General features: G+C 38.7%; 1 protein-coding gene across 1 annotated transcript; it reads left to right on the plus strand.

The window, feature by feature from the left end:
• Positions 1–805: 805 nt before the first annotated feature.
• LOC149164186 (omega-hydroxypalmitate O-feruloyl transferase-like) lies at positions 806–17,745 on the plus strand. Its single transcript, XM_089430880.1, has 3 exons — positions 806–1,511; positions 9,001–9,526; positions 17,122–17,745. The coding sequence occupies exons 1-3, from the start codon at positions 1,047–1,049 to the stop codon at positions 17,502–17,504; spliced, it is 1,374 nt and encodes a 457-aa protein (XP_089287006.1). The 5' UTR covers positions 806–1,046; the 3' UTR covers positions 17,505–17,745.
• The last annotated feature ends 54,344 nt before the right edge of the window (positions 17,746–72,089 follow it).

Raw genomic sequence — 72,089 nt, forward strand, 5'->3', positions numbered from 1 at the left:
CTAAGTTACTTTGTTGAATAAATTCACATATATAGAATCAAATCCATGAGTGATACTACTGCAAAATAAAAATCGCTCGTGATGAGCAATGGAATGTGAATCCGCAAGCGAACTGGATCTTCTCGATTTCAGTCAATTCTACTGGAGAGTTTGGTCTCCGGACAAAAAACAGGGAAATTGATTGGCCATCCTCTGTTACTTGCCACATTAATGACTAATGGATCATGATCCACATATATAGAATCAAATCCATGAGTGATACTACCGCAAAATAAAAATAGCGAGTCGGGATGAGCAATGGAATGTGAATCCGCAAGCAAACTGGATTTCTCGATTTCAGTCAATTCCAGTGGAGTTAGGGGTATGAAAAAATAACAGGGAAATTGATGGCCATCCTCTGTTACTTGCCACATTAATGACTAATGCATAATGATCCACATATATAGAATCAAATCCATGAGTGAAACTACCGCAAAAGAAAAATCGCAAGTCGTGATGAGGAATGGAATGTGATATATAAAATTGTTTGGCGGAATTTTTTCTAAAATGTTAAAATCAGAAAATGCAGTCATCAAAACCGAACCATTTATTTTGAGATTACAACCCTTCTCGCGCCATAAATACCATTAAAACATAAAAAAAACCCAGAGAGCATCGCTCAAATAATGAATATATTACAAGAAAATCAAATTGCTCCCTGCAGATTACTCCGAAGGACAAAATACCGAATTTGCCTTTTGGCGGTATAGCAATTATGTGTATATTTCTTGAAAGTCAAGGTACAGTTTTTTCTTTTTGGTAAAAAAAATTATATTTCCTGAAACTCGCAATGACATTTCTTAATCAAGCTGATATCATCCTGAAGCATTCTGTGGAGCGCGTTTCATGCCATAATCCACTACGCCCAACTAAGCACTATATTGCATTGACCAGTTAGAGGACTATAAACCCACATACACATTCCACTCTGCTTGAAGCAATATTTACATATAAGTTTCTTGGCGAGATTTCCAGCAGAAATTTCTGTAAGTAGTTGATTGAGCATAATGGGCTCTCTAGCAGCAGCTGATTCGTCCTTGATAACCCACTTAGATGTTGAGGTGGAGGAGCCTGAGATGGTTGTACCCGTTGAACCCACCGAGGAATGCTCTCTCTTTCTGTCGAATATTGATCGGGTAGTTGCTTATGTTGTGGATACTGTGCACATTTACAGACTCAATGGAGAGGACAAGAATGCTGCTGCTGCTGATGTTGTGGGTAGGTTGAAGGAAGCCCTTGGGAAGGTGCTGGTGCCCTACCATTTCATGGCAGGGAGGTTGAAATTGAATGAGAAGGGGAGGTTGGAAATTGAGTGTAACAGAGCTGGGACTCTGTTTGCAGCAGCTAATTGTGATTTGACATTATCAGATCTGGGTGATGTCACTTTACCAAATCCTTTTTTCAGAAATCTGGTGCTCCAAGGAGCTCATGCCAGAAAGTTTGGGGCTAAACCTCCTCTGTTCATGATGCAGGTAATTATGCTTATTTGTTGTCTGGATTAAATGACAATAGTAAACATAATTATTGCTTATTTGTAGTCTGGATATAAGACGAGTAAACATTCAATTGGGTGGGCTTTTTTTCATGTTTTAGTCCATTTCGACGGCCCTTTTTTTTAATCTTTTAAGAAGCATTCTCCAGTCTACATGCTCCCATGCTGATTCCAAATATTAGCTGAAACTAGAATCTTTGAATGAAGCCATGTAGCAATATAAAATATTAGTGCCCAAGACTTCTTTATTTATTAAGGGGTATGCTTTATTTTCTCAAGATTTACATGCATCTTAACATATCTGAAGACTTGATTTTAGTGCATTATACCATGTGATTTATTTTTATGAGTTTTTTTTGCACATCTAAGTATGACAGTTTATAGATTGCAGTTCGTGACTTTACACAGCTTGATGTTTTAGAATCATGCACCATGCAGTTAGCTGATGGGTGCATCATTCATGTTCTCCTGGTTCTGGCATCTTTGCCAATTTATTATCCATTTATCAAATTTGTCATTCTAGTGATGGAAAACAATATAGTTTTCTCTTCATGATGTATTCATTTTAGGATTATAGAATCTAGACAATTTTGTTGCTTCGTGAAGAGTTGATCATAGTTCCCAATTGTATAGGTGTGCTTGTTTTGATGCTTAAGAATCATGCACCACGTAGACAATTTTGTTGTTTCGTGAAGAGTTGATCATAGTTCCCAATTGTATAGGTGTGCTTGTTTTGATGTTTAAGAATCATGCACCAGGCAGTTAGTTGATGGGTTAATCATTGATGTTCTTCGTTCTTCTTCCTGACAACTCTATCAATGAACTCTTAATTTATCAAATTTGTCATTCTAGTGATTGGAAAACAATAGAGTTTTTCTCTTGATAATGTAGTCATCTGAGAATTATAGAATCCACACAATGTTGTTGTTTCTAGAAGAGTTGATTATAGTTGCCAATTGTATAAGTTTGTTTGTTCTAAGTCTTCCTTTGGTTCCTCTTTCAATGCACAAATTGATCCTTTGAGTGAGTGTTGTAATAAAAAAGTTGGAAATTTAAGCTACATATATTTTTTAATAGTCGATTATACAAAATTTGGTGTTGGTCTTCCAAAAGTTTCTTGCACTCATGGAGTTTGTCCATATTGTGTTTTTGGTTAACAACATTACAGAGCATTTTCCTAAAGGTAAGACCTTGCATGTTATTGCGCCTATTGAGGTGGTACATAGTGATCTCATGTCATTTTTGACTAGTTCTTTCTCAGAGGCTAAGAATGCACTCACTATTATTGATGGCTTCTCACGTCACTTGGATGTACTTTCTTGAACACAAGAGTGATGTCTTTGTTACTTTTATACCCTTCAAGGTTTTTGTTGAGAGTATTTCTCTCATTCTATCAATAAATTGTGCAAAGATAATGGGGGAGAGTATGTCCATCAGGTTTTCAAGGATTTTTGTAGGGTACATTGAAATCAATATTTACACTCTATTTCCAACACCCCTCAACAAAATGTTGTTGTTGAAAGAAAGAACCAAACATTGAAGGAGATAGTAATTTGTATGATTTAGTCCAAGAACATGGCACCTTCTTTCTGTGTTGACATAATGAATTGTGCAAATTACATTCATAATTGAATTTCTCATAGGGCAATGTTGCATATGATTCCAAAGGAAGCTTGGACCCATGTTAAACCCATTGTCTCTACTTTTAGGGTATTTGGCAATCCAAAATGGGCCTTAGCTCTAAATGAAAAGCGCAAAATTATGGAGAAAAAGAGACAAACATTGATATTTGTTGGTTACTAGGAGAATATAAAGACATATAGGTTATTTGATCCTATTTCTAAAGATGTCTTGTTTTGAAATCCTATCCATTTTTATGAGCACTTCAACCCCACATCCTCTCATACTCCCACATAGTATATTATCAATTGTGAAAATCATGCCGAGAGTTTTGTTTTTGTAGAGCAAGAATACAATGAACATTTTGTTGCTACAAATTACACTAATGACGATGAAAATTAACTAGAGGAAAATCTACCATCAACACCATTAGAATAAGAGTAGTCTAAACAAGGACAACTTGATCAAGAACAAGATTTAAAGAGGATATTTTGTGAGCGAAAGAGGCTTGACAAGTATGTCTATGAGCCAACATATTTTAGTTATTTTTCCTTTGATCCTTGCCATACTTTGTCACAAACAACTAAAGTCCCTTTTTGCAGTCATGCCATTTGACAATTTTCTAATGATTTTGAGATATTTGAATAGGAAGTTGCCATGATAGAAGAATACTCTTTCTTATTGTAGAACCACACATGGAATCTCATTTCACTTTCTTAAGGGATGAAAGCTAGTTCATTGTAGTGTTATTTAGTGTTCCTTTACAATGCTACTACCTATTATTGTTAGTTGTAAGTTTACATAGACATCCTTATTTTTCCAATCGTGACAACAATTTTTCAATGTTATATATAAAATTGTGACAAAAGTTTTTGTTTTGTTTTGTTAATGTTCAACTTTCTTTATATATATATATATATACACTTTTCTGATCACTTAAGAGTTCACAACGCTCCAAACTAATACAACAATATTCATAGGCACTAAGCCATTACAACAATATTTATCAAGGCATTATAGCTCATCATGTCACTAGGCAAGATTTGAATCCGAGTGGAAAAATAAAAATCATTCTGCCCAACCACTCTAAATAACCCTAATTAGTAATCTTTCATTACTATATATAATCTACATTCTTTTCTATTTAATCTACAAAATATTTAATAGATAAATTCCATTTTATTTTATAAAAAAAATTATTTAATTATATAAAAAAATAAAATTTAAAATATTCTTTAAATACGTTCAAAAACCACAACAAAACTCATAACTTAATTAATTATTAAAAAATAATATTCATGAAATATATAACTATTATTAAATAGAAACACTTTTAATTAATTAATTATTAAAAAATAATATTCATGAAATATATAATTATTATTAAATAGAAACACTTTTAATTATATTTTTAAATATAAAATTGTTATTATTTTTATAAATAAAATAAAAAGTTCGTTAAACAAAATTATGGGATAATAACTCTAATTTTCCGGAAACAAAAATCTCAAAAGAAAATTTGCGGGTCGTGATTCGCTTCCTTCGCAAACTTAATTAATTATTAAAAAAATAATATTCATGAAATATATAACTATTATTAAATAGAAACACTTTTAATTATATTTTTAAATATAAAATTGTTATTATTTTTTATAAATAAAATAAAAAGTTCGTTAAACAAAATTATGGGATAATAACTCTAATTTTCCGGAAACAAAGATCTCAAAGGAAAATTTGCGGGTCGTGATTCGCTTCTGTCGCAAACTATTTTGATTTGAAATTATGGACAAAGTAATAAATATTTAATATAAAATTATTATTTATATAAAATAAAGTTATAAATTATATGTTAATGGCTAGATCTAAGATTTTTGTGATCTATAATGTGGATAGAAATTTTTCCAATTAATTACATAGTTAAGATTTAGTGGACGTTTCAAACCAACTAATGTGGTAACTGGTTCATCCTCAGGACAATCTTGTTGCCCTGAAAATGAACTACATGAGTTGGTTCGAAACTTCGACCAAATTTAAGTGATTAATCGGAAAGACTTCTATCCATATATATATATATAACAAGTCATTGACTTATTTTAAATGATTAGATAAAATTATTGTTATATATTTTTAGTTTTTAAATAAAATTGTTGTTATATTTTCTAATTAGATTAAGTGATATGATGCTAATTAATATTATTATAATGGTTATATATTTATAAATATTGTTATATTCACGATCACTCTCAAAAATAATTTTTTAATTTATTTTTATAATTATATATTTTAAAGAGATATTTGAAAAGAAATTATATTGTGAATGAGTGAATAATGAAGAAGAGCTTTTAACGAGAGGCTCGTTTGAGACTGGAATAATTATAAGAGAAATTTTGGCGTAAATCACATTCAAAAAATCATTGTCGACCCGTTTCGAACCAAAGAATGTAGTTAATTTAAATTTTATTTTATTTTTAAATTTATTAAAAAATAATAAAATTGAAATTAATATTTCCGCATTAAAATATAATTAATAAAATATTCCTCAAAATTAAAATAAAATAATATTTTCGTTATTTTAAATTTGATAACCAAACCCTCACGAACGTTATGTTAGCATATTGCAGAGACTTACTCTTTACCTGAATTCTACCAAAATGATTTCAAGAGTGATCAGATTATCACTTCTGCCTCTCTGGTAATGTGAAGGCCGAAACGGTTTCTGAATTCACAAGCCCAGCGGCTTCATTCAATTCCCGTGGAGAGTACGAGACTTCGGAAAAAAACAGAAAACATTGATGGCCGTCCTTCGTTATTTTCCCCACGCAGATACATAAAACAGTAATAGCACCCACATTAATGACTAATGGATCGTGATCTGCGTTTCGGACAGACATGAACATGCATAGTTAAAATATGTAGAAGCAAATTGATGAGTGATAATGTTACGATTCGAATTTTGCTTTCATATATTTAACTGGTTTTTGTAAAAATTGAGAACAATGGTTGGAGTTACAGATATCCATCCGAATCATATAATGTTTAGAAATCTTTCATAAATAGACAGCAGAGATGAAATAAAGAACACATGCCAGTATCCTTCATGTCAATCTCCCACTCTGCTTGAAGCAATATTTATATATACATTTCTTAAATCTTTGGCAAGATTTCTAGCAGAGTTTTCAGCTAGCAGTTGATTGGCACAATAGGTTCTCTAACAGCAGCTGACTCATCCTTGATAACACACTTAGATGTTGAGGTGGAGCCTGAAATGGTTGTAACGGTTAAACCCACTGAGGAATGCTCTTTATTTCTATGAAATATTGATCAGGCAGTTGCTTATGTTGTGGATACTGTATTTTTACACAGCCAGTGGAGAGGACAAGAATGCTGCTACTGCTGGTGTTGTGGGAGGGCTGAAGGAAGCCCTTGGGCAGGTGCTGGTGCCCTACCATTTCATGGCAGGTACGATGAAATTGAATCTGGAGAAGGGAAGGTTGGAAATTGAGTGTAACAGAGCTGGGGCTCTGTTTGTAGCACCTACTTGTGATCTGACTTTATCTGGGTAATGTCACTTCCCAAATCCTGTTTTCAAAAGTCTGGTGCTTCAAGGAGTTCATGCCAGGAAGTTTGGGGTTAACCCTTCTCCGGTAATGGTACATGTAATTATGCTTATTTGTAGTCTGGATAAGAGCAAACACTCAATTGAGTAGGGTTTTTTTCATGTCTTTGTCCGTTCAGACTTTTTTTTTTGAATCTTTTAAGAAACATGCTACCATGCTGGTGCAGTTCTCGGGGTTAACTATTATTCCCTTGGAAACTCACGAGATATGGTTCCTTTGACAAGCCTTTGAAATTCACGACACTTTGACAATCCCTGAACCTCATGACACATTAACAGCAAGATTGGAACCCAGTTGGACGGCTTAGCATTCTGTCAACGCCAACAGTGAATCACTTGTCGAATCAATGCCCTGTTGGCCATTTAGACCACGTTGGGCTATTGAACAAATTCATGACTCGTGACATATATTCCCTTTGAACCTCATGATATATGGGCGCCAAGAATGGAACCCGCGTAGAGGGCTTAGGATTCTGTGAGCCTCAGCTGTGAATCAGTTGTTGAACTAATGTCCCACTGGCCATTTAGATCATATTGGTCTATAGGACCAATTTATAACTCATGACATATGGTCAGCAAGAATGGAACCCACTTAGACGGCTTCGCACCCTGTCAACATCAACAGTGCATTGAATCGAAGCCCTGTTGCCCATTTAAACCGTATTGGTGTGTCGGACCATTTTGATTTCTTCATGCCAGATTTGCGGTCTTGTCTGTTTGCCTTGATCTGTGCAATGCATTCTTTGTTATGAGTACTTTCTACAATATGAGAAGAGTGTTCTCATGTGAGAAGGGTGTTCTTATAACCTTGTTAATTCCATTTCAATTTGCAGGAGTGTGTGTTCTGTACTTAACCCTGTTTTGATTGAATAACCTTGATCTAGTTTGGTAAAAATGTTTTTAATTTTTATTTTATTTTTTAAGTGGGAGGAGTGTTGGTAGCAATGAGATACAAGACCTATGGTCTAAGAGAATTTGCTGAGGAGTTTCTGAGCTCTATGAATTTTGTTATAAGGTGCAATGTTTTCTTAGTATAATAATTTTAGTATGTTGTATATGGCTGGGTTGATAATGTTCTAAAAAACAGGACAATCTAATAGTTGATGTTGTTTATTATCTAATTTCTCCATCTTACCATATCTTACCTAATGTGTCTTCATGTTTGGCTACCTGTCTGTGTGAAATTTGTGCTAAAAGGGATGAATGCTAGGAAATTTGGAAGTATCCTCTGTTAATGGTGTGGGTAGTAAATTGTTTGAAATTCCATGTAATCATTTTCTACTTAATTCACTTGGGGTCTTGGCGTACACTTCTAGCAATTGCTTAAGCTGCATGATGTTCTTGCTTCCATATGATGTTTGTGCTTTCTTTGTAGGACCATCATAAAAGTTATGGTACTAGTTTTTTTTGACATTTGTGTGCTTCAACTTTGCATTCAACCAGTTCTAACTTATAAATCATCATTTATAGAAGAAGTTTGATTTCAACTGGTTACTGAATAGAGCTGGTTAGTGTTGTTTAATAACAGAGCTAGTTAAGGGTTAGTGACCTTTACTGGGTTTGTCTTGTAGTGTTTTTACTTTTCTCCCAAGGTTTTCCTTGTGGGATCCTTCCATTTCCCCACTCTAAAGGACTCGTCTGGATTTGAACTTGTAATCTATGACATCTCTGTAAAGGACTCGTCTGGATTTGAACTTGTAACCTATGACATCTCTGTAGGCAACATAGCTTTTAACCCGGGTATGTCGCTATAATACCAAACACATGCAAATGCATAATATTTTTCTAGTGAGAATCAAGGCTCAAATGCAACTTCATACTTATTATACTTATTATGTGTTCACATTCTTTGTGGCTTGGGATGGTTTGGTTTTTCTGGTGTAACAATGAATGGTCTCATTGACTTGGGACATTCTCCAAATTGCTTTTCATTGGTTGCCATCCTATTACATGGTGAATGCTAAAAGCTGATTAGTTCAATTCAGTCCTGCATGTCCTGAGGAGAGGGAAAACCCTATCCATATATTTCTTCGCTGATTAGGTGTTGGTATTGCCCGCTTTGTGCATTTATAACAACATAGTTACTCGTGTTAGTCCTTTCCAGATAAACAAGTTAAGGTTTTTGTTACAGAACTTAAAATGCTTTTATCTATTAGCTTTTTATATGTGCTCTCGGTCTCTTAATTTTACAAAGAATGGTTGAGGTGTCTATTTCTTTTTTGATGCCAAGCAGGTAACCAGATTCAAGTGTGGTGGGATAGTTCTGGGAATGTCTGTAAACCATGTTTTATTTGACGGGTTTGGAGCAGCGGAATTCATGATGAACTTCTCCTCTATAGCACGGGGCGAGGGATTGATCACTTATCCTCTACCAGACAGGACATGTTTCATAGCTAGAGATATACCAGAGATCAAATATGAACATTTGGAGGCGATGAAACTTAGTGATATCCCTCAGGAGATGAGAAATTCCTTTACAACTGAAGCTGTAGCAAACTCAGAAATCTGCGACATCTCTCTTCCACCGGATTATCGCTATAAAGTTTTTCCTTTCACTGGGGAGATGATAGAAAAGCTAAAGAAAAAGGCCATGGAGGATGGTACTCTGAAGAAATGTTCTTCATTCGATGCCATTGCAGCTCTGGTATGGCAGGCTCGAACAAGGGCCGTTGATACGCCTCCTGATGTACCTTCCAAGATGCTTTTTGTTGTGGATATTCGTTCAAAAATGGACCCCCCACTGCCAAAGGGCTTTGCAGGTATGCATATACTCTGCAAATCATAGACTATTCAATGTCCTACATTTTCTCGAGCACGTAGCTACATTTATTTGTAGATTTTATACTGATCTAGATGGTTGCAAGCAGTGAGCACCCAAAAAGATATCAATGAATAATTATATATGGTTCCATTTGTAACCAAATTCGTTTGTGGGACTTCCAAACCCAATCCATGAAATATATCTGCTATTACGTATTTCTTTTGCTTTTTGTGTCATATTTGCTTATACTAAAATGGTCAGTTGAATCTCAATACAAGCTTTTGATCAGCTGATAAAAAAAAGCCGCTATGAAGCTTCTGGCCCGTTAAACCTCAATACAAGCTTTTGATCGACTGATAACAGAGCAGTACGCTCTTCATCCAAAATCACCTGATCATAGATGAACACTAGTGGTTGACTAAAAATTTGCAACCAAGTTTAATCTTCCAATCTAGTACAACAAGTAACACCTATTTTTTTTTGTGTACCCTTTAAGTGCCAACACATCCCCAACCTACCTGGCTAGGGGTTTTGATTTTGCCAAGAAATACACACTTTTGGCCATGCTTTTGCTTTTCTCTTCCGATAATATTTGTATTTTGTTGGTTATCATCCACCGAGCTGGTTTTCATAAATCTAAAGTGTATATTTATTATTAACCATGGATGCACGAAAAGGATTTGGGAACAACTTGACAAAGCCAAAGAGTAAGATTAAGAGTGACTTTAGTATGAGTTAGATTAAGGAAAGATTTGTCATATTACTTGACACAAATAAATAGTCAAATTTCTGTCAAATAACTTTAAAACTTATTAAAACAACAGAATTTGGTCCATTCTTCTCGGGCTCGGCAAGCTTAACGAGATTAAGCAAAGCTTTACCAAATGACCAGACTCCACTCATTACAGGGCCAAGCTGAGCACACTTGTCAAGAACTATGCTGACTCAGCAGATCTTGTTATAATGTTATTAACCACTGAATAAAATATTTCAAATTTAAAACTATAATGGTATACAGTTAGATCCATTGCCCGCCAAACTGAATTCCACTTTAGATCTGAACTCACCAATTTATTTCACATAGATATGCGGTCATCATTACTCCATTACAACCAGCCCAAAGGTATTACCACCAGCCTGAAGGCACTACAAGTGGCTTGCCTTTTTAGGTAAAATGGCCTTTCAGAGGCAAACCAAAGATCACAGGCAGATCACTTACATTTCTGTTGGGCTAAGTTGTTGTGATATGAGGTAATACTTTGTTAATACTTGCATTTGGTTTCTGTTATAGCAAAATCTAGCACCTAGTGCAACGTCTGATTAGGTGACCTAGACAATGTGCAACACACGAGAGTGTTACCACTATCAATTTAGCAATTACTCATCGGCTTTTAGAGAAGAACAGAATCCAACACAAGGGAGGCTTACCTAGTAGGGCTTAAGGACCAAAAAAGCCAAGGATTTCAAGCTAAATGCCCCTTAAGGATCCTGCAACAAAAATCCACCAGATAAAGGTATGACAAGATAGGGTTTGCAGTGGATGATGGAGTAAATTTAGGATTTGGGTTCAAGGGATTTATGGGTCAATCTAAAGGCTAGGGTTAACCTAAGGAGTCTCAGATAGGTTACCCAAACATAACAAATCAAGAAAAAGTCAAGTCTGTCATAAACTAGAGTTTTAGGTCAACAAATCATAGCAAAACAATAGTTTATAACAACAAAAAATTTAGCTATTAAAATGGTGTAAATCTATGTGAAATGAAGGCTAAATTTGACAGTAAACTAAGGATAAAATTACAAAAAAATTTGATGGCTAATAAAGCATGTGACAACAAATAAAACTTGACGTAGGCCCTAGAAAATCACTGAAAAATGGATGAAGAACTTCAATTTAGCTTCTCTAATGCACTTTCAAACACGACCTAAACCTGGGGCATATATGAACAAGTCATTAAATGCTAAAAATACAGGATTTTGTTGCAACTTAACATTAGTTTACCATAAAACAAAAAGAAAAACGATTTTTATAGTTTAAACTTTAGATGAGTGGCACAAGTGAGATAGACTAGTGCCTTCTCAATCGAGGGTGTATGGATTCTAGGATACAAACTTTTCTAGGGCTTCTTTGGAGTGATTCTAAATCCAAACAAAACTAGGGCAAATAAACTAACTTACCCTAAAGCTTGAAATTTATGTTTTCAATTTTCTAAATGATCGAGGGAAAGAAAAATCTATCTCTATTCCTTAATTACTTGGAGGAAAGGTCTAGTTCAACAAAGAATAATGAAACAAATACCAAATAAACTAACTTAGCACAATGATGTTAAACCTATGGAACATAATACCAAGATAAAAAAATAAGCTAACTTACTTCACCATGCAATATCCAAGATCCACCATAAGCATCCATGAAAAGAGATCATATCACATCACAAATCCACCCAAGAAAGTCATTCAGCTAGGCCTCCATTTTGCAAAAGAGAGAAGGATTACTATCCATGTGTGACAATGATCCAATGAGGAAATCGACTCCCCTATTTATATGATGGTAGCCACGTCGATTTTCCTATAAATTAAGTTGAAATCCCTAAAAATAGTAAATCCATGATACAAGGTGGATAGGTAATTAGGTTGACCCCCAAAGATAGCGAAAACAATGAAATAACAAGAAAAGAAACGTCAATTAAGCCTCCAAGGGTGACATCATCTCCCAAAATTCATGTCTCTCTATGAAAAGGTGCAAGGGATGACCCTAGGGGTTTGTCTCATCCCAAAAATCATGCCTTCTCATCAAAGTGGTGCCACACCCTCTCAAGACCAACATCATTACTAGATGCATCTTAAGGGTGACATCATTACGCTAGGGCATGACATCACTAGGATAGGTGTGAAATCCCTTCTAGAGGGATACCAAATCATCATGATCATCATCAATCACCAAGTGAAGAGCAATGTCCACCAAGAAGGTACAATGCTAGCTTTGGGGAGTCTTGTCATCTCTTGGGCACACTTGATCTCCAAGCAATGTCCTAGTTTGGATCACCAATGTATAATATCTTGATGCTAAGGGAGGGTCTCATCAAGTATGTTAAGACATCCTCAAGGTCAACATCCCTTAAAAGGTTCCCAATGTCCTCTAATAGAGAACTGCGTCATTATCAAAGTGGATGGACATCATCTATGGAAGGTTGGAGAAACATCATATCATCCTTCAAGGGATCCTGGCGACACCTATAAGAATCATCTAACATACTCAAGGAATCAAGTGAAATCAACATCACGGGTACATGAACCATAGAAACATAAAGGTGGACCATATTCAATGTTAAAACCATCGAAGTAATTTACACAAGTATCATCTTCAAATTTCTTACTAGCTTATAATTGTGCACAGGTTACCATAGCTACGTATGGCAGAGTTATCACATGACCCTATTAGGTGCTTCCAAACCTAACGGGAGGAACAATTCCTAGTCAACACTTTCAAATGATAGGTACAAGTGATAGATGTTATGGCTTGGGGTTTTACTTCATTAAAGGTATCATAGTAGGTTATGTAAACCATTGTCCATGAGTGGCTTTGTGGAGTGTTAAAACTGGCCATGTGGGTCATCTTATTAATGGAAGCTGATATTTTTCTTGGATCTCTCTCATCGAGAGGTGTAGGATTGATCTAAAGATCATTCGATTCCGATAAGTATTCATGGAGATATGATTTTATTTGTGTTATGTGACAATTCGTCAAGGTCGGCCAGCAACCAAATAAACCCCACTTGTGCTCAACGTTTTAGTATAAATAGAGGTGGCCTTCAAGTCATTTCAACACACTTGGGATCTCTTCCTCTCCACTTGTCTTTGGGTTTTACTAGGAGGAGAGATCCTAAGGGATAACACTGCCCTAATCCAGAGGGCAGAAGCCGGAACTGCTGGGAAAAGCCAGAATTTCCGGGAAAAGCCGGAACTACCGGAACTACCAGAACTGCCGGAACTTCCAGGAAAAGTCGGAATTGCTGGGAAAAGCCAGAACTGCCGGAACTTATAGGAAAAGCCGGAATTGTCGGGAAAAGCCGGAATTGCCGAAACTGCCGGGAACTACCGGCACTGCTGGGAAAAGTCGGAACTGCCGGAACTGTCGGAACTGCCGGAAACTGCTGGGAAAAGCTGAAACTGCCAGGAAAAGCCGAAATTTCCGGAACTGCGGTCGAAATTTCCGGAACTGACGGGAATAGCTGGAATTGCCGGAACTGTAGAAATTGTCGGGAATAGCCGGAACTACCAGGAACAGTCGGAACTGCTGGAACAACCAGGAAAGTTGATGCAGAGGGAAAAAGCCGGAATTGCCGAACTAGCATGCAACAACAAGCATGCAAAGGACAACAAGCATGCTAGGGACAACAAGCAAGCTAGGGATAACAAGCAAGCAAGATGCAGCCAGCACATAGGTCAGTATGGCAACATGGTGCAGCAATGGCACATAATGCAGTACAGTGATGGGTACAGTCATGATTAATGAAGCATGATGAGATGCAGCATAGTGATGATGGGTGCAGCATGGTGTAGCACGGTGAGGTGTAGCATGATGACGAAATGCAGCACAACGATAGGTGAAGGAGTCACCTTGGAGAATCAGTTGAAGCAGCATGTTTTCAACTGATCTCATGTATCATCTTCTTAGAGATGATCTATGCTCTTATCTAGATAAGTCAAAGTGTTGACTTCCGTTGTAAACGTACTATCTCTCTCTCTCTCTCCTGAACTATTGAAGAACATATAAGAAGAATTGATCAAGGGTTTCCCCACATTGGGGTTTGTCCCTGGCTAGCGCCACATCTTGTGTCCTCTTGTCTTGGCTTGTCTTCTGCGATTTATGTTTATGTTCTATCTGCAATTTACTTTAATGTTGATGTGATTGCTAATGTGGAAAAGATATTGAGCTAACTGTGAAAATTGAAATAAACTGCTCTAAGCATAGAACATACCTAAAATTAACATAGAGGGAGTGCCTAGCTACCTTCCCTTGCCTTTATTTTCTAAATCTCCCATATTTTCCTTTTCCTTTCTTGCTTTGTTTAACTTGTTCAACAAGCTTCAATGATTCATTGTGTTGTAATAATGATATAATCATCCTTCAATGATTGGCAATTATCGCTTTATTGGGGTTGGAATGTCCATTAAGAGTTCCATTTATTTTGATAGGCATGATATGCATGGATGCTCTCAGAGATGAATAATTCTATAAGAGGAGATAGAGTGCAAGCTATAATTGGCTTTTTATTGCTTCTCTTGCATTCTTTTGCATTTTGACATTTGGCTTATGTTTGTTATTTTCTTATTGTTGCATCAACATTAGGTATTTCCAACCCCTTCTTCTCATAGGATAAGGCCAATAGGGAACCTGTACGAGCAACTAACAACATTCAATCAAAATAGGGGATAATGAAATAAAGGAAATGATGACAAGTGTTGAGTATGGATAACATGGAATGCTACCATCATTAGAGTCTCTTATTTGTGCCCTTCCTAGACATTGAAAGAAAGACCCTAAGGAAGGTCACACTCAAATAGAGGCAAATGATAACCACCGGGGTGTAAGGGAACAAATACACAACCAATATTGGTTTATGATCCAATTTTAACTTGTGATCCATAAACATTAAATAAAAGCACTCAAATACAAAATTGATTAATACACCTCACAATAGATGACCCACCTTCATCGGATGAGTAAGTTAAGTTTACTATCCAAAGAATGGTAGAGAGACATATGAGGCTGGCTATTTATTGATCATAGCAGGGAATATTAGTTCGCAAACTACATCATAGAAAACAAAATTTCTCCTGGGGTTACCTATGCATATTGATGGGTAACAATCCTAACCACTTATTTGAGCCTTGGAAGGAACTATATCTTGATGTGTTACTTATCATGTTGACGACTTCGTTGCTTAACTACAACTCCATTGAAAAAGAAGCCATTATTTGGTTAAGCTACTGTGGTACTATGTAGTACTTTATCAGTACTTAGGACTTGCATTTGGTCTCAACAACTTAGTTGCACCATGGCCTGCATCTTGGCCACTGTTTGAATAGAATTTTGTGATATGAGGTACTAGTAAGTCCATACACAAGACTTGGATCATTGCTTAACCACAACCTCGTTGACAAAGAAACCATCAGTGACCATTACGAAGCATCTAATTGGATATTTTCGAAATGTCAATCTACCTAATTATCCATTGAAAAAGAAGCCACTAATGCCCATTATTAACCATCCCACCAGCATCCCATTAGATATTTTCGTAGTTGCATTGATTTTTGAGATGGGGAATAGCGGGCATGGGAGGACACAACTCTAGCAATGCTAGAGTGCACTCCAAAATTTTCATATATATATATATATATATATAGTTGTTTTAAGACCGTAAGTATAACAAGTTATATTATTATACTTACAGTCTTGAAACAATTACACATATTTATATAATAAATTCTAAATTTTCAATATTTTTGATATATATATATAGTTGTTTCAAGACTATAAGTATAACAAGTTATATTATATTATATAATATTATGTACATTTGTTAATATTGAATTTTAGTGTAATTGTTTGTAATTTGCAATAAAGTTCATGAAAGGTCTATGAGAGATGATTGTCTCTATGACAACCTTTCTTACTCATATTGCTTGTTAATGATGATTATGTTAAAACATAAAAGACATTTCCTTCTCGATAGGTTTTGCATATTTTAATTATTGTGTTGAAAACCACTATAAAGCACTTCGGTTTTGTAAACAAATTAGTTTCATATTTCAGATTAAGAAAGTGCAATAAATTTAGCACTCAACCAAGTCACTATTTTTTCTTAACAGAAAGGGTTTGCTTGGTGTCATATTGTACTGAAAATACAGTTTTTCAAAACCAAAAACCTAAATTGAAACCCATAATACAAAACTTATGTTTTGAGTTGCAACTTGTATAAGATTTAGGTTAAGTGCAATACAAAAATAATGAATGGGTAAATTGATCATATTATCCGATCATCAATATCCATGACTACAAAACTGAAGATACATACCAAAAATATCTCTCAAATATACCCAGAAAATCCTTGAAATTTGCCCAAAACACCCTCGAAGTATGTTCAGATTATCCCCGAAAGCTGCCCAAAACATAGAACATTTTGGGAAAGGCCAGCAAGTCCCCAGGTCCCCATTAGAATTCCCAGCAGTTTGGGATGTTCCCTCACGATCCATAAGTCCAGAAAACATGAAAACGGGTGGTAAGTGGGTTTTTTAAATGGCATAGGTCACATAGGAAGTTTTCAAATCTAAATCTACTTGACAATCCATTTAAATTTTACCACAAATTAAATTTGTTATTCATTTACTACCAATTAACTTTATTGTAAAATATCAAACGCACAATCAATTCCTAACAAAAAGGGAAGTTTACAAAACTAGTGGTGGTTGAACATCTTAAAGCCCGTTGTACTTGAAAAGCCAATAGATAGAAGAAGCTGTTATTTATTTCCCTCCCAATGGATCAATGGTGCATTGAATCTGATTTATTTATGTTGAAATTTGCATCAGGGAATGCTGTTTTCAGCGCACATTGCATCGAACCAGCAGGGGCAGTGAAGGAGAAGCCGTTATCATTCTGTGTGGAGAAAGTACAGGAAGCGGTGGCCAGAGTCACAAATGATTATGTTCGGTCATCCATGGATTTCTCTGAGATATACAAATCCATTCCATCATTACAAGGAGGCATAATTCTGTCTGCATGGTGGAAAGTACCCTTTCAGCTGGTTGATTTTGGGTTTGGGAAGCCTGTATATGCAGGCCCCATTGTGAATGCCATGGTGGAGTTTGTGCTGCTTCTCTCCAATGGAAAAGATGACGGTGGCCTCAACATCTACATTGCCCTCCAAAATCGTCAGTTGGCCATATTTGAGCAGATTATCTATGATATTTAAGCATTCCAATATTTTCCTAGGAAATAGAACCTTAATGAATAGAACAGCAATAGGATCTGTATGTTTGTAGCTTTCTTTGTAGCATCATTTCTTTTTAATAGATAGTTAATTAGAAAACCCTGCCTGTAGCCTCTCTCACTCTGCTACATTACCAAGAGCACGTTCAAAGGATGTGGAAATGTCAGTGCTGTGTAAATAAATGTTTCGACCATGTACAGAGGATGTGGAAATGTATTATCAAGATGACCTTGTGCTTTTCATTTGGAATGGAAGTGATAAAATTGAACCAAATGTCATCTCTGTGTTGCATGAAATTATTTATGAATAGCGAATTTGAGGTATTCTTATTTTGATGAGAATTGATAAATATATGGGCAAAATGTTATTTCCATGAAGGCATGAAATTATTTATGAATAACAAATTTAAAACCGTTTGTATTGTATTTTAGGGAAGTTTATTCATGAAAATTTGATGGTTGAGTTTGTAATTTTATATTTTTTAATTTTGAAATTATTTTTAATGGATCATTAATAAGAAAATCTATTTATATCAATTTCATTTAATGGTGTAAAGTCAGTTATATATATATATTTCCTATTTCATTTTAATGATGTGAAGTGATATATATGTATTGTTGATTATTATTATTATTTTATTTAAATTATAAATGGAAGATTTTATTAATAAAATTTGTGGACAAGGTTTATAGTCGAGTTACATCAAACTGAAATGTTTGAATAGTGTTCTGTTTTTACTATAGGCTGGTCAATAGCCCAGCCTTAGTCAAGCCTTTGAGAGTATATAGAGGTAAAGATACATAGAAACAAATATATATGTATATATTTTAGTTGCTCACGTTTTTTGTGTTTAAGGAAAAATGATTAACATTGAGAGAATATTTTGTTGGGAACAAGAAAGACTCTTCATTTTTATAGAGGTGGTAGTTCTCTTATATCTTGTTGGCAACTTCTTGTTGTCGTTGATGTCAAAGTCCAGCCATTGATCTCTAGTTTAGGAGGAATCTATTGAGTTTATTAGCAGTATGCTAAGCTTGTGATGTCATTGATGTCTTGGTTGCTTATTGAGTTTGTTGTGTTTGTTGACTATTGGATGTGTAGCCTATTTGCCTATCTTTGAAGGCATTTTGTATGTAGGTAACTTGTACAAAAACACATGACAAGTGCTTCGTTGGATAGTCCTCTTAGAGATTTTTCTAGTGATATATGACACTCAACCTAATTCTCAAGGGATGAGGAGAAATCTCGAGTTGAAGTTCAGTGATGGTTTCTAAGGGTCATGGTTCTGAAAGGGCCCTACCTCATCGGATCGACGGCAAAACAAAATAAAAGGCACAAACTCAGGAGGAACATGTCAACGACTGATGGCCAATGGAGTGGCAAGGCCAACGGTCACAACCCCTGATCACAGGGAACTTGGCAGCAAGCCCCATACATCTATCAAATTGCCTGATATGAGACAATGGAAGAAACGGCTTAGGAGGGCACACAATGAGTGGCAAGCAGTGGAGTGGTAAGGTCATTGGTAACAACTCTTGATCATAAGGGGCTTGGTAGTCAATGCCCAAGTGCTTATTAGACCGCTGGTGAGACTTGAATTACACACAACAAACACTATGAACGAAGCAGTGGGCGGTGACTGACAAAATAAGCCCAAGGTCCTAGCGCTTGGACATAGGGAGCTTGGCATAAGCACCTAGGTGCTAGTCGGACCATCTAGACTAAGCGATGTGCACATAAAAGAAATAGTGGCGAGCGATAGGGCGACACATGGTAGCGAAACGACATGGCAAGGTGACATGGTAGAGATAGGTGACACGACACAATGAGCAGATGACCAATGGACCCTAGATGATGCACAAAGCCATTCAACATCCAGAGGTCGGGCCATGCAAGTATTTGGTAGGCCATGGAACAAGCTAGATCTCAAATCTCTTAGATCTGGGACTCAACATGGAGGTGGCATTGGGCCATCTAGGGGGATTTTACATATGAAAAGATAGGAAGACGAAGTTGTTGAACCCATGCCAATATCTAAAGAAGGAAAATGTAGTGAGAATAGTAGCAACCTAGAGCATTGATCCGAATTTAAACAGGAACGCAACAAATTACAGATATATCCATAAATACAAAGATGTAGGAAAATGTAGAGAGAATAGTAGCAACCTAGAGCATTGATCTGAATTTAAGCAGGAACGCGAAAATTTTTAGATATAACCATATACAAAGATGCAACATAAATAACACTTCATTTCATTAATATCAAATACTGAAATATGCTTACAAATAGAATGGAAATAAGACTAGCTTGGGCAATGGTAGCTTATCTATGAGAAGAGATGTGGTGGCTACATGCCTTTGAATTGTGTTACAATGAGGCTCCAAGGTCTATTTATTATTGAGAAACAATGGAAAACCTTAAACATCTAGAAACCAAACCCTAGGAGATGAAGCGCCAAAACTGTGGGCCCCGTTTGGGTAATTTGGTACATCAATTTCTCGGGGTCGTAACTTTGGCATACGATCTCTGTTTGACTACCATAATACTTTGTTTCGAAGATCTCGAAGAACAAGCTAGAAATTGACATGTCATTTCAATCAAACATTTCGGTCTCTCCGTTTTCCCTAAAAACGTCGTTTAGGGCCTCAAAACGGCTTCGGAATTTCATGACCCGAAAAACTGCCAAAAATAGTAAATTGTGTTATAATTAAGGAAACTGAAAAACTGAAGAGACAATGTTGGGGGTCCAAGTGGAATAGGAGGGTGGCCACCAATATGCACCTGGATCAAGCATGCTAATAAAAAACAAAGACTAGAGCATGTTTGAATTTAGATCTGAGTTGCAGTTGAGTTGCAAATAACTTGAGAGCATAAAGGAGCATGGGTTTGAGGAATGGGGGAATGCTGAGCTCAAAAGCATTGTCTCCCACAGCCTTGGTAATGGGGTAAGGACCATATCAGAGTGGTATGAGATTCCGATGGGCTCTACTAAGGCATTATTTTAGCAAATGCAACAAGACTTTGCCGCCCACCTGAAACTTGTGTGACACCTGATGTTGATCATGTCACTGGTTATACTTGGCATTTGACTTGTCCAGGATGTCATGAACCTGCTGGTGGATGTGTTGGATGCGTTCAATAAATCTTGTCACTTTATCACCCTTAGATAGTACGTGTGTATTCTATCTGAGTAGTTGCATGAGGCATGACAACATCAATCAGACACAATGGTTGAAATCCTATACCCACCTGAAAGAGACTGCGACCCGTCGAGCTATGGAGAGCTCTATTATAACTGTGTTGCACATATGGAATACTCTCATCCCAGGTTCGAGGGTGCTTGGAGTTGTACATGCAGAGTATGTGCACTATCATCCTATTGATGACCTCTGACTGACCATTAGTCTGGGGATAGAAGGCAGTTGATTTGGTGAGCTTGGTGTCCAATAGTGTCCATAGACTTGACCAGAATGTGCTCAGGAACTTGATATCCCGATTTGATATAATGGTTTGCGGGATCCCAAAATGTACCCATACTCGTTCAAAGAAGAGTTTGGTAGTGTCCTCTGCTATGATACTCTTCTTGCAAGCTGCCAATATAGCCATCTTAGAAAATATGCCCACGACAAAAATTACACAGTCATTACCATGCTTGGTAGATGGGAAGCTAGACATATAGTCCATGGAGATGGATTCCCACGGTTGCCTGGGAGTAGGCAGAGGAGTGTACATGCCTTTCTTCTTGATGGTTGGCTTAGCGATGGCACAGGCAGTGCAGGATCTGATATATTTCCCAACATCTAGTCAGAGTTTGGGCCAATAAAAGTACTTTTGTAGTACAACCACAATTTTCTCCACACCAAAGTGTCCTACGACCCGACTGTAGTGCGCCTCCAAAATCATCTTGGCACGCTCGCTTGAAGGAACACAAAGGTGGCCCAGGTAGCATAATAATGCGTCCTAGAGGTGGAAATTAGGAACTTGTTTGCCAATTACTAGCATCTGGTATGTTGAGGTGAACTCTGGATCATTTTTGTATAGTTGCGGCCATTCAGAGGTCTCGTGACCACAAGAGTTGAGAACAGTAGTCAGTGCTGCAACTAGGGGTCAGCTGAGGCAGTTTGCAACATGATTGGTGCTACCCTTTTTGTATTTAATGTTTAAGTGGAATTGTTGCAGATATGTAGACCACTTTTGATGGCAATCATTCTGCAACTTCCCTTGTGTCTGTATAAACTAAAGAGGTCGGTGATCGATGTGGATGACCGTCTCCTTCCCTAGAATGTAGTGCTTCCATTGTCGGCAAGCCTGCACGATGGAATAAATCTCGTTATCATAGGTGGGGTAATTCCAAATTGTATTGGGAAATGTCTCACTATGATAGGCCACTGGATGCCCGTGTTGGGTGAGGACTGCACCAATAGCATAGTCTGAGGCATCTGTTTTGATTTCAAATCGTTGTTGCAGGTTTGGCAGTGTGAGTATTGGTGCAGAATAGAGGTGATGCTTCAACTCAACAAACACTTTCTGTTAGCACTCAGATCAAGAAATTTTGCTTTCGCCCCACCCTTAGTAATCTGACTCAAAGGCCAATTGATATGGGAGAATCCCAACATGAACCTTTGATAGAAATTTGCAAAAAGCTGTGAAGCTCCATTAGAGTGGTCAGGGCTGGCCAATCCCGAATGAATTGGATCTTGGTCGGGTCCACATGCATGCCACACTCATCTATGATGTAACCCAAATATTGGACCTGGCTCATGCCAAAGGTTCATTTCTCTAAGTTGGCACACAGTTTGTGTTGCCAAAGGGTTTGAAGGACCTGCCAAATGTGTTGCAAGTGTTCTTCCCAAATCTTGTTGAAGATGAGGATGTCATCCAGATAAACCACCACGAACGAGTTGGTGAAGGGCCGCAAGATGTCATCCATTAGCCTCATAAAAGTAGTAGGGGAATTTGTCAACTCGAAGGGCATAACCAACCATTTAAAAAGACCTTCCTTGGATTTAAAGGCTGTCTTCCATAAATCTGTGGGCTCTATTGGAACCTGGTGATAACCAGACTTCAGATCGATCTTTCTCAAATACTTGGCCCCCTTGAGTTGGTCCAACAGGTCATCAATACATGGGATTGGATACTTTTCCTCACAGTGATTATGTTTAGTGCCCGATAATCAATGCAAAGCCTCCAAGTCCCATCCTTATTTTGTGCAAGTACAATCGGGCTACCACAAGGTGAAGAACTTGGTCGGATATGGCCTTTCTGCAACAAATCCTGGATTTTCCGCTTGATCTATTCATTTTTCAAAATGGAGCGGCGATATATCGACCCATTGGGTAGAGGTGCTTTGGGAGTCAGATCGATTGAATACTTGACCTCTCAAAGATGGGTAACCTTGTGGGTGAGGAGAAGATATCCCTATATTCTTCCATGACCGTATCCACCTGCTTCTGCTGCTAGGAGGAGCCCTTCCCAGGAGCCATGGATTGGGCCACAACCTTCCCTTCACTTTGGGAGTGAGTCAGAAAGAAAAAAAAATTCCCAATCTAGGAGATGACCTTACTGCATTGCTTAAAAAAGATCAAAGAGATGGTGGTAGGTGGGGCTACCTCTAGTATCCTGTATAACTTAGTACCCAAAGAAATAATAACAGAGCGAGGTCTAGACTCATATACATCATGCTGCTTCCATAAGTATGGTTGTTTTAATGATACCTCACAAACTTCTCCCATGTCGCCCCGCCTTGGCCTTGCCCTTTGCTCTGCGGTTTAGGGGCGCCTTTCCCTCTCTTTGGATTCATAGATCCAAAGTCTCGCTCTTTCTATTTAAGCTTTTGCTAGATCTTGATAGCAAATCGGTAATCTGTGCCGAGCGAGGAGATGTCTAGGAACTCCATCTCATCCTGGATGTACGTGTGTAGGAAACCACGATACTTGAGTACCAAATGTTTCCCAGAATCCTTGATACCCAACTGCGTGCAAAGGGTATGTAAAACATTGGTAAACTCTGGCACGTCTTGATTCCTTCCCTGTCGTAGTGTGGTCCACTTTATGTATTTATCCTCATAGCTCCCGATAGGGTGGTACTGCTCCTTGGTGGCATCCTGGAACGAATCCCAAGTGGGTGTGGCCGAAATAGTGAGGGAGTACTTTCATCCTTTTGCTCACAGTAGGTTTCCCATCAATCCTTCACGCAGAGGGCGACTTTGAGAAGAGAAAAAGTAATATTTTCCCGGCTAGAAAAATCATGAACATAAAAATATCCTTCTAGCAAATTTAGCCATTTATCTACAACATCTGCATCTATCTAACCCTCAAATATGGGAATGTCAAATTTAACTTGTACCTTAAAGGCTGCGGCGCTTCTAGAGTAGCTGCTGGAAGTAGATGCATCACCCTTGGGTAGCCGCTGAAGGATTTGGGCAAAGTTGTCCATATTGCGTTCCTCTGTCCCTCAAGGGCTTCTTCGAGCAAGATTTTGAGAGGATCTCCTGCCCCCCTCATCTTTCTTTTCTTCCCCCATTGGAGGCCATCGGATTTGCGAGGCTATTCTTGAAAAGGTTTGACTAGTTCAAGCCCTAACTCCTTATATGCTGACCTCGTTGGGGACATGCAAAGAAAAACAGAGAAAGAGCAAACCACTCTGATACCACTGATCCAAATTTAACAAAAACGCAAAAAATTACAGATATAACCATAAATACAAAGATGCAACAGAAATAACACTTCATTTCATTAATATGAAACATTGAAATATGCTTACAAACAGAATGAAAATAAGACTAGCTCAGGCGATGGTAGCTTATCGCTTAGAAAAGATGTGGCGGCTACATGCCTCTGAACTATGTTGCAATGAGGCTTCAAGGCCTATTTATTATTAAGAAACAATTGAAAACCCTAAACATCCATAAACCTAACCTTAGGAGATGAAGCGCCAAAACTGTGGGCCCCGTTTGGGTAAATTTGTACATCAATTTCTCGGGCTCGTAACTTTGGCATATGATCTCTGTTTGACTATCATAATACTTCATTTAGAAGATCTTTAAGAGTAGGCCGAAAAGAAATGGGTCACACCATTTCAAAAGTCTTTGGTCTCTCCGCTCTACCTAAAAACGTCGTGTAGGACCTCAAAACAACTCTAGAAGTTCAGGACCCAAAAAACTGCCAAAAATAATAAACTGTCCTACAATTAAGGAAACTGAAAAAATGAAAGAGACAGTGTTGGGGGTCCAAGTGAAATAGTAGGTTGGCCACCAATATCCACCTAGATTATTCCTCCCCCCATAAGAAGCAATGGTCCCTATTGCGTTGAGTGCCTCCATGAGATGGGGAAACTTCTGTTGAACTTGGTCTCTGGTGAGCCATTTGCCTTGGTGTAGGAGTTGGCCAGCTTTGACAACTCGATATAGTTGGATCTTTTCTAGCAAGTTTTCTTGACCTGTATGTCCATAATCTGATCAGGGGTGGCATGTTCCATGCAGTCTGGGTTTAACTCTATTGGTGTGAGTTGTTCTGCAATGTCTGATGTGTCCAACAATGGTGAGAAGTATGGTTGAAGGTGGCCTACATTGAACACTGGGTGTAGGCCAAGGAATGGGGGAATGCTGAGCTCAAAAGCATTGTCTCCCACAACCTTGGTAACAGTGTAAGGACCATATCAGAGTGTTCTAAGATTCCGATGGGCTCCGGTAAGGCGTTCTTTCTGAAAATGCAACCAGACTTTGTTGCCCACCTGAAACTTGTGTGGCACCCGATGTTGATCATGTTGCTTCTTGTACTTGGCATTTGACTTCTCCAGGATGTCGTGAACCTGTTGGTGGATGTGTTGGATGCATTCAATAAATCTGGTTGCTTTATCAACCTCAGACAATACATGTGTGGATTTTGTCTGAGTAGTTGCATGAGGCATGGCAACATTAATCAGACACAATGGTTGAAATCCTAGACCCACTTGAAAGAGACTTCGACCAGTCAAGCTATGGAGAAATCTATTATAACTGTGCTACACATATGGAAGACTCTCATCCCAGGTTCGAGGATGTTTGGAGTTGTAAATGCGGAGTATGTGCACTATCATCCTATTGACGATCTCCATTTGGCCATTGGTCCGGGGATGGAAGACAATCGATTTGGTGAGCTTGGTGTCCAATAGTCTCCATAGACGTAATAGAATGTGCTCAGGAACCTACTATCCCGATATGATATAATGGTCTGTGGGATCCCAAAATGTACCCATACTCGTTCAAAGAAGAGTTTGGCAGTGTCCTCTGTTGTGATACTCTTCTTGTAGGTCACCAATATAGCCATCTTAGAAAATATGTCCACGACCACAAATACATAGTCATTACCATGCTTAGTAGAAGGGAGGCTAGACATATAGTTCATGGAGATGGATTCCCATGGCTGGTTGGGAGTAGGTAGAGGAGTGTACAAGCCTTGCTTTTTGATGGTTGGCTTGGCGATGATGCAGGCAGTGTAGGATCTAATATATTTCCCAACATCTAGTTGGAGTTTGGTCCAATAAAAGTACTTTTGTAGTACAACCACAGTTTTCTCCACACCAAAGTGTCCTACGACCCCACTGTAGTGTGCCTCCCAAATCATCTTCGCACGCTCGCTTTAAGGAACACAAAGGTGGCCCAGGTAGCATAATAATGCATCCTGGAGTGGAATTCAGGACCTGGCTTGCCAGCTACTAGCATCTGGTATGTCGAGGCGAACTCTGGATCATTTTTGTATAGTTGCGGCCATCCAGAGGTCTCATGACTACATGAGTTGAGAACAGTAGTTAGTGTTGCAACTAGGGGCCAGCTGAGGCAGTCTGCAACTTTATTGGTGCTACCTTTTTTGTATTTAATCTTCAAGTGGAATTGTTGCAGATATGTAGACCACTTCTGATGGCGATTGTTCTGCAACTTCCCTTATGTCTGTATAAACTGAAGAGGTCAGTGATCAGTGTGGATGACCATCTTCTTCCACAGAATGTAGTGCTTCCATTGTCAGCAAGCCTGCACGATAGAATACATATCTTTATCATATGTGGGGTACTTCCTAATTGTATCGGAAAGTGTATCACTATGATAGGCCATTGGATACTTGTGCTAGGTGAGATTGCACCAATATCATAGTTTGAGGCGTCAGTCTCGATCTCAAATGGTTGTTGTAGGCCTGACAGTGTGAGTACCTATGCAGAGCAGAGGCAGTGCTTCAACTCAACAAACGCCTTTTGTTGGGACTCAGACCAGGAAAAATTTGCTTTCACCCCACCCTTAGAAATCTAAATCAAAGGCCAAGTGATATGGGATAATTCCAACACGAACCTTCGTTAGAAATTTGCAAGGCTCAAAAAGCTATGAATCTCCGTTAGAGTGGTCAGGGCTAGCCAATCTTGAATGTCTTGGATCTTGGTCAAGTCCACATGCATGCCACACTCATTTATGATGTAACCCAAGTATTGGACTTGGCTCATGCCAAAGGTTCATTTCTCTAAGTTGGCACACAGTTTGTGTTGCCGAAGGGTTTGAAGGACTTGCTGAATGTGTTGCAAGTGTTCTTCCCAACTCTTGTTGAAGATGAAGATGTCATCGAGATAAACCACCATGAACGAGTTGGTGAAGGGCTGAAATATGTCATCCATTAGCCTCATAAAAGTAGCGGGGGAATTTGTCAACCCAAAGGGCAAAACCAACCATTCAAAAAGGCATTCCTTGGATTTAAAGGTGGTCTTCCATACATCTGTGGGCTCTATTGGAACCCATAGATAACTAGACTTCAGATCAATCTTGTCGAAAGACTTGGCCCCATTGAGTTGGTCCACCAGGTCATTAGTCCATGGGATTGGTTACCTGTTCTTGGCAGTGATTTTGTTTAGTGCCCGATAATCAATGCAGAGCCTCTAGGTCCCATCCTTCTTCTGTACAAGTACAAACGGGCTCCCATAAGGCAAGGAAATTGGTCAGATGTGCCCTTTTTGCAGCAACTCTTGTATTTTCCGCTTGATCCCTTCATTTTCCAAAATGGAGCGGTGATATATCTGCATGTTGGGTAGAGGACCTTCAGGAGTTAGATCGATTGAAGGCTTGCCCTAACAATGCAGGCGTATCCATGTGGTTGAGGAGAATATATCCCTATATTCTTCTATGACCGTATCCACCTGCTTCTACTGCTTAGAGGAACCCTTCCCGGGGGCCATGGATGTGGCTATGACCTTCCCCTTACTTTGAGAGCGAATTAGAAAGAAAAAAAAAATTCCCAATCTAGGAGATGACCTTACTGCATTGCTTAGCAGAGATCAAAGAGATGGCGGTAGGTGGGGATACCTCCTGTATCTTGTATAACTTAGTACCCAAAGAAATAATAACCAAGTGGAGATCTCGTCCTTGGTGAAACCACTCGATGGTATACGACTGCAGATGCATTGTAGTCAGTAGGCCCAGCCGTTTCACAACCTCTGCTGAAATGAGGTTCTTTGGGCTCCTGATGTTGACAATGAACAACGATAGAGAACCCTTCACCCACATATATGAGTGGAATAGGCGCTCCCCCTCTTCTGGATCTTCAGGTTCAATCTTCTGGATCTTGGTGGTGACCACAGTGGCACTGGGTCCACGTGAATGATATGCTTCCCTTTATCATTCCCTTTGTTGGGTTTTGATTCAGAGTCGGAACATGCGTCAGACTCAGAAGCCTTCAGCTCGCCCACCACTCACTGCATGGCCCGACACTCACTTGTGTTGTGAGTGGAGCTCTTATGTAACTCACACCACTTTGTTGTGTCCTTCTTTGTCTTCGTGGTGTTGTTCTTTGCTTGCAGCTTCTGCGGGTTCTCCTATGTCACCCCACCTTGGCCTTGCCCTTTGCTCTGCGGTTTGGGGGCACCTTTCCCTTGCTTCAGATTCGCAGATCCAAAGTCTTGCTTTTTCTATTTAAGTTTATACTTGATCTTGATAGCGTATTGGTAATCCGTGCCAAGCGAGGATATGTCTAGGAACTCCATCTCATCTTGGATGTACCCGTGTAGGCAGTGGCAGTACTTGAGTACCAAATGTTTCTCAGAATGATTGATACCCAACTTCGCGCGAAGGGTATGAAAAACATTGGTAAACTATGGCACGTCTTGGTCCCTTCCCTGTCGCAGTGTGGTGCACTTTATGTATTTATCCTCAAAGCTCCCGATAGGGTGGTAATGCTCCTTGGTGGCATCCCGGAACGAATCGCAAGTGGGTGTCACCGAAAATAGTGAGGGCGTACTTTCATCCTTCTCCTCACAATAGGTTTCCCACCAGTCCTTGACGTGGGGGGCAACTTTGAGAAATGAAAAAGTAATCTTTTCCCCTATGGAAAAATCATGAACATAAAAATATCTTTCTAGCAGATTTAACCATTTATCTATGACGTCTACATCTATCTGACCCTCAAATATGGGAATTCCAAAGTTAACTTGTACGTTAAAGGGTATGGCGCTTCGAGAGTAGTCTCTGGAAGTAGATGTGTCACCCTAGGGTAGCCGCTGAAGGATCTAGACAAATTTGTCCATCACTGTGTTCCTCTATCGCTCGAGGGCTTCTTCGAGCAATATTTTGAAAGGATTTTATGCCCCCTCTTATTTCTTTTCTTCCCCCATGGGAGGCCGTCGAGATTTGTGAGGCTGTTCTTGCAAAGGTTCAACTAGTTCAAGCCCTAACTCTTTATATCCCGACCTTGTTGGGGACATGCAAAGAAAAATAGAGAAAGCGCAGACCGCTCTGATATCACTGATCTGAATTTAAACAGGAACGCAAGAAATTACAGATATAACCATAAATACAAAGATGCAGCAGAAATAACACTTCATTTCATTAATATCAAATACTTAAATATGCTTACAAACATAATGGAAATAAGACTAGCTCGAGTGATGATAACTTATCTCTGAGAAGAGGTGTGGCGGCTACATACCTCTAAACTATGTTACAATGAGGCTCCAAGGCATATTTATTATTGAAAAACAATGGAAAACGCTAAACATCCAGAAACCTAACCCTAGGTGATGAAGCGTCAAAACTGTGGGCCCCGTTTGGGTAAATTGGTACATCAATTTCCCGGGGTCGTAACTTAAATTGGCATACAATCTCCATTTGGTGATCATAATACCTTGTTTCAAAGATCTCGAGGAGTAGGCTGAAAACAAATGAGACACCCTTTTTAGGGAACATTTTGATCTCTCTGTTTTCCCTAAAAATGTCATTTAGGGCCTCAAAATGACTTTGAAAGTTCAAAACCCAAAAAACTGCCAAAAATAGTAAATTGTGCTACAATTAAGGAAACTAAAAAACTAAAAGAGACAGTGTTGGGGGTCCAAGTGGGATAGGAGGGTGGCCACCAATATCCACCTGGATTAGTCCTCCCCCCTTAGGAAGCAATGGCATCCATTGCGTTGAGTGCCTCTATGAGATGGGGAAACCTCTGTTGAACTTGGTCCCTGGTGAGCCATTTGCCTTGGTGCAGGAGGTGGCTAGCTTTGAAAACTCGATAAAGTTGGATCTTTTGTTGGCGAGTGTTCTTGACCTGTGCGTCCATAATCTGATCAATTGTGTCTTGTTCCATGCAGTCTTGGTTTAACTCTCTTGGTGTGAGTTGTTCTACAATGTCTGATGTGTCGAGCAATGGTGGGAAGTATGGCCGAAGGCGGTCCACATTGAACACTGGGTGCAGGCTAAGAAATGGGGGAATCCTGAGCTCAAAAGAATTGTCTCCCACAACCTTGGTAATGGTGTAAGGACCATATCGGAGTGGTATAAGCTTCCGATGGGCTCCGTTAAGGCGTTATTTTTGCAAATGCAACTAGAGTTCGTCGCCCACCTAAAACTTGTGTGGCACCCAATGTTGATTATGTCGCTACTTGTAATTGGCATTTGAATTTTCCAGGATGTCATGAACCTGCTAGCGAATGTGTTGGATGCATTCAATAAATCGAGTCGCTTTATCAGCCTCAGATAGTACATGTGTGGATTTTGTCTAAGTAGTCGCGTGAGGCATGACAACATCAATCAGACATAATGGTTGAAATCCTAGACCCACTTGAAAGGGACTGCGATCAGTCGAGCTATGGAGAGATCTATTATAACTGTGTTGCACATATGGAAAACCCTCATTCAAGGTTCTAGGATGCTTTGAGTTGTACATGAGGAGTATGTGAACTATCATCCTATTGTCGACCTTCATTTGACCATCAATCTGGGGATGGAAGGCAGTCGATTTGGTGATCTTGGTTTATAGGATTGACCAGAATGTGCTCAGGAACCTTCTATCCTGATCTGATATAATGGTCTTCGGGATCCAAAAATGTACCCATACTCATTCAAAGAAGATTTTGGCAATGTCCTTTGTTGTGATACTCTTCTTGTAGCCCGCCAATATAGCCATCTTATAAAATATGTCCACGACCAAAATATACAGTCATTACCATGCTTGGTAGAAGGGAGGCTAGACATATAGTCCATGGAGATGGATTCCCATAGATGGATGGGAGTAGGCATAGGAGTTTACATACCTTGCTTCTTTTTTTTTGGATTGGCAATGACGCAGGTAGTGTAGGATCTGATATATTTCCCAATATCTAGTCGGAGTTTGGGCCAATAAAAGTACTTTTGTAGTACAACCACAATTTTCTCCACACCAAAGTGTCATGTGACCCGACTGTAGTGTGCCTCCCAAATCATATTGGCACGCTCGCTTGAAGGAACACAAAGGTGGCCCATGTAGCATAATAATGCGTCTTGGAGGTGGAAATCAAGAACTTGCTTGCCATGTACTAGCATCTTGTATGTCGATGCGAACTCTAGATCATTTTTGTATAGTTGCAGCCATCAAGAGGTCTCGTGATCACAAGAGTTGATAACAGTAGTTAGTGCTACAACTAGGGGTCGACTGAGGTAGTCTACAACATGATTGGTGCTACCATCTTTGTTTTTAATGTTCAAGTGGAATTGTTGAAGATAGTTAGACCACTTCTGATAGTGATCGTTCGACAACTCTCTTATTTCTGTATAAAATGAAGAGGTCGGTGTTCGGTGTTGATGACCATCTCCTTCCCTTGAATGTTGCACTTCCATTGTTGGGAAGCCTGCAAGATGGAATACATCTCTTAATCATAGGTGGGGTACTTCCAAATTGTATCAAAAAATGTCTCACTATGATAGGCCACTTGATGCCCGTGTTGGGTGATGACTGCACCAATAGCATAGTCTAAGACGTCTGTCTTGATTTCCAATGGCTGTTGCAGGTTTGGCAGTGTGATTATCGGTGCAGAGAAGAGGCAGTGCTTCAACTCATTGAACACCTTTTGTTGGGACCCAGACCTAGAAAGTTTTTCTTTCACCCCGCCCTTAGTAATCTGACTCAAAGGCCAAGTCATATGGGAGAATCCCAACACAAACCTATGATAGAAATTTGCAGGGCCTAAAAATTTGTGAAGCTCCGTTAGAGTAGTCAGAGGTGGCCAATCCCGAATGACTTGGATCTTGGTCAAGTCCACATGCACACCACGCTCATCTATGATGTAACCCAAGTATTAGACTTAGCTCATGCCAAAGGTGCATTTCTCCAAGTTGGCGCACAATTTGTGTTGCCGAAGTGTTTGAAGGACCTACTGAATGTGTTGCAAGTGTTCTTCCCAACTCTTGTTGAAGATGAGGATGTCGTCTAGATAAACCACCACGAATGAGTTGGTGAAGGGACACAATATGTCATCCATTAACCTGATAAAAGTAGCATTGACATTTGTCAACCTGAAGGGCATAACCAACCATTTAAAAAGGCCTTCCTTGGATTTAAGGGTGGTCTTACATACATCTATGGGCTTTATTGGAACCTGGTGATAACCAAACTTCAGATCGATCTTGCTGAAATACTCAGACCCCTTGAGTTGGTCCAACAGGTCATCAATCTGTGGGATTGGATACTTGTTCCTTACAGTGATTTTGTTTAGTGCCTGATAATCAATGCAGAGCCTCCGGGTCCCATCCTTCTTCTGTACAAGTACAATCAGGCTCCCACAAGGTGAGGAATTTGGTTGGATGTTCCCTTTCTGCAACAACTCCTAGATTTTCTGCTTGATCTCTTCATTTTCCAGAATGGAGCAACGATATATCAGCCCGTTGGGTAGAGGTGCTCCGGGAGTCAGATCAATTGAATGCTTGACCTGACAATGCAAGGGTACCCCTGTGGGTGAGGAGAAGATATCCCTGTATTCTTCCATGACTGTATCCACTTGCTTCTGCTATTTGGAGGAACCCTTCCCGCGGAACATGGATGTGGCTACGACCTTCCCCTTACTTTGAGAGTGAATCAGAAAGAAAAAAAATTAAGTCTAGGAGATGACCTTACTGCATTACTTAGCAGAGATCAAAGAGATGGAGGTAGGTGGGGCTACCTCTGGTATCCTGTATAACTTAGTACATAATGTGCAAATCCAACAAATAAAATGTTTGAGCTCAATGGGAACTCAAATGGAAGAAAAGTGGTGGTGGACAATGAACATAATTAGAGTTACAACGAGTGCAACAATGAAAATAATCAAAAGCGAATAATGGATGGAAAACCCTTCTATTTATAAAAAAATATTGAGTGATCCTCGAATAATGAGCAATAATAAATTGTTATTAACTCCATTCTTGGAATAACCACTTGGAATATTTTATTATATTTGTTTAGGAGGGAAAAAATATTTAAACTTTTATTTAGAAATAATAAATAAATAAATGATTTATTTATTATCTCAAGGAATTAGTTAAGGAATAATAAACAAATAATGATTTATTTAATTATTCCCAAGGGATTTAGTCAAATTTGACAAAGAATATTAATTAATTAATTATTCTTAGAGAAAAATAAGATAATTAATGATTTATCTGTTTATTTTCATGATTGGGTCAAATATGACAAGGAATAATAATTGAACAATGGTTTAATTAATTATTCCTAGAAGAAAATCAAATAAATAGTGATTTATTTAAATTTTTTCATGGGTTTAACTATAAATTACTTAACAAAGGTGGTTTATTAAATAATTTCTCACAGTGAAAGCAATTTTACTATGGTAAAATTGGCTTTACATGGTGTACTTCGATCCATCTAGTAAATTAGGCTAGATAATCAATTTTTTGGTGATCGTAGATTGCCCTCCAACGTATGAGTGTTAGAAGCAAAACATATGACCAAAGTATGTTGTAAAGAGACAATCACTAGAGAACACAAGGGAGTCAGAGAGAGAGAGAGAGACTAATAAAGCTAAAGTGAAAGAGGATAGGGACAGAGGGGGCGAGACTAATGCAAGTATCCTTTTATGGTGTGGTAATAGACCTCAATGAGGCCGGGAAGGCATACCCATACCCACCTAGATAACTTAGTAAAAACATAATGGTTTTCCCAGAAACATAAAACTGAGCAATGAAGTACATGCTGAATGGTACATGCCACGATGGGATAACAGGGCCAGAAAATAATATAATGTGTCCCATATTGTTATGAAACCAGCTCAAGAAAAGATAGAAAAGATAGATCAACGCCTTAGATTTCAGCCTCTTCGAGGGGGCAACCTCCTTTACATTACATAAATGAACAATTCTTGGATGATTCAAATGACAAGACCTCCTTTCTATATATAGGAGTCTAAGGAGTCACAATATAATCCAGCTGACCTAACAATAATAATATAAAGCCACAAAAATAATAATAGAGGGATTCTATGGAGCACAGTAATAACAATATGGGGGTAATAGGGGCACAACAATATTAATAAGGGGTATAACTACAATAGTAATGGGGTAATCACTAGTATTATAGGGACCCAACATGCCCCTCTCCTTCAAAAAAGTGTTGTCCTCAACGCTTGAGTAGTTCTGGATACTTCTGCATAAAATTCTCATCCTCCCATGTGGAGTCTTCAGCGGATAAGTTCTTCCATTTGATAATATACTCTGAAATTGAACGATTTCGTAGTTGTCGAGTTCTTGTTTCTGTGACTGCTTCCGGTTCCAATATAATTTTTCCTTCCTCGTCAAGTTCTGGCAATATTGTTTGAACTGGGAGCTTGTCACCTATAACCTTCTTTAAACATGAAACATGGAAAACTGGGTGCAATCGAGAAGCTGCAGGAAGCTCCAATTTGTATGCCATAGTACCAATCTTTTGCAACACCTTGTACGGACCATAATACTTTGGTGATAATTTATTATCCTTCTTAGCTTGCTTGAGGGACATTTGCTTATATGGTTGTAGCCATAGGAATACCCAATCACCTACATCAAAACTTATTTCACTGTGATGTTGATCTACCTGTTGTTTCATTCTATTCTGTGCCAACACGAGGTTATCCTTTAAGAGTTGGAGGACTTGTTGTTGATGTTCGATGTGATGTTCCACTACCTGAACCTTAGAATTTTCTCTTAAATATGATGTGATGGATGGTGCTTGATACCCATAAAGTGCCATAAATGGGGTCATTTTTGTTGCTGTATGGAAGGAAGTGTTATACCACCATTCAGCCAGAGGCAACCATTTGACCCATTGTGTCTATTTATCAGATACAAAGCAACGAAGATATCCTTCCAAACATTTGTTTACTATCTCAGTTTGCCCATCAGATTGAGGATGATAAGATGAGCTATGAGCTAACTGAGTACCAAGACAAGAAAATAATTCTGTCCAAAAATTTCCAGTGAAAATGGGATCTCTGTTACTTACAATAATCTTTGGGTTTCCATGTAGCTTTTGAATTGTTTCCATAAATGCAGTAGAAACTGTGTTAGTGTCAGCCTTTGTAGCCTTCCTCCAGTGATCAAATATGCTCTTACAAAGTGATTTTAAGGTGTCAAGGTCAATTTTGTCATTTCAAAGAGTCTTCAAGCAAAATTTGGTCACTAGGCATTAGGTCTAGGGTTTGCTTTCACTCTTTTCAAAGTTGCCCAAATGTCAGTCTATGTCACTATTCAGCTGATTCTATCATCATTCATATGGTTGTTATCATCATGTCAAGTTCCATTGGGTCATTTTACAGCTTATTCATGCTTCAGTTGTGCCTTGGTAAGGTCCATTTCCCTCTCCTGGGGTTTTGGAGGTAATTTCTCTTGGATGGTCAAATCATCGGCAAAATTTGTATCCTGATGTTCATACACCTTCCCCTATCATTAATGTACCTTATTAAATACTTACCATCACTGAGATTCCCCAAATTCCTCATTTTTCCACAAACCCTAGTTTCTTGCCACAACTTGGCAATTTTTTAGGCTAGGCCTGTGTTTTGCCCTTTTGGACCCCTTCCTCTCACTCGATCTCTGAGATTCCATTTTCCCCTACTTCCTAACATCCCTCCCTACTTCCAAAAATTTCCCCAAGAATTTAGAAGCCCCTTATCCCCTTCATTTCGCTTTATTTTGACAAAATCCCTTGTTTCACACATCGGGATAGGTTTCACTCAAATGATGTTTCAAAGCAATAAAAGATGAATTTTGGTAAACTTAGAGAGGTTTTCGTTCACAACATGCCAAAGAAGAAAAACCTCCTTCACTTTTTACACAGGTATAATGGTCTTGGAGAAATGTCAAAAATACAATCGCCTCGGGAGAATTGATGCACCTCTGAAGTGACCTTGGGAAAATCAATTTTTCTCCTAGCTTGGTTGGCCAAATAACTTTCTTGATGAGTCAAAGGATAACTAGACAAAAATATATTTCCAATGAGCTATCATGAGCTCAATTTGGAGTTGAGGAAGGCATTCAAAAGTTGACTGCAACAGCACTCTGCCTTGAGGCAGCCTCATTTGGCACATTTTGACCAGTCTTGGGAGATTTGATTTTTGACAAGGAAAATGAACTCAAAATTGAAAAATTCCAATTTTTTTGGAAAGTAGACTCAAATACCTTTCCAACGAGCTATCCTGTGCCCAATTTGGACACCGGGAAGGCCTCCAAAAGCCTCCTGCAAAATGGCGCTACGCATATAGCTTCCCCTGCCTTTGTAAAATAACACTGGCGCTACGCATATAAGGAGCGCTACGCATTGGGCCAGAACACAAAATTTTTTGCCACTGATCTTCAAAATTCAAATTCTCTTAGTCTCCTTTGCCTCCTGTAAGTTTAAATCATCTTGCTATTATCTTTGGTCAGTGTTTGGAGTTGTTTGAAGATCGGTTGTAAGAGTATGAATGTTGAAAAACACAAACCCTACTCTCTTGCAGTCCACTATTCACACGACCCTATTTCCCACAGTTCCTCCCACATTTGGAATTTGAAACAAAAGCACCAAATCCTCATTCTTCATCTCATTTAAGCCAACATAGACTTTGCAACATCATGGAGGCGGACAACAACACATCATACAACCAAGACAGAGATTGCACCACTGAACTGCATACACCAGGAGGACACTGAAGCGCCGTGAAACACCTGATCCACTCCGGATTTTGGCCGAGGCTTCGCTGGCTGGGAATGATACATGATGGAGGGTCTTCACTCCAAATTTGAGCAAATTTGGAGAAATTTTTGTCATTTTGAAATTTTTTGGTCCCAAAACAGATTTTTCAGCTATACGAGTAGCGCGTCGACGCGCTCACTTATGATTGGGACACTTGCTGGAGGAAAAATTTATATTTTTGGGTTTGTCATGGTAATTTATGCATGCTCAGTTATTGCCGAAGCATTTCATCAAGTTCTGGATGATCAAAAGGCCCAAAAACACCATGAAAACCACCTTGCTGCCACCTTTTGCAACAGCAGGAAGTACTTCTGGGAGAATGCAATTTTGAGGGGGCAAATGAGCTCCAAATTGGGAAATTCCACTTGGGCTGGATAGCAGACATCCAGGGCTTTCCAACCAGCTATTGTGAGCTTGATTTCTATGTCGGTAAGTGCCCCAAAAACAGGCTGAAAGGTGTGCTACGCATAGAGATCAGGGCGCTACGCATAGAGGTTTTTGGTCAAATTTTCATCCTCCAGCTCAGGAATTCGGCCAGTTTTCACCAGTTTCACTTCTTGATGTGATTTTTGACCCATCTTGATGTAATTTGATGTGTATGAGGTAACTTGGCACTTATTTACCTTATTCTAGATGATTCATTCACAAAATAGGAAAAATTTAATGTAATGAATCAGTTTCCTAGCATATAGGGGTTAGTTGTTTGACTACCTAGATTTCAGTTCCTTGTTTAGAATTGGTTCAAACTGCTCCTAGAAGGAGGAGCTCGACCCCTAGAGGTTAGGGAATGGGTTAGCTTGGTCTATATGATGTAAATTTTCAGTCAGTAGCAAGGGTTGGACTCTTGGGAATATTTTGGCACACTATTGTACATATTTTTCATATTTTGGCTAAGGAGAGATTAGAGGTTTTGCAGCACCTGTTGGGATTCTTATGGCTTTCAGTTCTTGATGGTGTTATCTCTCAGTTATTGTAAGTTTATTCATGTTGAAATGTATGCCATTCCCTTCTTATGCTTCTGAAACTAAATGAATGAGTAAATGAGGTTGAATTCATTGTTTACAGTGCTCTTCCTTTAAATTTGTTTAGTTTTACATGTTTTCATCAGTTTGGAGAGGATCCATGTTCTCCTTTGCCCTCTTCAGCTCCTTGTCGTTCTGATCCATCCATACACCTGATCAAAAGCATCAAGACTACTGCCTACCTCACCCCAACTCGAATTCTGCAAAGATCTGACCTTATCCCCGGACCCAAAATTGGTTTTCCCGTTTCTCCAACAAAAAACTCAAAAATCTAAATCAACTTTACTATCCCTTTACTAACCTAAAATCAGTGTTAATTTTGAGTCATCTCAGCCCCTTTGAAGACCTTTTGCTGAGATAGACCCGGAGAGAGCCCTCTCCTGTCCTCGTAGGGCTAGCTACGAGACTGAGCTTGGTTTGATGTGCCCTTGAGTTTTGCCTTCCTCAGCCTGAGGCAGATTTGAGCGCTAAAAAACTGTATTGGATTTAAATGGATGTGATAATGCACAAAAGTGTGCATACTTGGTAAGTCTATCAACTACCACCATGATGACACTTTTTCCCTCAGACTTGGGTAAACCTGTGATAAAATCCATTGAAACCTCCTCCCAACGTTGGCTTGGAATGGATAAAGGTTGTAATAGACCTGGTGTCTTAATTGTTTCAACTTTATTTTGTTGGCAAACCAAACATTCCGCCACAAACTTTTGAATATCTGATTTAAGACCATCCCAAAAAAGTTCCTTCTTAACCCTGTGGTAAGTTTTTAAAAATCCTGAGTGCCCTCCTAAGGGAGAAGTGTGCAATTCCATAAGAATCTTTTGTTTTAGCTGGGAATTCTTACAAAGGTATAAGTGATCTTTGTACCATAATGAATCATTTTTCCAGCTAAATGTATCAGACGTACTGGAATCTTGTTGTAACTTTTGAATAAGTGCCCACACTTCTTCGTCATTCTTCCATTCCTCCCTTGCTTTGTTTATCCAATCTGGTTGGATAATAGAAATGGCGCACAACAATGCTTCCACATCCTCATCCTTTCTTGAGAGTGCATCTGCCACCACATTTTGCTTCCCTTTTTTGTAGATGATTTCAAAGTCATAACCCAACATCTTTGTGACCCACTTTTTTGCTCTTCAGAGGATAATCTTTGTTCTAAAAAGTATTTAAGGCTATCATGATCCATTTTTACCTTGAAGTGTCTTCCCATTAGGTAGGGTCGCCATTTCTTAAGTGCATGGAGTATTGCCAACATTTCCTTCTCATAAATAGCTTTGCTTAAAAACTTTCCCTTGATTGGACGACTTTCAAAAGCAATGGGTCTTTCATCTTGCATTAGAACAACACCAATTCCATTTCCTGAAGCATCACATTCCACAATAAATTTTTTGTGAAGTCCGGTGTAGCTAAGACCGGTGCTTGGCACATTGCCTCTTTAAGATGTTCAAAGGCCTTTGTTGCTTCCGGAGTCCATGAAAATGCATCTTTCTTCAATAATGTTGTTAGAGGTGCTGCTATTCTCCCATAATTCTTAACAAACTTGCGATAATACCCTGTCAACCCGAGAAATCCTCGCAGATGCTTTATGGATGTGGGGATTTTCCATTCCTTAATGGCTTTAATTTTGCTAGGGTCTACCTTAACTCCTTCATGAGATACAATATGACCCAAATATTCCACCTCCTGGACTCCAAAGAAACATTTGGATCTTTTTGCATATAATTGTTTCTCCTCCAATAGTTGTAGCACCCTGTCAACATGTTCAACATGATCCTTCCAAGACTTGCTGTAGATTAGTATATCATCAAAAAATACTAACACAAATTTTCTAAGGAATGGTTTGAAAATTGAATTCATCAAACCTTGAAATGTTGAAGGTGCATTGGTAAGGCCAAAAGGCATGACCAAAAATTCATAATGACCCTCATGAGTTCTAAATGTTGTTTTCGGAATGTCTTCAATCTTCATTCTGATTTGATGATATCCTGAACGAAGATCCAACTTGGTGAAGTAAATTGATCCATGCAATTCATCCAGTAATTCATCAATGACAGGAATGGGGAACTTATCTTTAATAGTGAGCTTGTTGAGCTCCCTATAATCTGGACACATGCGCCATGATCCATCCTTCTTGTGCACCAATACTACTGGAGCAGAGAAAGAACTTTGACTCGGTTGAATTATACCAGCCTCTAGCATTTCTGCAACCATACGTTCAATTTCACTCTTTTGGACATAGGGATATCTGTACGGCCTGATGTTTGGAGGAACACTTCCTGGAATCAGATGAATAGCATGATCATGATCACGCATAGGTGGGAGACCTTTGGGAGTCTCAAATACCTTGGAATGATTGTCCAGGACTTTTTGGAGATCTGGAGAAATAGATGATTCCGATGTGGAAACATCTAGCGAACATAATTGTGCAATTACACCTCTTTGCTCCTTTTTTAGAAGCTTTGTCATACCATTAGAGCTGATTATCTTTCCTGGTTTCCCTGCAATACCCCTTAATTCAACTTCCTTTCCTTCCGTAGAAAATTTCATGAAAAGTTCTTGAAAATTAAAAGCTATTGTACCCAAGGATTGTAGCCATTGGACTCCTAGTACAACATCAGCACCTCCCATTGGAATGGAAAGCATTGGGCTAGTCAATACATATTCTCCCATGGATAGCTTGATATTATGGCACTTTCCAGAGCAATTTATTGTTCCTCCATTTGCAATCATCACTTGACACTCTGGTGCTGGATATAGGAAGCAATTCAATTCTTTTGCTACCTTACAATGAATAAAATTGTGGGTGCTTCCTGAATCAATCAACACTATTACCTTTTTCTTCTTGATTTGTCCTTCTATCTTGATGGTTTGAGGAGTGGTAATTCCCGCCAATGCATTACAAGATATGGTTGGATTTATTTGTTCTTCATCTAGGCTTTGTTCCTGGAGTATATCCTCTTCTTTTGACCTTTCTTGCTCCTTTTCTTCTTCCTCTTCACAATCTATGTAGAATAATTTCTTCTCAGCACACTTATGACCTTTAGTGTATTTGCTATCACAACTGTAACAAAGCCCTTTTGCTCTTTTTTCTTCCAATTGTTGTGGTGTCAACCTTATAGGTTGTGGAAGACTAGGGGCAACAACACTTCCGTCTTTATAGTTGTGAGTGGTATGCTTCCTGGTTGCCATAATTTTGCTTTCCATTTTTCTTGCTAACCTGAATGCCTTCTCTAATGAATCAGGTTCCCAAAGGCGAACATCATGTTGGATATTATCCTTTAAAGACCCTATGAACACATCAATCCTATGCTCCTCTGGAATATCTTTTACCCTTATGTTCAATTTTTGAAACTCCTCAATGTGCTCCATTATTGAACCCTTTTGTTTGAGACTTATCAATTGGCTAAAAAAAGTGTTGCTTTTTGTATCCTCATAATGTGCTATCAATTCTTCCGTAAAAATTGCCCAAGTGATAAATTGTTTACGAGAGCAAAGCCATTGATACCATACAAACTGATTTGGTTCCAAATATAAAGTTGCCATACGTACCTTTTGTGTGTTTTGCACATTATTGAGATCGAAGAATTGCTCCATCTGTAATATCCATGTGGCAGGATCCTTGCCATCAAACTTCCTCATATCGATTTTTGGAATATGGTGAGTCTTCGATCCAACATTAGCATCTATGGAATCATGATTAACATTTTTTTTTATTCTCATCATGAGTTTCCTTTAGTACCCTTTCACCCTTAGTGCCCATTTCTTGTAGCAACTTATTCACATTTATCTTCAATTCGTCCATGTCTGTCTTCAAATCATCCATCTTAGCTTCCACGTCAATCATCTTAGCTTCTACGCCTTTCTTTAAACAGTCCATCTTAGCTTCTACACCTTTCTTTAAACCATCCATCTTAGATTCTGTTCCTTTTTGTGTAAGGGACAATTGTTGCACTTGGTCTTGTAATTTTGATATATCATGTTACATTTCTTCCTCTTCTTCATGAGTCATGCTAGAGCTTTCAGGTTCCTTACTAGGTGTTTGAATTTTCTTTCCTCGGGGCATCAGTTACCGATAATAATGCTCTACTATGCCCTTTGAATTCCTTCAAAATAAATTTTCAAACCAAGCTTAAGCAAAAATTTAAGAAAATCTACACACCTTTTTTCACTTTGTAGGAGCTCGATATTGCCTCTGATGTATCTCTGTACCTTCCAATCATCTAGTTCTGAATTTGTGACCTGTAGTATCCCTCTATGTCCTCTTTCCAATGTCACAAGTCTGACTCAAATTGGATTCTCCAAGGAAGAGTTATGCAAAATCTCCCACAATGACTTGATTATAGACTAGTTCAGTAGAGCGAACTTGTGCGACGTGCCACGAGTCACTGTTTCGACCTTTGGATATGAAAAATGCATACAAGAAACTAAAGTCTGTCATCTTTCTGTACCTTCTTACGAAATTTCAATCCGATCCCCAGAGAGAAAGTTATGAAGATTTTCCCTAGGTCACCTGTTTTGAATGTAATTCAGGAGTCTGCAAAAAGACCAACTTCCTTAGATCATATCTCCGCAAATATAGCGCAAAAAGCTCTGAAATTCGGACCCAAGGTTTAGCGCGATTTCTTCTCAAATGGGTTTTGTTTGCGACTTCTGAAACGTCACAGAAAAAAGTTATAGCGAAAATTCCACGATGACCTGTTTGAAGCAACGAAACCCTAGAATCCAAAGCTTTGATACAAAATGTTATGAAACCATCTCAAGAAAAGATAGAAAAGATAGATCAACGCCTTAGATTTCAGCCTCTTCGAGGGGGAAACCTCCTTTACATTACATAAATGAACAATTTTTGGATGATTCAAATGACAAAACCTCCTTTCTATATATAGGAGTCTAAGGAGTCACAATATAATCCAGCCGACCTAACAATAATAATATAAAGCCACAAAAATAACAATAGAGGGATTCTATGGGGCACAATAATAACAATATGGGGGTAATAGGGGCACAACAATATTAATAAGGGGTATAACTACAATAGTAATGGGGTAATCACTAGTATTATAGGGACCCAACACATATACATAATGCACCTGGAAAAACATGAACCAGGACTGAATACAATAATATCTGAGTACATGAGATACAATGACCCTTCCCTCAAAAAATGGCTAAGAGGGAGGGTAGAACAATCAGAGAAGGCCTGTTGAACAGGGAAGGGCTCTGCAAAACTGAATGGATCATCTAAAGGAGACGTGCATGCTATGAACACTGCAATCTGTAGGAACCAAACCCATAAAATCCGCAGAACTGCATCTAAGGCTGTAGCATAATGGAAATGTATTTGGGCATGTGGGGGGCTACCTGAAGGGCCACCCCCTCATGAGGTCTGAAACATCTCACACACACCCAGAAATCACTGGTACAATATGTTGCATCACTGGACCATCAAGTGTAGGAATCACGAACATGAAACGACTGAGTCAAAGGAATAATGAGACCTTCTGCTCGATCTGAAGCGCTAAACAAAAATGGAAGCTGGAACCAAGATACACTGCCCTCTAGGCCATTCTTCTAGAATAAATGAGTTGATGTCAACAGAATAGGGCCGCGATAGGTGATGCAATGAGGATCCTCAACTAAGGCACGAGGGAAAATATTAATGTGACTGATGGACTGACACCAGGGATAATGAGTAAATTGGTACTTAGGGACAAACAAATGACTTCTCTTGTCAGAGCATAAAGTGCATGGTTGACCTGGCAGCGACTAACTCAATTCTGGAGGGGATGGGGACAGTATGACTGGAGGCAAAAATGGGAAACACAGGATTAACGATATACGAATATGGATGGAATACTGTGACATGATATAATGGGACATGGAACAGACTCAATGGATGCAAGGGTGACTCATCGCAGATGCTGTGAGCAAGGGTGACTTGATGACACTGCCACACAGAATAGGCCCGGTGGGGACCATCAAAACATGAGTAAATGATGGTTACTCATGATGAAAATCAACACGCGGTATGAAAAGTATTAAGAGGAGCTGGACCTTAAAGTACAAGTGTCACTTTATGAAGAAATTCGATTTTGAGAGGCAACGAAGCAACCCTTCTTGGAAAAATGACTTCCTAGTGAAGTGTCAAATCATCAAAAATTGAGGAAGACCCATTATAGATCTCGATGAGATATTTCTAATGGTGCTGATGGTTCATCAAATGGAGCTACGGTTTGGTCACAATGCGTGACATAAAAATTGTGGGTTTTCCTATAAAAGGGTGTTTTCCCTCTAATTTGAGAGGAGGAAAAGACCTTAAACCTTGTGGAGATCGTAGCAGACAAACCAACCATTAGAATTGGGATCTGTGACATTCAAGAAAGTGGCCTTACTTATCTAAAGATGGCCTTAATGCTTCTTGGAATGATGGTTCCTGATGAAGAATTAAGGGAAGAGGAAAATGAGAATGAACTACTAGAGGAGGTCTAGAATCATCCTCGCCCACGAAGTCAAACATGGGGACTATGTGGACATAGAGAAGAATGTTTGAAGATATGGTATCAAACATCTACGATATGCGATGTGCATATGGCTCGTTGGAGAGGCTGGTAGGACAAACTATCCAAGGAATGGGAGGATAATCGACCATACCTAGATTCGGTGGGATCTAGGCCAAGACTTAATTGAGAAGATGGTTAGGGGAAAACCATCATGCCCCCAAACATGGGAGACTTCCCACAAGCATATGTGATGGAGGGGACTAATTTGGTATGCAAAGGTGGGAATGATGCCCCCTAGCAGGAGGAGTTTGTGGAGCACCATTTTGTTCCGAGTGCTCGAAAAAGGGATTCAAGCATCTTGGCCCAACTTGGCACGAGATCCTCCAAAGGAGATGTAGGGGCCTATGTGCCCCCCAATATATTATGGGCATACTGGATGTGTTTAGAGTGGTGGACTCCAAACACTTATATGTTTTATGTGATACACAATATGATTATGCATTTTTATATGACGATGATGGTTCACCATGTGTTGTGTTTATGGTTGTCTTATGTGGTATACATGTGATAAATCCCAATCTAGAATGTTATTTGCAATGGTATCTACCTAGTGGTTTTGGTCTCTAGGAACATGACTGAAATTAATGGTTTCAAATTTAGGTACCAACAACTTCACTCATAAATATTTTCTAAATAGGACTTGGTTATGCACATGATACACACCATTCAATTGCATGACAAGTAGAAAGGAATCTAAATGAACATGAAGATGAAGGATGCGATGAGCAAGGGCATCGACTAAAAAACCTATCACTGCATCATATTTGGCTTGGTTGTTGGTGGCACATTCAATGCACACGCTATTCTAAAGGACTAATGTATGCAAGGGGGTAAAAATGGACTAGGCTATCAAGGCTAGATTCAGGGAGAAGCGACTCGCACCGTCAGCATGACTGATATACGGTGTGGATGGTGGATCCATATGAAAGGTGCAAAAGACAACGGATGAGATAATTCAATCTACCTAACTTCATGTCAAAAATAAAGACATGCAAATCAAAGGGATATGATATGAGCAAAATTTCTTGAGGTAGAGTGCATTAGGAGAATTAGGAAGGAAATGGCCTTCAGAATCCTCCAAAAGTATGCCCCCTTACCTAAGTGTAAGGGTAATAAGGGGTAGACATAGTTTCCATGATGTGGTCATCAGAATGGAAGATGGGCGGACGGGAGGAAGACTGACTACATGATGCGGCGGCATTACCTGGTGCATCAACCTAAGAAATAAGGTTCACATACGCATCATCTTGAATGGTAGATGACGAGCTGGTAGATGGAGGATCTATAGCTGTTGCGACCCAAGATTCTATCGAAAAGGGTTAGATAGAAGCGAGCACATAAACCTCAGAAAGGTTTGCCTGTGAGGAACTCAAGGATGACGACAGGTAAAGGATATGCATGTGGTGTCCGTCATATCAACATCGGGGGGAGGGATCACGATGGTGGGACCAGAGTCCCCCTATTCTGGTTAACTAGGGGTACCAGAATCCACGGGTAGAGGAGTAGGGGTTCCACTATGAGTGGCCTCGTATTCATGAAGCGCTTAAAGGAAATCGCAAAATTCATCGAGATAAGGGCAATAGTGGGAATAATGATCATGATGATCACACAAGGCACAAGGGTGATTTGTGCGCAACATTCTGAGTTTCTTGGGTGGACCCGACAAGTTAACATGGAATTCAGGGATATTTGACTCAGGGAACATTTCATGAACCAAAGGTTTGAGATGAGGAAGCTCAGGACAATTATTGGTGGCGTGCCTAACAACTTTACACAAAGCACACAGAGGTGATAGCTTTAGGGCCTTAGGGGCTGGAGGAGCTTGGGGAGACTTGTCCTTAGGTTCTTTCCTCTTAGATTTTCTCCCCATGTCTGGATGCTTTCGCAACAAGAGTGGGTTCTTGTTGAGGTTGTGATGGAACTGAAGCAGCGGCAAGGGCCGTAGGGACCAGTTGAACCGGGGTCAAAACATGATAAGCTCTTAGCTGACCAGGTGGAATGCTTGCAGGGGGATCTATGTACCATACTAAAGCCATGAAGGGACAAAAAATACTCTCGGAGGGGGGAGTAAGAAAGGTATCTGGCCTGTAGGGTAATGTCCTGGTGGAATAGCTCCTGGTGGAAACATAGGAGAGGCACCCATAAACAGAGGAGGTCCTAGCGGGGTGGATTTAGAGGGCTCAGCTGGGATGGAAACAGCAGGGTGCTGAGGAGTTGGATGTTTATTGGATGTACCAGACTGCTTGAGAGCAGCCCTTGACGCTTGTAACATGCAAACACTCATAGAGTTAGGCTCTGATATGGGAGGGAGAGGACTAGGGAAAACACCCAACAATGAGGAATCTTTATAGACTGTAGAAATTTTGAATAATATGACACTTATTCACAGAGATTATCCCGATTATACACTATTACGGAATACATGCATAATACATAACCTCCTCTACGGTGATCATCAATTTTGCGGAATTAAAAACAATGAAAACATCAATCGCATGCGCACATTAACACAATATGTAATCCGGGGAAAGCATACAGCTGAAAACCCCACACTATCTGTATATTATAATGATTGAGCACATGTAAAAATACATAGTACAATACTCCTCACAAGTACTCAGTACTATCTCCACCTGTTACACACAAACTAGCTCAGATCTGAATCAATCACAGGTTCAAATCTCCTCTGCTGCTTGCCTGCCTCCACTGCGCAATCCTGCATGAGAATAGATGAGTATGGCTGATCCAAACTCATATTTCCTTGGCTGAACCACGCAATCCTCATTGGCATTACTCAATCCATTGATTGTGCAAGATCTCATGCACAACTATAGTCACAACTGATAGCAATCTCAACCTCTAACACCTGTCTCCACTGAACTGTCCATGCACTGAGTTAACTGATGTATTCTTTAGTTGCTTTATGAGTTAATAATTAGTGAATTAATTAACAATTAATTCACATCACTCATCACTAGTGTATTCTGCAGTTAGACTAAATACAACTAGTTTAACCAAGTCAAACTGAACACAACTCCATCAACTCCTCAATCAACTCCACCAAACTCAACCAAATGAGTTCTAACTGAAGTCCATCATGCAATAGCTCAACTGACCCACAAGAAAAGCGCATTTCGTTCTGACCGCTGCGTGTGCCACATCTGTAGCTCAAACTGAAGTGCTCCAAGAGGATAAGATAATGTTTATAGTCCAAATATTATTATGAGCTAATAATATTCGGCTGTTCTATTTTTAGCCTGGCAGTCTAGAAATAGAAACCGCCCATATGTCTAAAAATAGAAGTCCATATATTTTTACCAACATGACCAATCATCCACAAATAACATCCTGCAACTCATAGACCATGATCCATATGTATAAAAATAGACATAGTCTAAAAATAGACTTTGCGCCAAAAATAGCCTGCGGGCCCACTTAGTGAAGACGACTCCTTTCCACTAAGATCCATCATCTTGTTGCATTTTCAACATTCCCTCTCAAAAAGATATGGATTATCCGCAACCCCTATCCTGCAACTCTGGAATGTTCTGCATGCAACACATTTTCTCGGTCCACTTGCTCCAACAACACTTGGAACAAAAACACTCCCAACTGGCCACTTTGTTGGGCTAGGAACATACTCTGATGCTGAAGCTCTACCTGCTACTGACAAGTGCTCCCTCTCTGACATCTGTGCTACTGCAACATCTCCATGCATCTCGCACCATTACACACTTCTCTGTGCCACCTAGCACTGTGCAAAACACTTGTGCCTCTTGCATTGCTGCAGCCTACTAGCTATGCGCTGTCTTGGGATTCCCAACACTGTCGCTCTCTCTGCCGTTCCATCTACATCTGTCTCTACCCAATCAGTCAGTTCCTGCTACTCCACATCAGAGCTCCCGTAGCAAGGTCTCATCCAAGAGGTTGGGTACCTCAAGGATCCTGCCCCTCCTCCTTGGGACGATCACTCCACATCACCCCACCTCCTACTTGAAGGTATGGCTGCATGTGATCCCTCTGCCCACCTGGCTCGAAGTTTCCCCCTACTGGAGGTCTCTGCATAAGTAGATGTCTCTACTCGATCTCCTCTCAGCTTCCCTTGTTGTGGCTGCTCCACAACCTCCTGAAGCTGCTGCACCAATCGTGGCTCCTCCACAATCATCTGAGACTTCTTCTGGCTCTGCATGTTGAGAGGTAATATACGCTCCCTCTCAACCACCAGGTCTCCATCAGTTGCCTCGCTACTCAAGGCTTTGCATGCATATTGAACCTCAAGAGCATACAGGTTCTTGACCCGTGAACCAATCTGCTTCACCTGTCTAGTGATGATGTGTCTAAGGAAAACCTTTCCCTTACTGAAGACTACATCATAGCCTCCATCTTCCAGCATCGCGATCGACACCAAGTTTCTCTTCAGTCCTGGTACATACTTGACATCGGTTAAGGTAAGGCAAGCTCCATGCTCCCTTTGAAAAATAACCATGCCTACACCTGAGACACTATACTTCTCATCATTACCCATCGCTATGAGTATCTCGAGATCTTTCTCCTCCAAAGTACTGAACAAACTCTTGTCTCCACTCATGTGGAAAGAAGCTCCACTGTTAAGAAACCAACCACTTCCCACCATGGATGAAACCATGCATGCAAAGAGTGTGAAATCCAACTCAAACTGTGAAGCAAGTGCCTCACCTTTAGATCCTTCCCCGGATCCTTTCTTGGATTTCCTCCGTGGACAATTTGTAGCATAATGGCCCACCTCATGACAATGAAAGCATCGCGCTTTCGATTTGTCAACCTTCTTCCCATCATTGGAAGAACTGGATTCGGAAAGAGAACCCTTCTCCTTCCACTTCTTTGCTTTGGTTTCCAAAGCACAATTTTCTTCATCAGATGCCTTTGATGAAGATCCATCCCTGGTATTCCGCCTGATCTCCTCTTGCACAAGATCTGACCAAAGTCTCTCCCATCCTGGCAATTTCTCCCGACCATTGACAAAGTCCTGATGGGAATGCCAACTCTTCGGAAGACCAAGGAGAGCCAAGCTCACCAAGTCCTCATCATCGACAATCATCCCCACACTTCCCAGCTCATTCGGCATTGGGTGAACTTCGTGAGATACCTGGGCATACTGTCTCCATTCTCACACTTAATGTTTTTGAGTTTATCCTTGAGCACCAACTTCCTCTGATCGCTCTTGCTTTGGAATAGATTTGTCAATGCTTTCCACATCAAGTATGGAGAATCCTTTCCATGCAGGCTGGACACAATGTGATCCTTCACACCCTCCAACAGAATCCTTCGACACTTTGCTGTCTTCTTTTGCCAAACCTCAACATGAGCAGCATCAGTAGGCTTTGGGACCTCAGCATCTATGAACTCCTTCAACCCATTGTCATCTAACACCGCCTCCATCCTGTATTTCCATGCAATATAGTTTGAGTTTCCTTCAAGAGCATACTCCAATTGCAATCCGTTGAAAGACATTTCAACTTTGACACCAAGAAAGCACTGCTGCAAATTCGAATTCCAACAGCTCAAAACTCAACCGCTTCTGATCTAAAATTCGTGAGAAAAAAGTATTTCTCGTACAGAGATTGACTGTATGGGATTTTACCAGATATCTCACCTTCCAAAGGAAGGATGAATCCAGAGGCTACTTGGCCCGATTACAGACTCTGCCTGAAGAAGTAAAATGTAATCACTTTCTGAATAATAGATCTGATGATCAACCTGGCTCTGATACCATGTAGAAATTTTGAATAATATGACACTTATTCACAGAGATTATCCCAATTATACACTATTTCGGAATACATGCATAATACATAACCTCCTCTACGTTGATCATCAATTTTGCGGAATTAAAAACAATGAAAACATCAATCACATCCGCACATTAACACAGTATGTAATCCGGGGAAAGCATACAGCTGAAAACCCCACAGTATCTGTATATTATAATGATTGATAACATGTAACAATACATAGTACAATATTCCTCACAAGTAGTCAGTACTATCTCCACCTATTACACACAAACTAGCTCAGATCTGAATCAATCACAGGTTCAAATCTCCTCCATTGCTTGCCTGCCTCCACTGCGCAATCCTGCATGAGAATAGATGAGTATGGCTGATCGAAACTCATATTTCCTTGGCTGAACCACGCAATCCTCATTGGCATTACTCAATCCATTGATTTTGCAAGATCTCATGCACAACTATAGCCACAACTGATAGCAATCTCAACCTCTAACACCTGTCTCCACTGAACTGTCCATGCACTGAGTTAACTGATGTATTCTTTAGTTGATTTATGAGTTAATAATTAGTGAATTAATTAACAATTAATTCACATCACTCATCACTGGTGTATTCTGCAGTTAGACTAAATACAACTAGTTTAACCAAGTCAAATTGAACACAACTCCATCAACTCCTCAATCAACTCCACCAAACTCAACCACATGAGTTCTAACTGAAATCCATCATGCAATAGCTCAACTGACCCACAAGAAAAGTGTATTTCCTTTTGACAGCTGCATGTGCCACATATGTAGCTCAAACTGAAGTGCTCCAAGAGGATAAGATAATGTTTATAGTCCAAATATTATTATGAGCTAATAATATTCCACTGTTCTATTTTTAGCCTGGCAGTCTAGAAATAGAAACCGCCCATATGTCTAAAAATAGAAGTCCATCTATTTTTACCAACATGACCAATCATCCACAAATAGCATCCTGCAACTCATAGACCATGATCCATATGTCTAAAAATAGACATAGTCTAAAAATAGACTTTGCGCCAAAAATAGCCTGTGGGCCCACTTAGTGAAGGCGATTCCTTTCCACTAAGATCCATCATCTTGTTTCATTTTCAACATAGACTCCGGGTGAAACACCGTTGAGGGGAGGTGAAAACTTCTTATTTGACATTGACTAGAAAATGGACTCGGGGGAGGTCACAAATGCTGGCTCGTAGTAAGTCAACTAATCGATGGTAATGATCTTCCCTTCATGGGGAAGCACATCTTACGAAACACCGCAGACGTGACGAATGACATGGCATATGTGTAACTACGACCTAAGAGAATGTTGTAATCCAAAGGGGCATCAATAAATTCAATGTTGACATGGACAGTCTTGCCTACAAGGGTCATTGGATAGTTGTGGTACATGCCAAGGGGCTAGGAGGAGTGTCCATCCCAAGCACGCAAAGTGATGGTGGAGGGGGAAAAATCAAGTGACTTAAGTTGTTTCCAAATAGCAGTAGACATCACACAGGTGGATGCACCTTCGTGAATAATGCATCGGGAGACGATGGCATTACAGATTCTAACTGGTATCTAGAACAAAACAGATGAAGGCAATTAGGGATGTTCTAATGTATCAACAAGGAAGACAATCAAATGCTCATCAGAAGGATCTACTGTGCCTAAGGCAGTTAGTAGATATTTCTTTTGGGATGGGCACAACTGGAGTACTTCCAGTGTTGACATGGCCACAGATGATTGTGCCAAGTCATCCACTATACTATATGTATGGGAAGCTCAGTTAGAAGCTGCATTATGACGTAATGGTCCCTTAGGGATCTTAGGAATGGCCTCAACTTTAGGTTGAGGGATTTGTAGTAGACCATTTGGTGTCGTGAGAGGGTCAGCAGATGCTTTGGTTTTGGACTCAGTGGTGGACGAAGTTGATGGCTTGTCATATTGACGCGACCGAGTTTGCAAGTTGATATCGGAGGGATTAGCCTCATCAGAATTCATCATAAGGATCTGGTAGTCACCAAGACTAGAAGGTTGGGGGGGATAGGCTTCTTGACTTGGCTGAGGTTGAGTAGCTACAAATCCTTGCTGAGGGAAAGGATTTGTAAGCATTGCTGGTTGAAATGGCGTAGGATTCTGAGGCGATTGTTGACCTCTAGAAGCTGCTTGAGCTTCCCACATTTGACACATCTGGGGTAAGAGAGGACAATCATGTGTATAATGGCCATGTACACCACAACATGCACAAGGTTTGTTTGTATGAATAACCTTGTTCTGCTTGGGCTGGCTGCCCTGTTGCTGGTTGTTAGTGTTAGGCTGGTTCCCCTAGGGTTCACTAGGATGATTACCTTGATTACCTTGGTTACCCTTGTTACCCTTCCCCTTATTCTTTTTCTTCATATTTTGGGGATTGGTCACACTCTGCTGCATAAACAATTGACCCTAAGGGAGTGGTGGCTGTTGGGGATGAGGATGCATGGGAGGCTGTGCCACTAATTCTTGAGGGGCTGGAGCACTCGGTTGTGCATAAGGAGCAATAGTTTGGTAGACAAGCTGGGGATTTGAAAACATGTTGCTAGCAGGAGGAGCATGAGTGTTAGAGGAACTGGTGCCCCCCTACAGATAGCCATAACTTTTTCGAGTATATGGCGAAGGGTGTTAAAGGGTTCCAACAATACAGTCGGTGGTGTGAGATGCCCCCGGTTCATTAGCACTTCCATGACGAGGGAGGTCTGGAATGATGGTATAGACATAATCAGATTGTGCATAAATCAGGTCATATCTTAGAGCGGTTTGGAGAGCTTCTTCGTCAGTTTGAGGAAAATGGGACGCGACATCTTTTCCAATGGGTGCTAAAAGGCTCCTAAGAAACCAATCTAGATAGACACAGTCTTTGAAGGGCGGGGCACATCATGTGCTCCTCCTTCGGTGCCACTCTTGAACATGGTCGGAAAGGCAAGTGGCGAAGGACTGATGGAATGAGGTCAATAGCTCCATACCAATGTCGTACCCAATATGTAACTGAAAATATGAGAGGAACACTTTAGCAAGCATTGCAAAAACGGAATGAGACGCGGTGGGCTGGTCTACATACCATTTTGCAGCGTCTCCAGTGAGCGTGCGTTAGAATAACTGAAGACGAATGGAGTCATCGGTAAATTGAGTTGGACAAACACCACATGTGGAAGGATCGAACATGGTTAGTAGGATCCTCTCTAGCATAACTCTCAAACTTTGGGATGTCTGAGGCAAGCTTAGTCAGCATAGAAAGCCAACTAGCATCGTGGTGTATGGGGCCGTTTATCAACTGGCTAAAGTTTGGTAGAATTAACCTAGACATAAAGGGGAGCATGGGGGTTGCCGGAATGGTTCCTGAGACTGTTCCGCTTGATGTGACCACCGGGATAAAATCAGAGCCAACACCAAGTTGGGTTCCTGCACCAGCTATGGGTCCAAACATGTTGACGATATGCGGTGAAGGAGGCTCAGAATCTGATGAGGAATCAAAAGAACCAGGAGAAGAGTTGGTATGGGGACTCGGAGGGTTATGAACTTGAACCTGATAAGGAGGGGTAATATGCCCAAGTGAAAATTGGGGTGAAGGCCTAATAGTCTCCGCAACAAACGCCTTGGTGGTGCAATGGTGGTAAGACACACGTGACACGGAAATGACGAAGCGAGATCAACAATATGTCTTTGTCTCGATGAGGGGAGATAAATTTATTATGTTAAGTCTTGGCTTGGCGGTGTAAATCAAGCGCCCTTCACTTAAGGTTTGCTTGTGTGCGCAAGTGTATTTATTGATTAATCCCAGATCGTGTTTGTAAAAAAGAAAAAAGCTTGCTGAAAATAAATTAACATCAAAACAATGAACAACAAAACAATTAACTAAACCCCACCCAAATTGGGTTTACAATCACTGTGCTGTTTGGTGGCTAAATCGACGGAAAATACACTAAAATGATCAAGGGATCTAAATGTCGGTGTGACTGGGATCAATTGAAACTAAGATACTAGAAAGTGGTGTAGCAACAACAAAAAAGCAGAGAGGAAGGTCGTTGCAAAAAGATAGGGAGATGGGTAAAACACTTAGGGAAACCGATGGGACCCTAAGGCCAATGACCAAACAAGTTGTAATGTGAAACTATGGATGGTGACAACCTATCTTTATAGATCTAAACATAAGGGTATAGATCTAGAAAGTATGGTTGAAAGCGTTGCAGAAACTCAAACTACTCACTCAGCTAAACTCCTCATATAAATGTGGAAGCGTACTAGAAGCCCTAGGGGGGATAAATTCTACTTCGACGAGTAAATCAGAGTAGATCAAGGCTTAATCAGGATGAGACAGAGGTCAGACAACCCAACAAACAGATCTCTGCAAAACCCAGAAACAGATCTGAGAAAAACTCGGAAATCCAAAAATCACAGATACTGACCTGTTTTTCAGGTGGGATCGCACTTTTTGGGCTAATAGGTGTGCTCTGGCCTCTATATCATACTTTTTGGGCTAAAAAGTGTGATTTCTTCTCCGTGGATCCCAGTTGGAAAATCTCAGGAAAAACTGCCGCCTTTGTCGCGACTGGTTCTTGTGACTTGGGGAAAGGACCAGAAAGCTTGCAGAAGTCAAAAACTTAAGAGATCTAGGGTTAAAAAGCTAGGAAACATTAAGAGACCTGAAAAAAATAAAAGAAACCCTAAGCTAAAAACCGAAGGTCACCCAGGTTTTTGGATCTGAAGTATAAAACTAGTGGAATCGCCAATTTTGTGATTGGAAACAATCAGAAAATCCCCAGTGGAGTCGTCAATTTTGTTGTAGTGTTTTCTTCTCAAAGGCGTACGAAAAGAACCCACTTAAGATTTTGGATGACAAACAATCTCAACAATATAAATGCCTACTAAACATTGTAGATCCGCAACAACTGATAGAAACAAAACTTGCCAAAATTCTTATCTATGCCACAATCATAGTTAAAAAACAAAAAGAAATAGTAATAACTCCAATCATCTAATGGAAATTAGATATACAAAGAATAGTTTTATTATAACACTTGTGAAGGGAACAAATAAATGTTACCAGTCCCCCTCTATGAGATGGGTTCTTGGCTATCCTCAAATGTCTTCAACTTATGTAGAGTCTCTCTCCTTTATAATGTGTAAACCCAACAAATAAGATGTTTGAGCTCAATGGGAACTCAAATGGAAGAAAAGTGGTGGTGGACAATGAAAATAATCAGAGTTACAACAATGAGTGCAACAATGAAAATAATCAAAAGTGAATAATGAATGGAAAACCCTTCTATTTATAACAAAATATTGAGTTATCCTCGAATAATGAGCAATAATAAAATATTATTAACCCCATTCTTGGAATAACCACTTGGAGTATTTTATTATATTTGTTTAGGAGGGAAAAAGTATTTAAACTTTTTTTTAGAAATAATAAATAAATAAATGATTTATTTATCATCTCAAGGAATTAGTTAAGGAATAATAAACATATAATAATTTATTTAATTATTCCTAAGGGATTTAGTCAAATTTGAGAAAGAATACTAATTAATTAGTGATTAATTAATTATTCTTAGAGAAAAATGAGATAATTAATGATTTAGCTGTTTATTTTTCATGATTCAGTCAGATATGACAAGGAATAGTAATTGAAAAATGGTTTAATTAATTATTCCTAGAAGAAAGTCAAATAAATAGTGATTTATTTCATTATTCTTCATGGATTTAACTATAAATTACTTAACAAAGGTGGTTTATTAAGTAATTTCTCACAGTGAAAGCAATTTTACTATGGTAAAATTGGCTTTACATGGTTTACTTCGATCCATCTAGTAAATTAGGCTAGATGACCAATTTTTTGGTGATAACAATCTATGTATCAACATAATTTTTTTCTTATTGTTTCTCATGCACAATGTTTGGACACAAAGCACATGGCTGCAGAACCTATGATGTGGTCAAGTATAGAGGATAAAATCAAGTACCTAGATGGAGGCATGTGGACCAAAATAAAGATGAATTACAAGTAAATAAGAAAAAAATTATGTTGATACATAGATTGAAGCCCAATGTTGAATGCCACATATGTCACGATGAAGGTGTTGTAATCTAGTGAATAGTTTGCATTGTTACCAGTAGACAAACTCAAGTAAACATACAAAAAACATGTAAAGAGACAAGACATAGTAATTGGGAGATAACCAAGTCGCATATATGTATTCTATATTATATGAGGAATATTTGTTACATTGTTGTACCGACAGGTATATATAGACTGTTAGACAGTTACAAGAGTCTAACTTTCAGATTAACCACACTGTGTAATCTATCATTAGTTATCCACCTATCATATTACAATATGTTTACATTGAGGCTATTCGGTTAGGCTGACTAACCTTTTGCATATTCGATTAGTCTGTCAACTCGACTAGCTCCTTCAACATCTCCCCCACCCTCAATTCCTTCTTCATCTCGAAGAAGGGGGAGTGTTAGGAAAAAAAACAAGACAAAAGGACAAAAGAGGATTTTTACATCAACATTTCTGAATTACAAGTAAAATAAAGATGAATTTCAAGAAATTGATGGATTAGGGACCAATGCTTTTACTAATTGGTTGGCATCTCCGAGGCTGGCTGGTATGACTCGTTCACTATTTGGTAAACCTATTCTTCCTGAGACTATTGTTCTGAGAAAATAGAAAATGTAGAAACATTAGGTGCATAAAATTGATGGGTAGGCCATGATGGATGTGGAGAAGAAGAACATGCTCATGGATTTGGAGTTATGCCAGAAAAAGTGGTTTGATAGATCACTGGAGCTAGCATCTGCAAATGTTTGTCAAATATTGACCATTCTCGTACTGCTACTTGATATTTTACGCTTGACTTTATAAGATTAGACAAGTATTGTACATTGTCTTCTACTATTGTAGAGTCTATTATCCTTTGATTGAATGGTCTTTTTTTTCGATACTCTCGACTGTTGTAGGAATTGTTGTATGAACTGAGAAACATTTGAAGCTTCGTGTTGGGATTTTTTTCCTTCACACAACCACTCTCGATGTTGTTGCAGAATCTTTACATAATTTTCCTTCTCTTGTTCTAGTTGAGTATTTATTGACTGTTGAGGTCTAGAGTCTGAAGTTTTCTTGGCCGAGATGTCCCTAACAAGCATTTCTTGGATCCTTATCTTCGAATTAACAATATCCAAATAGGAGGGCCAATTATTAAGAGTAGTTATGAGAGAAAATCCTTTGTGAGGTGTATCTTCCAATGTCTGTTTTTATGCTAAATTATCATCGTGGGCCTTATGCAAAGCTTGAGTAAAACTAGGATTAGCTATAAGTGTAGGTCGGGACTGCAATTCTGACATCTGAGTAATGAGTTGGACATTTTGGTCAATTAATTGCTCTACCAACTATTGAACAAGAATGAGATGATCATCACTCTTGGTTTTAGGACTTCAACCAAGTCTCCCTTTCTCGTTCCTATAGGTGATGCAACTTCTTAGTTTCTTTCTTTATTTTCTGGAGTCATTTCTTAGAAAATCTGATAGAACTTTACATAACTTGAAAAAGTTGTTTATCATTAGCAAGCTTAATCTCATCATACTTATTAGTGATGTTGACATGCTTCTTCTTGCCCTTGGTTGCTGTAGTTGAATATATGTTAACTTGAGTGGTCGGAACATCGGTAGTACCTGGATTAGTTTCTAGTGTTGTATTAATGACATGTAATCCTCCTAGTTCTCCTCATTACGACTTAGTCAAAGCACGATTTGTCTACTGGTTGTGCTCTCTACCGATTTCATCAGACTGAGTTCGCTCCAATGAATTATATTTAGAAGTATGATTTGAATTGTTTTAGATGTTCTGGTTATCCTTCAATTGGTTTAATTTTGACTGGGACTTATCTGTCTAAGTGTGATCTGACTGACCCTATTCTGCTTGTTGCTTCTCTTCCTGGTCTCTGTTAGACTAATCTTATGCTGACTATTCTTCATTTGATTTCTCTTTGTCAAAATATTCTTAATAAGAGTTTTGATTATTCGACTCCTCTTTCTCAAACTGCTCTTTGTTTGAATGCTCCTCATCACAATGATTTTTCCCAATGTTTTTTTTCTCTTCAACAACTCGAGTTGGAGAATTAATTGGGGCATCCTTGGTTAATCAAATATTAGGAACGGTGGCAGATTGACTTGCCTGCTTATGGGATTGAGAAGGTGACTCATTATCATGCTTTCCTTTCTGAAGGAATTCATCTATTTTTTCGACATATTCTCAGCAAGCAAACCCATAACACCTTCTAGGGCATCTCGAATCTATGTTTTAGTGGATGGATTTTTTCACTTAGTGGGTTTTTTGACAGTTGTTTGTTGAGGCTCTAGATCTCTAATAGATTCGTCCAACTGTTGCTACTTGAGTAGATAAGTGAGTTTGATATTTTTAAGTATTTTCTTCCACTAGTATGGTTTAGCTTTGGAAGGGTAGACTTAGGGATGGTATGCTCTTTGTGAGTGGACTTATGTGAAGGTTCAGGTAAGGGTATTGATAAATAAACTTTGAAGGGTTGTAGGTAAAGACTAGCCTAGAATTCCTCCTTGACTTCAACATATTTCAGAGGTGTAATGATGTCATGGGTCGGCTCGAAAATGGTAGGTGGAATGGAATATTTAGTATTAGACTGTCGACATAACTCACCAAATATTTGTTTTATTGTTGGTTGGTAGGGGAGTTCTTGGGGGTTGATCTCGGGGGAATTATTATACCAGACTTTAGTGTAGTCGGGGCATAATTGAATATGAGAGAATGGAGGTAGGGCACGATGAACATGTTGGGGAATTCTCCACTTATCAGAAATATTTTTAATATTCAACAGCCAGTTCCTAAAAATTTCACTGGGACCAAGCGACTGTAACTCCCCTAACCAACTACTAGAGAAAATATTGAAATTATTCATCATGGGTGGATCTTTCTTTGTAAAATTGGCTTCCCCAACTAGTGGGTGCGCCCTCATGACAATCCATATCAACAAAGAGGGAAAACAGATGGACTTACTAGAATTCTTGCAGTCTTGACAATTAACTTTAATTAAGTTGGCCACATGATCTGCCCAATTATACTAAAATATGGATTTTGCTATTTTGACGATAGCTTCCAACATGGTGAGATTGATGTCTAAATCTCAACCCATCGAATTCAAACACAGAGCAAAAATCGTGCAAATTCATCTTGCCAAGGGGTCTTACACTTGACTAATCACCAAGCCTCTTGATTTTTCCTAGAGACCCTTCCGAAAAGTTTTGTAAGTTAGTGAGTTATGTCAATTGTAGTCAGTACCTTAGGTCCTTTGTATGGAAATCCTATGATTAGATCGATAATGGTGCCAGAAATAGAATACAGTTGGTTTAGCCACAATTTTCCATAGTGGTATCTACTCACTAGGTATTTGACGACTCCTTGCTTCATTCCTTGAAGATCTGCAACCAACAGGGCCCGGATAATTTCACGTATTATCGCTTTCTATAATTATTTCATCTTTGGATTCCATTGATTTCACTTCTTTTCCAATTTGAGATAGGCATCAAAATTATTTTCCCATGTCGGTTCTTCAACCTTCACTTGACGGATGTTGTGAAAACGAACTTCTAGCTCAGTTTTTCCAACAAGATCGAACAAAGCTTTGGTTTTGGGTTTGAGTGTAACTTCTTCTTCCTATGATCTATTCTTTAATTTCTTCATGGTAAATTCTTCATAGAACTATTATGTTCGAAGAAAATCAAACAACTCTGAATAAGAGATTACAAGACTTGAAATGTTCAAAATGTCCTCCAAGTCACAAGGAAAGTTGCTTGGAATTTCTGGCAAGATTTTTAGAAATTTGGGGCATTCCTTGATTTTTATAGAGTTGGCGTTAAATACACCATCATTGTTTTCTAGTTGTGATTCCTCAGGACATCTCTTCAATTTTCATGTAATCTATTGGTTATTATTTCGTGTGTGCATGGCATTAGTTCACCATCTTTCTGGTGGAGTGGGTAGTAAATGTTTGGAATATTGAAATGACCCTTGCTTGCTATTTGACGATGTTGATATGTGTGAGGCATGGGACATGTCAGAGGATGGAAATTGTACTTGATTTCCTTGATTTGTAAATATGCCTTTTTGTCTTTTGTGAATTTCTCGGTCGGGTTCATGTGCACCGAATTTTTCTGATGCTGGATTTCATGAACTTCTCTCCGTTAAATGGTCGTCATTTCCTTCTAGATTTAATGATGTTTGGGGTCATACCCTATGAGTATGATCCATTAGTTGGTGCCTACGATGTATAGGTCGGCTCTTTGCTCTATGCCTTTCATCTTGATCGTCTTGGTGTTGGTGTTGCTTTGAACTCTGCTTTGCTCTTAAAAGATTGCGTAGGTCCTCCTCACACTCCATTGAGTCTTATTGTGTGATTATATGGTTATACCTAGAAAGGTTTTTTATTGATGTACTGACTGTTATGTTGGTTATACTTATAACTAATTTATGTTAATGTTAGAAATTTAAATTAAGTAGAAGAGAATCGGAAAATGAAAACGTAATAACTTTAATAATTAAGTTTATTTGTTCATTCATTAAATAGTTAATTACATAATAGTCGATTAGCTGTTAATAGTTTACAAATAATTACCTATACTGACTATGAGTTATGTAATATATTTTTTTAGATGGGCACTGTGAACAAGAAACTTGAATAGGTGACCCTGCAATGTTTTTAATTGGACTACTCCTGACGATCGAATATCTTCAATAGTAAATGGGCCAAGCCATGAAAATTCAAGTTTTTCGTTTTGTCTTTCACTCAGCTGTCGTATAACTTGGAAATGTTTAGATGGTATTTCGTTCATGCCAAGATTTATGTTGATCCTTATGAAATTTTTGATGATATAGAACATACAGTTGGTCTTCTTCCCATTGATGTAATTGTATGATTCGTTGTGCCTATAATTTTGAATTGTACTTAAATATGGTTGACACAACTTGTGTACTATTTGTTGAATAATGTAATGATACGACTGCTTCCTTCCTGAAAATAAGTTTAAGTGGTGTCAACCCAGTCGACTACTTAAAATTTGTACAATAAGCCCATGAAAGTACTAGAATTTTGTCTTCCTAGTCGTCCTTGTCCATATTTCATATTTTCAATAATCCTTTGTGCAAAGTTTTATTAAAGGACTCGACTGCACCATTTTCTTGAGGATGGTATGCGCTAGTTTTTCTATGTTCAATCATGAAATTTTTTATGAGTACTTCAATTGTGTCATTAACAAAGTGCTTTTATCTATTGCTAATGAGGACCAAGGGGCAACCGAAACGCATTACCCTGTTTTCATATATAAATTTAGCTGAAACTTCCATAGTTCATGACACTACCTGTTCTACTTCACTCCATTTCATTACATATTCTACTGCAGTGATGTTGTACTTTGCACCTATTTTCTTTTATCTCTTAGGAATGAACTGATAAATTCGAACCCCCATATTTTGAATGGTAGAGATGGAATTATGGAGTTTAATGACATTTGATGTTTTGGAAGAGGTTTGTCGGTTCCTTCGCATATGCCACATTTTTGTACACATTGTTGACAATCACAAAATATGGTTGGCCACCACAAGCCAACCTGTATTATTTTGCGAGCAGTTGTGTCTCCTTGGTAGTTCCCTCCATCTCCCCCTTTGTGGGCCTTGTTAATAGTGGCCTCCCTTTCATGGTCAAGGACACATCTTCTTAGTACTTTTTCAATTCCTAGCTTGTAGAGTTGGCCATTTATTAATGTGTATGGTGCTGCTTTAATTTCTAGAATCTTTTTTGTTTTTGTTTTGTTTTGTTCTATTAAACCTTCTAGCATTTTACCTATGTGGAGAAACTCTGTTATTTTGGCTAGTTTGACAAGGACTGCTTCAACCCTGAGTAGGTGTGCATAGGGAATATAATTGTTGATCTTTTTCGATTCATCCTATGATTCCACTTGTGATAAATGATCAGGTCCAACATTTTGTTTTCTTGGTCGAACAATAACTTCAAATTTGAATTCTTGGAATAACAGTAGCCATAGGAAAATCTAGTTTTGGTGCACAGGTTTGTAGAGAAGGTATTTTAAATCTTGATGATCTTTGTAAAACTAGAAGGATTTTCTAAAAGGTAATGCCAAAATTTATGTAGAGAAAATACCATTGCTAAGGCTTCACGCTCTGTTGTTGAATAGTTTCTTTCTGCTTTGTTAAGCTTACAACTAGTGTAAGCATTTGTGTGATCTATTAATTCTTCATCGGGTTGCACTAAGACTACTCCAACTGCCACATTTGATGCATCAACGTGAACATGAAACTGCTTAGACCAATTTGGGAATTTAAGAATTGGATCTTCGACTAATTTCTTATTTAATAACTGAGTTATGTTGGAGTAGTGTCAAATGAATCTTCTATGATACCCTGTGTCTCCTAGAAGTATTTTAATATGCTTATAGTTAACTGGGGGTTTGAAGTCCAAGCTTACTTTTATTTTTTCCATGTCTACTTTAGTTCTATCTTTTGAGAAGGCTTCACCTAGTAGTATTCCAATGCGAGTTGCAAAAATGCATTTCTTTATTTCACGAGACAACTGTATCTGTCTGCACCTTTCGAGAATTAACCTTAACCATTGAATATGGTCCTTTAATAGTGTCTAGACTATCAAATCATCAAAATAAACAACCATGGTCTTATAAATATATTCATGGAATGCTTTAACAACAATTCTTGAGAATACAATTGGTGTATTCTTGTATTTATTTTTGTACAATAGGCTTGTATTTAGGAGCTAATTTATACGGTCTCTTCTTTATTGGCTTGGCTCCTAGGATAAGATTAATCTTCATTTCTCCCATTTATTTGACTAATCCTTTTAAATATTTGTAATCTCGAGAAAATACATCTTGGTATTCTTTGATCAAGTTTACAAATTCCTTTATTTTTTCTTCGACCAATAATCACCAAGTCAAGCAATTTTTGGTCGATTGTCATTTGATATGTCGAATTATTTTATCTTAATTTCAACGTTCATCCAGTCAGGTACCTTAGATTTGTCAAGTCATTTTTCCCCAAATTTGACCTTTTGATATGCCAACGGGAAGTATAACTTGTCTGTTTTATCTATTTCCTTTTTGTCAACTTTGTATACTGACTGGATTTTCTTATGATTTTCCAAATGATTCTTATTCAAGGTAAAACTCTGGCCAACAACAGGTGATTCTTCCATTTCTAACCGGTTGGTCGTCTTGTGTTCAAAAGTAAAGGCTAAGTAATTGCAGGTTAACGAATTATTTATTGAAGTTTGTGGATTGACTGGATTTTCTAGTACAAATTCTTTAATTTTTTGGACTGCGTCCTTCAGTTCTACCTCCTTTGGTTGAAACTCAAAATCTTTAATGAAGTTTTATTTTAATTCCTTCCATTGGAGGGATTGGCCCCTCGCTTCTTCTAGCTTGTACCACTTGTTTGGAAGATCAGCCAGTGTGTTTGGGAACATGTGTGGCCATACATGTTCATCTTATATCCAATTCCTCACCATTATGATTCACAAACTTTGATGTGTTCAGCGGGATCCTAACCAACGATGAAATTTGGTATATTTCCTTTTGAAGATAAATTTATCCCTCCAAATCATTCAATAAAATAAGAGGTTGCAATCATCTAGGTATGAAGCAAGGATGCATGTGTATCCAATCATCTTGTTTCCTAACCAGTAAGATTTCACATTAGACTCTTCATTCGTCCTTGTTCACTAATTTCTTTTGTTACCTGTTCTATATGGTTAACAAGGGATGTCATTTCCTTAAAACAGATGTGATAATTATAGTTGGTTGTTTAACCAGTCGAGAATAATGATTGTGTTTCTTGGTAGTTATTTTCTCATGTGATTGGTTGATAGAATAACAAGGTCATATTTTTGATGTTTGGATAACTTGTATAGTCCAACACTCCTTTGCCTTCGATTCATAATTCTCGATTTTCCATTCATATAATTTAGTTTTTGAGTTTTGTTCTATTGAGAGAGGATGTCCAGTTAATATGAATCCTGAAGCATTTGGTTCCACATTAACATGCTCATCATGTAACAGTTGGTACAATTTTCTGATTTCGACTTTTTCATCAATAGACTCTACCCAAGGCTTGCCTTCATGAGGATCTAAAGGAATGATAATATTTTTTTTATTGCCTTTTAATTTGATTCTATATTTTTCTAGTGATAGAGTCACCTTCATTCTTCATCCCCATGGTCAGCCAACTAATGTTGGATAGGCAGGAATGTCATTGACTAAGTTGATAAATTCAAATTTGACTGTCGTCGAGATACCCATTATTGATGTTTGAACTTGTCGTAGTGTGCCGATTGGTTCAATGAATCTTTGGTCAGATAATTTAAGATAATTAGTTGTTTTGTGTATACTTAGTCGTCCCATATTGATCCATGTGTCTCTCGATAGAATATTCACTTGAGATCCAAAATTGAAAACAACTTGTTTAACCATGAACCCATTTATTTCTAAGTGAACTTGCGGGGTCATGATCATCTACCACCATGTGAAATTTGTCTAAAATTTTTCCCTCTTTATTCGTTTTCGTTACAATTTTTCATCATATTCAATAGTTCAACAAGACGGGTGATAGTGTGTTCTTCCTTTACAAGCTCAAGAAATTATTCTAAGATTAGGTCCTTAGATAGTCTTTGATCTTCACTTTCGTTTGTAAAGAATTTAACTGCTCAGAACATTGTTTGATTTTGTTGTTGTATATTTTGATACTTTGTTGAATTCTTGACAAATAAGATCAATTGGTTGTTCTGATCATTGCTATCTCTTTGATCTCTTGACCTTATGACTACATGAATATTTTTAGAGTTCAAAATCTCATGCTTTGAGATAGTTTGTAGTAGATTAATGGTTATTTTATTTAAATTTTTTCCTATGATCTTTGGACATTCTTCCACTGAGTGGTTGCTCAGACCACACATGTTGTAGAAGCGTAAGTTCTATCATGATATGTTCTTCCTGCCAACAAGTATAGCAGTAACATCTCCCACGGCCTTGGCCCTAACCACAACCTCTATTGTTGTAACCGCGTTGTCGACCGCCATAGCCTCCTTGATCTTGTCCACTTCCATCGAATGGAGGTGGTTCTGATAATTGTTCAATGGCTTGCGTATGGTATACAACATGATAATTGGGTTTATTTTTTCCGTTCAATGGACATTCCTGGGTGGAATATGCATTGTCTTCACAGATTGCATACCATTTTGGTTTAGAATTTTGTAGGTTATACTGGAAATCTTTAGTGGACTAGTTAGACGTAGTTTGAAAAATGTCACAATATACATCAATTTGTATCCTTCTAACTTCTTGGTTGAAATAGTCTAAGAATTTACATGTATCTTTGGTATGTACTTCAATATGGAAATTAGTGCACCATAGATGGTTCTTTTGGAGCGATAATTGCAGAAGAGAGTTTTGTAGTTGGTCTAATCTATCTTTAATTTTTTTGTCAGTCGATGTATTGATTGATTGATTTTCATCATCTTGCTAAGTTCGCTGGGATAGTTTGAGAGCTTCTTCACATGCCTTGCTTTCATGCATTTGATGTTGCCCGTGGATAATCTAAAGTATTCCATCCAAATACCATTCTAATAGTAGATTCTCATCAATAGTGTATGGAATTTGACTTCATAATTCTTTGAAGTGCTTTTTGTATTCACAAACATATTTATTCGGTCTCTGTTTTATTTCTTTTAGCTTTTGTGATGCCAAATGATTAAATTCTTGTGATTTAAAGAACGTGAGGAAATTTCTTTTGATCTCATCTTCGTCTTATTTTCTTTTTCTGTTAAGTTCATGAACCATGTCAGAGCTTGTTTCCGTAACGTCACAACAAATTGCGCCATTTGCTTGTCTTTGTCGTTCATGTCATTTGCGTTCCAAATTTTTTCACAAACAAACCAGTGTCTCTTTGGGTCTTTTTCTCCCTCGTAAATGGGTATATGATTTAGTCCCATCTTGGTCGGCTGCAGACCAGGAGGTAACTCCTCAAATCAAAACTCATGTTATTCATTTAGGTTGTTCATTATTATATACAACAGGGAGTGACTATTCAGTTCATCTTCCAATGACTCTCTATCTACTCTATTATTTATTTACATTAATTACAGTTGTACACCCAATCCCTCTAATTAGGTGCCAACATTCCCGCAAGGAAAATTTTAAGGATGGAAAATTTTCTTGAAGTTTAAAAACATTGGCGAATCTCACTAATCCTTAATATGCAAACTATAAAATGTTTATTGATATATTTGTAAAATTATTCAAATTTATAATGATTATATATGTAGTCTCTATATAATGTTGGCGATTTTTAAGGTAAAATAATTTTATATTCTAAAATTTGGGCGAATCGTCTTTTATAAAAATTGGAAATTGGCGAATCATTTTGTGGAAAAATCATGGAAAATTAGCCCACTGGGCGAAGATTAGCCCCTAAAATTTTCCATGATTCCCCCCCTTAATCTGAAGGGATGTTGGTGAGTCCAAGCATCATTCTGAATCTTTCAATCTTTTCTCTTCCAAGTGCTTTGGTGAAGATGTCTGCAATTTTCTCATTAGTGGAACAATGGCGGAGATGGATTGTTTTGGCCTCAACATGATGTCGAATAAGATGATATTTAGTATTGATGTGCTTTGTTCGATCATGGAACTTTGGGTTCTTGGATAACTTTATTGCAGAGGTATTGTCAATCATGAGTGGAGTCGATTGTACTTGTTTTACCTGCAAATCTTTAAGAATTTTCCTGAGCCACACAATTTCCTTTGTTGCCTCAAATGCTGCCACATATTCTGCCTTTGTTATGGAATCTGCTAGAACTGATTGTTTGTGTGATCTCCAGGAGATAGCTCCTAATCCAAGACTCATATCATAACCTGAAGTAGATACCCCAGTTTCTTTGTCTCCATCAAAGTCTGAATCAGAGTATCCAATCAATCTGAAGTCGCCCACCTGTGTATACTTGATTCCAAAGTCTTGAGTTCCCTTCAAGTACTCTAGAACTCTTTTTGCAGTAGACCAATGTCCCTCACAAGGCTTTTGCATAAATCTGGAGAGGATTCCAACAACAAATGAAATGTCTGGCCTGGTAGTGGTTAGGTAGTTGAGACTTCATACAAGCTGTCTATACTTTGTTGCATCCTCAAATTATTTTCCTTCAATGGATGTGAGATTTAAGTTTTGTTCCATTGGAGTAGTCATAGGATTGCATTCAGTCATGCAAAACCTTTTCAACAGATCTCCAATGTACTTCTTTTGAGAAAGGAATATGGAATTCGGATGTTGAGTTACTTCAATACCAAGATAGTAATGAACATATCCCAAATCAGTCATTTCAAAACCTTTCTTCAATTCCTTCTTTATGGATGCAATGTAGTTTTCATTGTTCCCTCTCATAAAAAGATCATCTACATATACCACAAGATATACAATTGTTTTTCCAACTTTCTTGACAAACAAAGTTGCATCATCAAGATCATAATGTTTGAAATTGAGTTTCATAAGATGCTCAGTCAGTTTTTCATACCAGGCTTGCGGTGCTTGTTTGAGGCCATACAAGGATTTCACGAGTTTGCATACTTTATGTTCATGTCCTTTCATAGCAAATCCCTCAAGCTGAGACATAAAAACATTTTCTTCTAGATCTCCTTTCAAGAAAGCAGTTTTTACATCCATTTGATGGACTTTCCAACCGTTCTGAGCTGCTAGGGAAAAGAGTGTCTGGATGGTAGCCCATTTTGTTGTGGGGGAAAAAGTTTCCTCATAATCGACCCCTTCCTTCTGTGCAAAACCTTTTGCCACAAGCCTGGCTTTGTGCTTGTCAAGTGAGCCATCAACTTTATACTTGTTCTTGTAGACCCACTTGCAGCCAATTGGTTTGGTTCCCAATGGAGGATCAACCAGCTTCCAAGTGCCATTCTTTATTAGGGCATCATACTCCTTTTGCATCGCTTCTTTCCATTCATCATGAGAAGCAACTTCTTTGAAGGAAGTTGGTTCAAAATCTGTAGACAAATTCAATTCACAATCATAAGAAACATCCATATCAACAGGTGAATCAGAGTCATCTACATCACCTCCATTTTTCCGGTTTGAATTTCTAGTTCCTGTCTTTCCAACCTCATCAGGATGAACACTTTCAAGTGTCTTTGTCAGCCACTTTGGGGGACCTTTCTCAGATGGTCTAGGCTGCTCCGTTGATTGATTTGGGATTGAATCAAGATTGAGTCTCCCAATTCTGTCAATCACATCACTCAAAGTATCATCCGTTGTTGGAGTTTCATGCAGGGGAGAGAGTGCTTCAGAAGAAGATTCCACAAGTTGATCTAGTATAGGAATTCCCCCTTCAAGATGTGGAATCTAATTATCAAATTCTTGAAATGATTTTGTATTTGTGAATCTATCCAAGCGATCAAGTTTCCTTTCAACAACATTGTCAGTTTTGGATGATTCAAGAAAGATTACATCTCTAGATACAACAAACTTTTTGTTGACTTCATCATAGAGATGGTATGCTTTGGAGGTGTTTGAATACCCTAGGAAGATACACTTACGACTTCTTGCACCAAGTTTGTTTCTATGTACCTTTGGTATCAAGGCATAACAGGTGGAACCAAAGACCCTGAGATGCTTTACTGAAGGAATCTGCCCATACCACATTTCATAAGGATTCTTGTTTCTGATAGCATTATATGGACATCTATTCTTTATATATACATCACATAGAACTGCATCAACCCAAAACATCATTTTTACATTTTTGAAGAACAACATGGAGCGTACCATATTTAAGATTGTCCTATTCATTCTTTCAGCTACACCATTCTGTTGGGGATTATAAGGCACAATTGTTTGATGTTTGATCCCATGATGGTGAAGATAGTTTTCAAATTCATTTGAAGTGTATTCTTTTCCATTATCAGTGCGAATAGAGCCAATATGAGATTGTGCATCATTTTCATTCCATGTATGAAAGTTCTTGAATGTTTGAAAAGCATTAGATTTGTTCTTCAATAAATAAACCCAACACATTTTGGTGTAGTCATCAATAAATGTCATCATATATTAATTTCCATTTGCAGAAGAGATAGGAATTGGACCACATAAATCTGAATGAATGAGTTCAAGTTTTCTATGTGCTCTGGAGTGTGAATCATGAAAGGACTGTTTGCTATGCTTTCCTAGAATGCAAGCATTACATTGCTTAAGCTTCCTAGGAATTGTAGGCAAACCAGAAACACCATTTTTCTTCAACAAGCGGAGGTTGTCATAGTTCAAATGTCCAAATCTATCATGCCATAATAAACTTGATGGAAGTGTACCTTCTTCATAATGATAATTGTATGAGAAATTTTGTGCACGAGCAGAGGTACCCTGCAGCTTGAGAAGCCTTTCTTCTTCTATCCCCGTCATGACAAGTGAGTGGTAAGATGCTTTTCTCACCTCAAGATTGCCATCAAACATATGAATGGAGTGACCTTGCTGACGGATGTGGACCAAGGACAACAAGTTTCTCCTCAGTTGTGGGAGATATAGAACATGATGCAGAAGAAAGTCTAGAAGACTAGGCAATTTAAGCCTGATTGTGCAAAGCCCTGATGGCTTGAGTTTTGATTGGTCTACAAATTATACTACTCCATCAACATTGTCAGTAAATTCTTCAAAAAAATATTTTCTATGAGTCACGTGGCAAGTTGCTCCTGAATCAAGCAACCAATCATTTTTCGAAGAATCAAGTGAAGCATTAAATAAGTCTTCATTTACTCCAATATTACATTATGCCACAACATAATCAGTGGATTTAGGTGCTTTACCTTTGCCTGTGTCATTATTTTTACCTTTGGGTTGGTTTCTTTGCTGCTCAACTTTGTCCCAAGGTAACTTGCATGTGGAGGCATCATGTGATCCATTTCTTTTACAGCGCATGTAGTGCAAATCTGACTTTTCTCCTTGAGAGTGTCTGCCCCCCCTACCTTTGAAATATCTTCCTCTTCCTCTTCGACCACCTCTTCCTATGGAAGAATCTTAGGCAAGATTATTTTCTTTATGAGCAAGGCACACATCCTCTTCAGAAGATTCGGGGGCTGTCTTCTTTCCAAAAGCTTTCTCTCTTTCAACAATTTTTTTCACAAGCGAGTCAAAGGTAATATCTTTGAGATTTCCATTTGCTTGCAATGACTCAAGATAATTGGAGTATGTAGGATAAAGTGCCTTGAGAAAAGTGATCAGAGAATATCCAATTCAACCTTAGTGACTTTGATATCAAGCATTATAGATTTTAATTCGGATGCAAGAGCAAGATGATCATTATTTTGTAATTCAAGGGTGAAGAGTTTAATCATGAGTTGAACAACTTCAAGTACAGAGTGTGAGTCATAGAGTTCCTTTAGATTTTGTAAGGCTTCGAATGCATTTGAAAATGGCGAAATGTGTCGACTCACCTCTTCACTTACTTATGCTGCAATCAATGCATAGGCTTTGTTGTTCTTATTTTCCCAAATGGTGAGCTCCTTGTCTGAGGTAGGCTAGACTGGCGCTTCATCTCCTTCTCCAACACACACTCCTTTACATAGCTCATTAAAAATGAGAGTGTGTTGTATTTTCCATGACCATTCAGGATAATTCTCCTTTACATTGAGAACTACTCCCACAATAGATATGATTGAATGCATATCGTTTTACCAACATCGTCCAACCTGGTATCACCTTCTTTCACCCGTATACAAGAGTTTGACGTTTAAGAGATGAACGGCGGAGAGATGAACAATGTTAAGAGATGAACGAGGAAGATGAGTGGAGGAGGGTCGTCGATGGTAAGTGATCAACAGTTATCACAAGCAAAACAAGTCGGGGCGATAACCATGGCTAAAGGCAGATTTCGGGTTACAAGCGGGATTTCGGGTGGATAAAAAATGGTAAGTGGTATTGAGAGGGGAGCACCCGATTCCACTAAGCGATTGACACGTAGCGACTAGGGGAGAGAGAAAAACCACTCGTATTGGGTGGGTAACTCTTGTGCAACTAATGCACCTGAAATCACTATAAACCGTCGGATCTGGAGGTTATGATCAACGGTGGAGATTAAAAGGAACTTTTCGGGTGGGTAACTGTCGTGCAAGTGGCCCCCCCCCGAAATCAATGACATCCGTCGGATCTGGAGGTTGAGATCAACGATAGAGGACGAGCCAGATAAAGTGAAACCTCAGGAACTGTGTCTGAGCGGGTTTAATGAAGGGTATGATTGCATCGCAAACATGAAACAGTATTGATCGGGGCAAGAGATTTGCGATATGCGATTAAAAAACAGACTCGTCGATATTTATATATATGGGTTTATAATACTTGATATCTGGCTCAAGGGAATATGAAAAGGGATATATGTGAATACGAAAAAGGATATATGGTTCTTCAATGCAAAAGGGTATATATACCATACTTAGAGCATGAAATCCAAGTCATTACAGCACCTTCGGCTTCAACGGCTAGCTCCAATGCAACGCACTTCAACGAATGTATTAAATGATAAATGAGATTTCGAAAGGATTTGACAGAGATGTCAGCCTGCAAAAGATGCAAAACAAAGGAAAAATAGAATAGGAGTTACAAATTAAAAAGGAAGCCACAAAATGATGCTTGCTT

The sequence above is a fragment of the Pinus tabuliformis genome, chromosome 5_1 (assembly GCF_031772625.1).
Source record: "Pinus tabuliformis cultivar Carrire ecotype Pingquan chromosome 5_1, CPIR1, whole genome shotgun sequence".
Lineage (NCBI taxonomy): Eukaryota > Viridiplantae > Streptophyta > Pinopsida > Pinales > Pinaceae > Pinus > Pinus tabuliformis.

Coding starts and splice junctions, on each gene's coding strand:
- LOC149164186 (XM_089430880.1), top strand. CDS start 1,047: ATGGGCTCTCTAGCAGCAGCTGATTCGTCCTTGATAACCCACTTAGAT. Junction 1,512..9,000: donor CTCCTCTGTTCATGATGCAG/GTAATTATGCTT, acceptor GATGCCAAGCAG/GTAACCAGATTCAAGTGTGG. Junction 9,527..17,121: donor ACTGCCAAAGGGCTTTGCAG/GTATGCATATAC, acceptor AATTTGCATCAG/GGAATGCTGTTTTCAGCGCA.